The sequence below is a fragment of the Xenopus tropicalis genome, chromosome 4 (genome assembly GCF_000004195.4).
Source record: "Xenopus tropicalis strain Nigerian chromosome 4, UCB_Xtro_10.0, whole genome shotgun sequence".
Taxonomy (NCBI): domain Eukaryota; kingdom Metazoa; phylum Chordata; class Amphibia; order Anura; family Pipidae; genus Xenopus; species Xenopus tropicalis.
The window spans coordinates 105484305-105551399 of record NC_030680.2 but is presented as its reverse complement, the minus strand read 5'-3'; the positions used below and the strand labels follow the sequence as shown (position 1 = coordinate 105551399).

The 67095-nt window shown below is 38.8% G+C and overlaps 1 protein-coding gene across 3 annotated transcripts; it reads left to right on the top strand.

Moving 5' to 3' along the window:
- The first annotated feature begins 14206 nt into the window (after positions 1-14206).
- znf326 (zinc finger protein 326) lies at positions 14207-30347 on the top strand. 3 transcript variants are annotated; one of them, XM_012961048.2, is made up of 10 exons: positions 14207-14585; positions 16130-16217; positions 20223-20640; positions 21965-22160; positions 23687-23795; positions 25393-25540; positions 26578-26674; positions 27091-27221; positions 29018-29113; positions 29691-30347. In XM_012961048.2, exons 2-10 carry the CDS (start codon positions 16132-16134, stop codon positions 29883-29885), a joined length of 1476 nt encoding a protein of 491 aa, XP_012816502.1. In that variant the 5' UTR covers positions 14207-14585; positions 16130-16131; the 3' UTR covers positions 29886-30347.
- The last annotated feature ends 36748 nt before the right edge of the window (positions 30348-67095 follow it).

Sequence of the window (67095 nt, the reverse complement as noted above, 5' to 3'; positions counted from 1 at the left end):
AATATTGTTAAAAATCAACCAAAAGAAGTAAAAGTATGGGATGAAATGTTAATATTTTTGATGGACAATCCTAGCTAAACACCGATATAGTGTTAAAGATGTCCGTTTGTTGCCCTTTATACATTTCAGAGTTGGAGAAGAATCAGGGGATTGCTTTAATATGAGTCATAATACAGTCAATAAATGCATGAAACTGTGTATTGAGTGTTTCATCCAAAGTTGCAAAGATGCACAAAGACTATACATATAATACCATGCACTGATATAATCTCATATACATATTCTTACTGGATGGAAATTAACTCTAATAATAAAAAAGAGCCAAGATATAGTGATTCCTCCATCTAAAACAGATATTGACCTGTAAAGTTTTGATTGGCTGTGCTTATTGTAGTCTGCAAGGAAAGAACTCAAGGCATTTAATTCTTGTTTGGCAATAAGAAATCAGTGGATATTTCAGATCCCTAAAGTCATTTTAACAAAGATGTTATTTTTCTTTATTCGTAGACAAACTGCGCCTGTCTGGTATTTGGTTTAGTTTTGTTCTGCTATTGCAAAATATGCAAAAAACTTGGGAGAAATAAAACAACTCTGAGCAAATAACCCTGGAATTTACAGAGGGAGTGTATTAAGAAAACCATAGTTTGTTCCAGGTCTTGTAACCCAAAGCATTCAGTTAGCATTTACTGGCTTTTTCTACATAGAATAATAAAAGCAAACATCTAATTGGTTGCTATGAGTTACTGAATCTGGAACAAACTGTGTATGTTTTATTACATTTCACGTTTCCCTTAATAAAGGTTACAACTGTGCTGTTGGAACAAAATAAGGTAGTTATTTAGAAGTAAGGAAAAAACATTTATTTTGCTTTCTTGCCTGTTTAATGCCAGTTTATTCTATTAATTCTGTCACCACACCAAATATCAGACTGAAGCAATGTTTACTGCTCCTGTTTTATATACAAAAATCATGCTAAAATGAATGTACAATTTATCCACAGAATTCTTATGGCTTTTCTTTTTAATATGGTATAACTGACATTATATTCCAATGGTACAGTCCAATAGACTTATTTCGCCTGTACACGTGTCTAATGGTCATATGACATCTACGCTTACTTTATGGGAATGATACATATCTAGAGCATGATTACTAAAATATATATTGGTGTTTTAAAATATTTCTTGACTTTATTGCTGATAGAAATAAAGGTAAAAGGAAAGCAAGGTTAAGGCCATATAGGGCTGCAACCTGGCCAGTATTTCACCTGCCTTGTCGGTAAGATACCAGCCAGGGCCAGGCCAGCATGATAAATTTACCGGCAATGTTCTTGCCGGTAAATTTGTAATAACTAATCAATTAGCCCCAACCCTCCTCCGATCCACCCCTTTCTAGCTTTCATACTCACCAAATCCTCTTCAAATTCCATACTTGATGAAGTGACTTGGTTTCTTGACATAGTGACTACACCCCTGTGACTGCATAACCCCACTAAATTATATCACAGTTCGCCTCCATTTGTGCCTGTCCCCACATGGCTGGCAAGCCTATGGCCATATGTAGTGTTTTCTTATCAGATTAATAATCATGTGCTATGCTTGCTGGTGGTCTCACTGATCATAAATAAAAGTGAGCCACAACCATTCTACCACTACAGACTAATATGTGCATTAGCCTTACTGTAGTACAGCACTGATCTTTTAGCACAGAGTCCTAATGCCTACAGTAGGGATACTGAACAGTGTGATTTCAAATATGATTCATGTGCCTGAACTATAGTCTTATATATCTTTTTTTATGTTTTTTTTGTGATACACTAGGAAATAAAATGAATGCTGTCTTTAAAATAAATCTTTGGGAAATTCTGGAAATATATGGAAATCTGCACTGAGGTTTAATTTAAGAAATTCAGCAAATTAATGAAAATCTGCATTGTGATTTTTTTGCCTGTATTAAAAACTTTTTCTTTCTGTTTCTACCCAGAGATTTGGCAGGACGCAATCAGTCCTGAAAATATATAGTTCCTTACTGGGGATGAGAAAAGTAAGCAAGACTGAGTTTACATATAACATCACAAAAACTGGTACAATGATGGCAATTATGAAATTACACTTATGCCAAGAAATAAAAGCCAAACAAAATAATTCAGACTGAAAAAAGATGCAATGTCTGTATCTGTACAGTGAAGCAGAAGCAGTATATTTTAGTGTGCACTAAATCTGCAAAGACTTTATAGTTGTCTAATGTAATCGGTTTGTAAAGATTGCGAAATCAGTGTATCTGCTCTAATTGCTTTGTTCATGCCAGATGTTTTGCTATTAAAACAGAAATGCAGAGAAGCTCTCTAATTGTTTTTTCCCTTAGAAATACTGTTGCTCAACTTCAAAAATAGATCTGGATTTAAAGGGGAACATACATTGCTGTAAATGTACCCAGATTGTAGTAGATGATTAATAAATAATCACAAACAAGTTTTACTATTTAAACTTATAGTTTTGAGGCATAAATGGAATTAGCGTGCTTTATCAACCTAACTTATTTTGACTAATAAAAAACGGCTCATACATGCTGTTTGTCAGTAGTGCATTGGAAAATGCTGGCTCATGCTAAATCAGCCAATCAGAGCAGACAAGTCTGTCCTCGTGAGTGCTTTGTTTTGCTTTGGAAATAAAAGTTAGGTTAAGAAAGTTAACCACAAAGCTCCGAATTACTGGCAGGTAATCTCCCATGGACTAGAACAGATTACCATTTTTTCTGTAATAATAAAACGGTAACTTGTACTTGATCCCGACTAAGATATAATTAATCCTTACTGGAAGCAAAACAATCCTATTGGGTTTATTTACTGTTTAAATGATTTTGTAGCAGACTGAAGGTATGGAGATCCAAATTACAGAAAGACTCCTTATTCAGAATACCCCAGGTCTTGAGCATTCTGGATAACAGATTCCATGTATATATACAACTAAAAAAAATCAAAAAGAAAGTCTATATGTGAAAAAGATTTATAAAATATCCATTAAATCTAAACTGGTTTGGTCTTGCAATACAAAGCCTGGTCTTGATTTCAGCAGAATTTTATGGAAATACAGTACCTGTAAGCCGTCTTGGCTCATGCGGGTACAGTTGATATTAAATCCACTGATGCTGGGGACCTGGACTTTCCATAATTTGGATTCTCCATACATTAAAGGAGAACTACTCCCCCCCCGACACAAGCCCCCGTCCACTTCTCTCCCCGCAGAGTCTATTTCAGTGAACAGTGTCTCTGATAGTAAAACTGAGCTATACAAGCAGAACATCACATTAGAGCTAGCAGGCACCATCAACATTTTGCGACTTTTTCGTATTTTTTGCGATTTTTTTCGGCGCCTTTACGACTTTTCGGAAATTGTCGCGACTTTTTCGTTACCAATACGATTTTCGCGAAAAACGCGAGTTTTTCGTAGCCATTACGATTCGCTCATATCTTGTCGCGACTTTTTCGTATTGAGCGCTCGTAAGCGGCGGCCGAAACTTTCAGACTTAGCATGATTTTGGAAGCCTCCCATAGGACTCAATGGCACCCTGCAGCTCCAACCTGGCCCAAGAAAAGTCACCATACTGAAGCTTGAATGAATCCGAACGCTACGAAAAAATCGCAACATTTTGCGCAACTTTCGGAATGGCTACGAAAAAGGCGCGACTTTTCGTGCAAGTTTTAACGCTACGAAAAAATCGCGAGATTTTGCGCAACATTCGGAATGGCAACGAAAAAGTCGCGATAATTTTCCGCAAATTCGCCAAATACCGATCATTACGAAAAAAACGCAATCGGACGCATTCGGCCGGTTCGTGAGTAAGTAAATGGGCCCCTTAGTGTTCTTATTGGAACAGTTTTGGAACAGATACTCCGGTATTACCTTCAACTGTGCATGTGCCACCAAGCTCTGTGTCGCCAAACTGATCCGAATAGAACAAGAATATTTGGAAGACGGAGCCTGCTAGCCCCTCTGAATTATTCCCCTATAGATTTATAGACATTTAAGTGGGATAATCATAGGACATGTAATTAGCACCCCCAAAATGATACCAGAAGTAGAAAGGTGAGACTAAATAAATATATGCATTATATATATAAAAAAAAAAACCCCTGTTAAATAGAATGTGGAAAATGAAACATGCCGCAACATTTCGTTTTCTATGTAACTGCAATAAGGCTCGGATCCACAGCTACACCTGGTGGCCAAAATTGAGTATTATATTGTATATTATAGAAAAAAAACAGCTTCCAATATCAGGGTTTCTTTCTTTTTTATTTAACAAATAAAGTACTTTACAGAATAATGAAATGTAGATTGATCTTTTTTGATTATGGTTGTAGCAAATCTATATAGAGAAAACAGTTTATTGTAATATGTTTATTACATGTTTACAAATGTAACATATGTAAGATTAATTATTTTGATTTGGTTTTAGTGTTGGACTAAGGGCTGCAGGTGTAAATATTCAAAGGCTCCATACCCAAAACATTTGCTGGAATCTCAATAAACACACGTGTCTGAGAATGGCATCATGGTTGGATACAGTTAAACTGACCTTTTGGCATTGTGACATAAGCTCAGGTATATTTGTCCAAGAAATGTATCACCTGCTTAGGTTGATATACCTCAAAAAGCAGGGCTTATGGGTAGACAAAAGAACCACATGTCTAGGGTGAAACTGGGGGGGTACCTCTTCTGCCTACCTTCCCCTAGTTTTGGGCCATCTGTCCAGTATACTGAATCTCTCCAACACTGCTGCGCTGCTCTCATTGCAGGCTCATTTGGTTTGTGGTGAGCAGGTGGGGTGAGCTGAGGGGTCAAAGGCGGTGTACATTTGTACATTGGCAAATAATCATCATAAGTGTAATGTCCCAGCAGCTCCCTGGGGAAAGGGCATGTTTCGACAGTTGGATTAAGATCACCAACCTTAAGGTGCAAAATCTTTGGCCCTTTCTGTACCTGCCCTGTACGAGTGAGGGGAGAACAAGTTGGAGACTAGTGATAAAGTTGACAAGAGAGCAGACATTTTAGGCCTTGTTCATATAAACTGTTTTAGAGCTATTCTGTCCACTTTTAGAGCTCTTGTTCTTCTGTCCACCTTCTGTCACAATTCCTCTATCTTGGTTTCAGTGGGGCATACATACTGACACTGATGGTGATGTTGGATATGGACACAAGCAGACACTTAAACCTTTAATTACCAGCAGAATTTCACATTTAATTTGCACTAATTTGTTTTGAACATTTTGTGTTCTCTCACTTTAGGGGCATTTCCTGGGAGAAAACTTTAGTTTACCTAGGTAAACTAAAAAACATGTATAGTTATACATGTTTTTTTTCAGGAAAACGTGAGATAGTGAAATCTGCCTCAGTTTTTGTGTATTTCCACTTCTGGAACAAGATTTAGAACTCCCCAGAAAATTTGCTAATTTCCATGGTATGGGTAACCATGTCTTTCTACTACTAAGTACAGTTTCTATAAAAATGTATGAAAATTCTAAAATATTGCCTCAAATGTTCCACTTTCAAGCATCATATCTCCCACATAACATTATGTACCAAGAAAAAAACATCCTAAATTGATGTCCATTGTGCATAGAATCGCTCAAATATCTGGCATTTAGAGACCGCAAAATTAACTACTTCAGCTACTGAAAATTCAACACATTTACTGCATATTTGTGGGGTAAAAACAAAATGGGTACCCATATCTTTCTAATCCAAACAATGAAGTCGCATTGCTTTGCCAAAATTGGTGGTTTTGATGAAATACCTGAAAATCGCTTTATAGCTTCCACTTTCAAGCACCTTATCTCCCACATAGTTACATAGTTACATAGGGTTGAAAAAAGACCATTGTCCATCAAGTTCAACCCATCCGAGTAAACCCAGCACACAACCTATACTAACCAATCTATACACTCACATACATAAACTATATATATACAACCACTAATACTAACTGTAGATATTAGTATCACAATAGCCTTGGATATTCTGCTTGATCAAAAACTCATCCAGGCCCCTCTTAAAGGCATTAACAGAGTCTGCCATTACCACATCTCTAGGAAGGGCATTCCCCAACCTCACTGCCCTCACCGTGAAAAACCACCTACGCTGCTTCAAATGGAAGCTCTGTTCCTCTAATCTATAGGGGTGACCTCTGGTGCGCTGATTGTTTTTATGGGAAAAAAGAACATCCCCCAACTGCCTATAATCCCCTCTAATGTACTTGTACAGAGTAATCATGTCCCCTCGCAAGCGCCTCTTTTCCAGAGAAAACAACCCCAACCTCGACAGTCTAACCCCATAGCTTAAATCTTCCATCCCCTTTATCAGTTTAGTTGCACGTCTCTGCACTCTCTCCAGCTCATTAATATCCTTCTTAAGGACTGGAGCCCAAAACTGCACTGCAAAGAGGCAAAAATATGTTTTCATCCCTTGAGTCAATGCCCTTTTTTTATACAAGACAGCACTTTATTTGCTTTAGTAGCCACAGAATGACACTGCCTGGAATTAGACAACTTGTGATCTACAAAAACCCCTAGATCCTTCTCCATTAAGGAAACCCCCAACACACTACCATTCAGTAGATAGTTCGCATTTATATTATTTCTACCAAAGTGCATAACTTTGCACTTGTCAACATTGAACCTCATTTTCCAGTTTGCTGCCCAGTTTTCCAATTTTGTCAAATCGCTCTGCAAAGTGGCAGCATCCTGCATGGAACTTATAGTTTTGCACAATTTAGTGTCATCAGCAAAAATAGAAACATTACTCTCTATGCCCACCTCCATGTCATTAATAAACAAGTTAAAAAGCAAAGCACCAAGGACTGACCCCTGCGGTACTCCACTAACCACACTGGTCCAATTAGAAAATGTTCCATTTACCACCACTCTTTGTAATCTATCCTTCAGCCAGTTCTCTATCCAATTACAAATATTATGTTCTAGCCCAATATTCCTCAATTTGATCATTAACCTTCTGTGAGGTACTGTATCAAACGCTTTAGCAAAATCTAAGTAGATGACATCAACTGCCATTCCAGCATCAAGGTTCCTGCTCACCTCCTCATAAAAGGCAACTAAATTAGTCTGGCAAGATCTGTTACGCATAAAACCATGCTGGCACAAACTAATAGTATTGTGAACTGCAATGTATTCAAGTACCCTATCCCTTATTACCCCTTCCAGAAGCTTTCCTACTACTGATGTCAGACTAACAGGCCTATAGTTTTCAGGCTGAGAACGAGATCCCTTTTTAAATAACGGCACCACATTAGCAATTTGCCAGTCTCTCGGCACCATGCCAGACCTCAACGAATCCTGAAAAATTATGTGTAGAGGCTTGGCAATCACAGCGCTCAGCTCATTTAATACCCTGGGATGAATCCCATCCGGTCCTGGACCTTTGTTTACCTTTACATGTTCAAGTCTCTTTTGAATTTCCTCCTGAGTGACCCATGCGTCAGTAGCTAAATTACTAGAAGTGGGTATATTAAAAGTGAAGCCTTCATTAGGTGGCTCCTCAGATGTATAGACAGATGAAAAATAAGAGTTCAAAATTGCTGCTTTTTCCCCGTTCTCATCAACCAACTTACCCCCCGTGATAATAAAGTTCCCACCCCTTCTTGCTTCATTTTTTTACTATTCACATAATTAAAAAATAATTTTGGATTCTTTTTACTCCTAGCTGCAATATCCCTTTCCATCTCTATTTTAGATTGTCCGATAGCTTTTTTGCATGCTTTATTTGCTTCCTTGTACCTGATGAAAGTTTCCGCTGTCCCAGCTAACTTGAATGCTTTAAAAGCACGTTTTTTATTACCAACCTCGACCCTAACTCTTTTATTCAGCCATAAAGGTTTTGCTTTGCGATGCCTCTCCTTGCTTACAAGGGGAATATACTGTTGTGTATACCTGCAAAGCAATGTTTTAAAGATGTTCCATTTTCCTTCTGTGTCTAACCCCATGAAAAGCCTTTCCCAGTTGACACATTGCAGAGATGCCCTTATACTGGCAAAGTCTGCACGTCTAAAATTGAGCGTTTTAGTTACTCCCTTATAGAGCTGTCTCTGTAGCATTATCTCAAAGGAGACCATGTTGTGATCACTGTTCCCCAAATGCTCACCCACACAAATGTTAGAGATGAGTTCATTATTATTAGATATCACCAGGTCCAAAATAGAATCATTCCTAGTAGGTTCTTGAACCACCTGAAATAAAAAGTTGTCATTTAGCATGTTTACAAACCTACTAGCTTTTTCTGACTTAGCCACCCCATTACTCCAGTCAATGTCCGGATACTTAAAGTCCCCCATAATAACAACTTGACCCAATTTTGAAGCCTCCTCCATTTGCAAAAGTAGCTGGGACTCATCCCCCTCATCTATACGGGGTGGTTTATAGCATACACCAATGATCATTTTCTTTGTGACCTTCAGCCCTACTGAAATTTCTACCCAAAGAAATTCAACGTTTTCATTGGTAATGTCTTTATTACATGGCTTTAAATCTGACTTTACATAAAGACAAACCCCTCCACCCTTTTTAATCACTCTGTCCCTCCTAAAAAGCGTATACCCATTTAAATTCACAGCCCAGTCGCATTTTTCATCCCACCAGGTCTCAGTGATACCAATTAAATCATAATTTTCAATATATGCAATAGCCTGCAGCTCCCCTAATTTACCCGACAAGCTACGCGCATTAGCCAGCATGCAGCGGATGCTTACATTAGCTAAAGGACAGTTAGAGCTAAGGTGAAAATTAGTCTGTTTCCCTTGTAACAATGGAAGGTCCACATAGGATTAGATACTAAGAAGAAAACATCCTAAATATGAAAGCCAAAGGTCCACTAGACAGTTTGATGCATAGAATTACCAAAGTATCTGGCATTTAGAGACCCCAAAAGGAAGTTATACATGGAAGTGCAAACATGTTTCATGGTATATATTTCTACTACCAAAAATACACCGCCTAATTTGTGTGGTAAAAGTGACAATTATGCCAACCCCATAAAAATATTTTCAAAAAATACACATTTTGCCAAATCGAAAATGGGTAAATATTTATTTATTTGTATAGAAAAGCACCAACACCAAAGCTAAGCTAAATGTAGCAATTTTTATGCAATTTTTGAAAATTGTCTCAAAGCTTGCAATTTACCCATTATATGCCCCACATTTCATAACTTATCAACATAAAACATTCTAAATATGAACTTCAGGGGTCTACTGAACAGTTTGATGCCCACTATGCATAGATTTACCAAACTATGTAAAAGCTACCTATTTAATTAAGTTTGAGAAACATTGTATCTAAGTGCAGGTATCTTTTTTAGCATTCAGTGCAGGAGATTAAAGGGAAATGAGGGACTTTTCAGTAAGAATCCAGGACTGCGGGTTGAGCTGTTAAAAGAGGAACTGTCCCACGAAAATTGGGACAATTGGGAGCTACGCATATGCAAAAGGGCTCCAAATGCACCGGACACAGCGGCTTGCTTAAAACTCGATTTTTATTACTCCATTTAAAAACAATACGCCTGACATGTTTCGTGTAAATGTACACTTAATCATAGGGAGCTATGTGTCTCTGATAGTAAAGCTGACATATACAAGCAGAAAAACGCAGCAGAGCTAGTAGGCACCATCTCTTTGTATCAGTTCGGTGTATCAGCTGGTGGATCCAGCTTGCTGGATCCGTGTTGCCAAACTGATCCAAAGAGAACACAAAGATTCAGAAGATTGTGCCTGCTAGCTCAGTGTGCTGTTCTGCTTGTATATGTCAGCTTTACTATCAGAGACACTGTTCAGTGAAATAGACTCTGAGGGGAGGGATCTCATTATATGGCAGTGGATGGGGCTTTTGTCTGGGGGGTTAACTCTCCTTTAAATACAGTAGAACCCCTGTTTTACTTTTTTTGGTTGGACTGGAAGAATATGGTTTGAAACCCGGGTAATGCATTATGCATTATTTATTGGTGGGACCACAAAAAGAAAAGGTATAAAGTGCAGAAAAACCTAAAATCAGGTGATATGTTACATTACATTATTACATTACATTAACATTTATTTATAAAGCGCCAACATATTCCGCAGCGCTGTACAATAAGTGGGTTACATACATTGGGCATACAGAGTAACATATAAAGCAATCAATAACCGATACAAGAGGTGAAGAGGGCCCTGCCCAAAAGAGCTTACAATCTACAAGGAGAAAGGGTTGAGACACAAGGTGTGGGAATGGGCATGACCAGAGTTGTGAGAGGTGGGGCACAGGGTATTGCTAAACTAGATTAGGGTAAGCCTCTCTAAATAAATGTGTTTTTAGAGATTTCTTGAAGGCAGAGAGATTGGGAGAAAGTCTGACAGTTTGTGGGAGCGAATTCCAGAGAAGGGGGGCAGCCCTTGCAAAGTCTTGAATGCGAGCGTGTGAGGAGGGAATGAGAGAGGAGTTGAGGAGCAGGTCAGTAGAGGAGCGTAACAAGCGGGTTGGATGGTACCTATAGATGAGTTCAGAGATGTAGGGTGGGGCAGAGTTATGGACTGCTTTAAATGTGAGGGTCAATAGCTTGAATTTTATCCTGGATGGTAGGGGAAGCCAGTGCAGGGATAGGCAGAGCGGCATGGCAGAGGAGGAGCGGTTGGAGAGGTGTATGGGCCTGGCAGCAGTATTCATTATGGACTGGAGAGGGGACAGTCTTTGGAGGGGAAGGCCAATTAATAGGGAGTTACAGTAGTCCAGGCGAGATATTATAAGAGAGTGAATAAGAATTTTGGCAGCATCTTGGGTGATAAATGATCGGATTTTGGAGATATTTCTTAGGTGAAAGTGACATGATTTGATAAGTGATTGGATATGAGGGGTGAAGGACAGGGCAGAATCAAGGATAACCCCAAGGCTGGATGGGCGTTGGATGGGGGAAAGAGAACCAATTCAGTCTTAGAGAGGTTTAATTTCAGGTAACGTTGGGACATCCAAGTGGAGATAGCGGACAGGCAGGAAGAGACGCGAGTTAGAAGCTCTGGGTTGAGATCAGGAGAGGAAAGATAGATCTGAGTATCGTCAGCATAGAGGTGGTACTGAAAGCCAAAAGAACTGATTAGTTTGCCAAGTGAGGAGGTATAGAGAGAAAATAGTAAGGGGCCCAGGACAGAGCCTTGAGGAACACCGACAGAAAGAGGCAAGGGAGAAGATGATTCCCCATTGTAAGAGACACTGAAGGATCGATCTGAGAGATAAGATGAAAACCAGGATAAGGCAGTGTCACGAAGGCCAAGAGAGCGGAGAGTCTGGAGGAGAAGAGGGTGATCCACAGTGTCAAAAGCAGCAGAGAGATCGAGAAGTATTAGTAGCGAGTAGTGTTTTTTGGCTTTAGCCGAAAGGAGGTCATTTGTTAGTCGGGTTAGAGCAGTTTCGGTGGAATGTTGTTGTCTAAAACCAGTTTGTAGGGGATCCAGGAGGTTATTGTCAGAGAGGAATAGCGCCAGTCGGTTGTATACTAGGCACTCAAGCAGTTTGGAAATGAATGGGAGCAGAGAGATAGGTCGGAGGTTAGTAGGATTGGAAGGATCTAGGGAGGGTTTTTTCAGAATAGGGGTTACCAGTGCATGTTTCAGTTGGGAGGGAAAGATTCCAGTAGAGAGCGAGAGATTGAATAGATGAGTTAAGGCTTTGATAAGACAGGGGTTGGCATTGCATAGAAGTTTGGTAGGAATGGGATCAAGCGGGCAGGTAGTAAGGTGGGAGGAAGACAGCAGTTTTGAGACTTCCTCTTCAGTCACAGGGGAGAAGGAGCCAAGAAGAGACTGGGGAGCATGTAGGGAGGGAGGGGAATGGTTATTAAGGTTTGGCTGTATATTAAATTAAAATTCTGTCTATTTCTGAAAATAATCGTTACTATGCAGTATCTCGCTCCCAGCAATTTGTCTCTCTTAATGCTGGAATCACAGGGTGATGCTGTTCATGCAAATGGTACCGGACAGCCAAGGGATCCCAGTGACATGACAGAGGATGGTATTATGGCACTCAATGGATTAGATACCTGAGCTGGTGCACTTTTCAGACAAAAGGAGTGTTATTCCATGGTTCAAGGACATTGATTATATTCACAAGCAGTGTCTCTCAGATTACCCTTCCCTTCAATAACCACACTTCAATAACTGCACAGCTTTTCTCCAATCCATACTGTAGGTACCATACCAGATAAAAGCAAGTCTGAGTATAGAGGCCTGGCTAAAACTCCTCCTTTTTGTTCTTTTGTATATGGTTTGTTCACTCCCCTGAGCTGAGGGCCTGGAGCTGGAGCACCTGGGCCACCCCTTTACTTTGGTGCGTTTTCTACAGAGGTGAATGCATTAATGTCTATTGTATTTGTATAGTTAGTCTTAGCCTCTGGTGCAATGCCCTCCTCATTTTCTATCTTTTGTGTTTATATTCATTTAATGCTGCTTCTGACCCCACTGTCTTGTGGTTTTAAAATGCCTTCCTTTTCCCTATTAACTTCTTTACTACTGAATAAAGTCACACAGGGTAGTCCTTAACACTCCTACATTCACTTCTCAAGGGGATAAATTGAGAACAGTAATGATTTAATATAATTTTAAATGACAATTTCTGCTCTGTGTTTTTAGCAGAACGCCCCAATCTGTGCTCTAAAGCATTGCCCTTAAGGAACTTATAAATGCTTTTTTAAAAATTCAGAGTCTTTGTTGCCCCAGTGAATGTTTTCTATCTGCACCAAACAGTAAATGTGTTGACATTATGGATAAAAATGCTCCTTAACAACCCGTGACCTAAAATATTATATATTTATAAACTTGTTCCTATTAACTGTCCTGGCAGTACTATTGCTCCAGTCAATATCAGGGTAGTTAAACCCCCAATTAACATTACCTGCCCCAAACTAGCAGCCTTTACTATTTGCAACAGGAGATTACATACCTCCCAACTGTCCCGATTTTCGCAGGACAGTCCCACTTTTGACAGCTCAACCCGCAGTCCTGGATTCTTACTGAAAAGTTCCTCATTTCCCTTTGATCTCCTGCACTGAATCTAAAAAAAGATACAAATTTAATTAAAAGTAGCTTTTAGCAAAGAGCCCAGACAGTTAAACAAGCTTCAGCTGCACTTAGAATCATTGTTTCTCATTTTTAATTAAAAAGTAGCTTTTGGCATAGAGCCCAGAAATCTTAACCAGCATCACCTGCACTTAGAAACATTGTTTCTCACAGTAAATTAAATAAGTAGCTTTTGGCAGAGAGCCCAGAAAGGTAAAAATCCCCACCTGCACTGAGATACAATTGTAACTAATAAGTTAAACTGGTCTCTTGGGGGAACTGAGACTTGCAGCTTAAAGGGCAATTTCACCTTTTTCAGCAAAACTGTAATAACACATAAAACAAGACCCCAAAACCCCCAGAAATGTGTTCAAACTTTAAATAACCTGTCAAATTTAGTCAAATAGGAGTGTGTGGTTGCAAAATGGGCATGGTCAAAAAAATTCACTGCGCTGTGCGCAGCATTTATTTTTGTCCCTCTTTCCGTTTTCAAAATGTTGGGAGGTATGAGATTAGCCTCTTTCTCTAACTTACATTAGGGGGCTATGACATACCCCCCCTGGGTCTTCCCCAGCCCCTCCCAATAATATATCTACTTGTTCCACTCCATGCAGAACCCTAGCCCCACGCAAGCAACCTGATTAATTGGAAGTTAGAAAAATCCCACCTACAACACGGCCTCCTAATAGGCTTTTACATCTACCGCAGGCGCAGTGAGCTTTCTGTGACATCACACTCATTTTGAACATGTGCGATGACATCATATCAGCAATGCACTCTAGGATCCCCCAGAAGACAGTTTCCCAAGGTTAAAAGCTCTGCCCTATCCACCTTCCTAATGATTAAATCCACTATAACCTGCCTTTCCTTCCTCTCACTACTCCCCTGCCTGTATTAGAGGTGCTTCCCCCCAGGCTGAAGGGGGCATCAGCTCTAAACACAGGAGGAGTTCATTATGTATGTAGGTCATTATTATGCAAAAGCTTAATCCATGGACTGCTTAACTCTTTTCTTCTCATCCCACAATCCTAAGGAACCAGCCAGGAAGCTGCAAAATAAAAGCACTTCCTATTTCACATTCAGCCACATTTTGTAAAAAAACAGGCAGATTTATTTGAAAGCACAAGCGCTACTTAGTGAAGTAGACTTGAATGACACGCCTCTCAGTGACTGAGTTCTGGAACCCGGAAATAACGTGCCCATTCTATTTACTACGCAGCTGCAGGGCTGGAACCCGCCCACCGGCCCTGTACATTTCAAAAGCGAGGGGGTTAACCTACATAGCCCATCCCCTATGACGTGACGACACATTTCTTGCCAGCCAATGAAAGCGACCCTGTGATTGCTTTGACGTCACGTCCCGTGTCCTCCATTTCTTCATTGTTCCAGAACCCGGGCTTGTGTGAGTGTCGGTGTTAGTAGGGGTTCAGGGCAGCAAGAGGCCGAGCAGCGTTCTACCCTCTCAGCAACAAACGTGTTCCGTGTGCAGCGCGCTTAAGGTGAGGACATATTTCCTAGGTAAGGCCGCTGTAAGGAAGCAGAAGGCCGGTGCTCATTTCACGTAACATGGCGGCGGCTTCTTTGTTTGATTCGCGCCTTTGTGCAGTTTGTGCGCAGCTCTGCAAGCGCTTCTATACTCTCAGGTTTTTCTTCTGTGGGGAAAGGTGTGAGCGTAGCAGAACCTACCATACTACTAACGCCGGCCTTTGGCTACAGGCTGCGCACTTACCGCTCTGTGTGTGTATTGGGAATATTGGAAAGGCCCATCTCATTCGTTTGGCTTTGAAAGACTAAGACGTGTCCGTAAAGCATTTACTTCTGGTGGCAATGCCACCATTACTAGAAACAGCCGGGTCTTTGTGGCTAAACGCACACTGTGCGGGAGGCTAATGGCTGTGTAGCTCCATTAAACACAACAGGCAATGTTGGGCCTTGCTTAGAGACGTGAGAGATTGAAAAATAGCTTTTATATGTGTAGAATAGAGTTCAAAGTAATCCTTTCCATTGTCTTCTAAAAGTAATGTGATAGGACCATTTACACGGTATGTGGTTTTTTTTGGTACAATACACCTATAGGTTTGTGGCTTTCTCTGCTATGACTGGCCCACACTTTGCCTCCCTGACTGGAGCTGCTTGAACTCTTATTGGCTGAGATGTCTGCAGGTTTTTGTTGAGAATTGTTCTGTAGAAGGTGCCAGTCCCCCTGTTGGGAATTTAACGGCTTTTTGACGTGAGCTTAGTTGTTTGGGCCTATGTAAAGTTTGCAAGCACTATCTGAATTCTTTAAATAGATAAATAGATAATGCAATAAAATGGTGGCCATGTCTGAGCTCTCAGGGCCCATTTTCCTACCCCCTTCCCTTGGGCTCACACTTTCATTCAACCCCCCCCTCACCTTGTTCCATTGTGAAGGGATAGATTCTGCTACTTGAAGTCCCTTTGTTTTTTGAAAGAATCTGTGCGCCACACAATGCGGAGAAACTTCAAGTCCTAGATTAATCATCACTTCACAGTGGAACAAGGATTGAGCTGTAAACATACGTGCTCTCTCATGTTTGTTTTTGGCAGGGTAGAAAGTGTTCTCTTTTTTTTTAAATGTTAAAAAGGGGTATATTACATTACATTAACATTTATTTATAAAGCGCCAACATATTCCGCAGCGCTGTACAATAAGTGGGTTACATACATTAGACATACAGAGTAACATATAAAGCAATCAATAACCGATACAAGAGGTGAAGAGGGTATATTTTCCTTTTATAGTTTGCAGTCAGATTATAGAATTTCAATTTGAGGACCCCACTTGGGTTACACTTGCAAGCCTTGGCTATATAGGATAACAAAACATAAAATAAATACGGGGTGCTAATTTCTACGGCATCAAACTCCTATTGAATGTAATCCATTACCACCTACTCCAGTCCAGGTTTAAAAAAAAAAAAAAATCTCTGCAAAACGTAACATCATTTTTTTGTTGTATGTTACAATGGTTTTGGTTATGTTGCTCAGATATTTAATATTGGGGAACATTTTTGTTTTTCAGAAATGGATCGAGAATACGGCTCATATAACCAAAGAAGTATGGACTCGTATGGAAACCAGTCTTATTCAGTGGATGAAATGGGTGACAGGTAACCTGCTGTTTTAATTATAGTTCTTGTTTGTTTCTTTCCCAGCTAAAGGTGCTGCTACAGTATAGGCGCTTGTCTATGTAAACAAAGGAGTACTACTATGGGAAAAATGTTTTCAAAACACATCTGTTTCTCCAGAAAATCCTGCATTGAAATCTATTTTTTTTTTTTTAATAATTTGTTTTCAGATTTCTTATGGGAATAGCCATATTCTTTATTTCCAGGGTACCACAGCCATGTGACTTGTGCTCTGATAAACTTCAGTAACACTTTACTGCTGCGCTGCAAGTTGGAATAACATCACCCCCCTCCTTCCCCACCCCCCACAGCAGCAGAATAACGGGGAAGTAGAAAGATAGCAGCTACCTGACACCCATGCTGCTGTAAGTGGTTGATATCAGAATGGCACTCAATAGTAAAAAATCCAAGTCTGGCTTAGGACTTCAGTTACAAAGGAGTAGGAGAAACAATAGGTTACCTGAAAGCAGTTCTAATATGTAGCGATGGCTCCTTCTGAAAGCTCAGACTCAGGCACAATGCACTGATGGTGCCTACACACCAATATTACAACTAAAGAATAAATTTGTTGGTTCAAAATAAAATTTTAATGGTAGAGTGAATTATTTGATATGTAAACAGTGTAATTTAGAAATAAAACGTATACCATAAAAATCATGACAGTATCCCATTAAGTTCTTCAAGAGCATCTTCTGTCTGGGTGCTGGAAAAAAAAAAATTCTGACTTTATGAAGTGTAGCAGAAGCCAATCATAAAATCCCCAATCTAAGTAATTACTGCCATTTTAACACTTTATTTTTTTTTTTTTTTTTGGAGGGGGTGGTTGGGTTTTGAACCTTAACTATTTATTGAGGAAAGCATGATTTAATTTGGAGTGAACCTTGTAGTAGAACTGATTTCTTGTGGAATGCCTCACACCAGGGATTTTGCCATTTCACAGAATATGTGCAAATGCATTTGCAGACAGATGGCAATTCTAAATGTACAGGCAAGCTATGCACTCAGCCACTTTAAAAGACTGATGTGTATACACTTCACAGTGAATATATAATGGAAGCTTGCATGTTAAGGCTAACCTGTTATGCAGCATCTCCCCCAGGGATTCATTTGGAGTGCCCCTTTGTCTCAAGCAATGTTTGGGCTGCACAGTACAGGTCTGCTGAGTCACAGCTTCATGCTAACCACTATCACACTAAAGGAGTGTCGGTATCTCTATAAATTCCTGCAAAGGTAAATTGTTGAATAACGCTGCAAATCTATACTATCACCTGTTGTCAAAAGATAGCTGATGGGCTGGGATAGTGATAAACATCCCCAGTGGCCACTAGGTGCTGCTTCTGTGTGATGGTATCAAATGAAAATAGGCCATGACTTTGTTATTCTAGTCATAACAGCAGTTGAATCTTTTGATGTTTGTCCCAGTGTCATTTGGTATTTGTTGCTGCTGTATGGGATAGGTACCTGACTTGATTATCCATAAAAGCAATTTAGAGATTGTTAAAGTGGCTGCACTTTATCACAGCTTTGCAACCCAATGACTGAATTGATTAAAAAAGTGGCCCTAGTTTCTGGCAGTTGTGTTCTGTTTTACACATATATCTCCCCATGAACATCTGTGAGTATAATTATATCGTTTAAACACACACAGATGAGTTAAGCAGCTCAGATGGTGCTGCCAGGAAGCAAGTTAAGCATACTTTCAAGTGGGAAGTGTGGACCACAGCCCTGTTAATGCTATTCTAGATAAACACTTTGCAGGTTTTATGTAAAATTTTAGATATATATGAAGGTGCTCCAAAAAAGGATTTAAAGGAGGAGGAAAGGTAAAATCACTGGGTGGTACCAAAAATCTTAAGCCCCCCTGATGATTGTACTCGCTTACCTAATATTCCAGGTTGGTGCTCCTGTTAGAAAACCGCATCAGCCCGGGGTAGCTGCAAACAAGCAATCTTCTTCCTTCTCTCCTCTATCTTTGGAATCCCGGGGCCGGTGCATGCGCAGTATAGTGAAAGAGCCAGTTTGCGTTTTTTTTGTTTTAAGTCTGGCTTTTCAACCTACCACACATACACAAGTGGCAGGGAGATGGAAGGGGATCACTCACTTGCAGCTACCGCAGGTTGTTGCGGCTTTCTCCTAACAGAAGCACTAGCCTCAGGAATAATGTAAGTGATTACAGTCACTGGGGGCTGCCTAACATTTTGCCACCCCCAGTGATTGTGCCCTTCCTTCTCCTTTAATGTCTGTTTCATTTGTTCCCTCGCTTAAATTCCATTTTTTGTTAAAACTACTTTTTAACCACAGTACAGTGTTTTTAAAGTTTCCTGAGCCTTTGCCTAATGGCACATCATGTATTCTCTGCAGGTGTATCTCAGCCAGTGGGGAAGCTGCCACTGCTGCCTTTCATTCATTTGAATGGGAAGGGGCTTTTTAGCCTGAAAATGCTATCACCCATTACCCATTCAAGTTGTGGCAAACTTCATTAACATTTGACTTATTTGGGTTTCCTGTGCTTATATCTTTGGATATCTTCCTGATATTATTTAAATTGCCACTTTTATTTCAAGCATTTTGTCTGTCTTCCCCTATTGGTTTATGATGCTATTGGATTTTCTGGTGGGTTTGCGCGCCTTCTGCCTCAACACACAGGTTGCCAATGAGTTTTGTTAAAAAAGCAAATGGTTAATTACACCATGCCTCTCGTGTTTTGATATTTGGTAGTCTTAATGTATTTTTGTGTGTTTGTAATATGAGCTGGCATATAATGGCTTCCGTTTTAACATGATTTTTCCGTCCTTATGACCTCCTTGGGCCGTCTTAGTAGAGGAAATCTTATATGCCTCTACAAATAGCGTTGATGCCAAACAACCTTGGCTTATATTGCATGTTGAAGTTAATCCTAAAGCCCCATCCCCTGATAACTACACTTCCAAAAGAGAGAATCTAAGAATGTAAATGACACATGAACTAATCTGAACAATAGTAACATGTTTGCATACATAGGCTGACAAATTCCCACAACAGTTTCAGTGATTCCACTTAGAATTGTTAACAGCAGATTTTAAGATTTAAGTTATTTCTGGAAACTAGACATTTGCAAAATTTGCAAAATTTAGCAAAACGCTTTCATTTAATACACTTTATTTCATGAAAACGTTTGATAACAATACATTTTCCAATTTTTTTTTTTTAAATATTCAAATAAGGCTTCGTTATCTGTCTCTGCATGAGGGCTTTGTGTCGGCCTTGGTTTTTTAAGTCAGCTGTAATACATTGTTTAGGCAAGCGGAACAAGCATGTGCTTAACACAGAGAAACTGCAAGTAAGGCTGTGCTAGTACAGCTGTATATCTCTGCACAGCTCGAGAGGGGCTAGGCAGATGGCTCTGGTATTTATTGCCCTGTTGGAACCATCCAAAATTACCTATTACACACCATGATCGGTCCTGCCCTTCTCGTTTCTTGCATTACAACATAAAACTGAAAATTTTGCCTAATATATACATCAAATTCTGAACTTTCATTGCGGTTTGTCATTATGCATTCCTCACCTAATTTATATGTTGCATATATACACACCCACTAAGTGGCCCTATAAAAATGTTTGTTATTAAGAGGATCTGATCTACCTCTGTCACTTATTGATGTATAGTACGTTTTACCTCTCCCTCTTATTATTGCTAAAGAACATGCCTACAATAACATGCAAACATGCAGAGTATTATGTGCATTTACCTTTTTCTCTAGCAAGTGCAAGACTTTCATATTTCTGGACAGACGTTTGAACTCTGCTTTTGAATTGCAGAAATTTTTTAAATTGTCCGTATCGGATGGTACAGGTGTAGGCTGTGCATGAATTCCTGTATCTAAAATTAAATATGTAGTTGCCTTGCTTTATCACAATTTTCTCTTAAAGTTGATAAATGTCAACTGATGCTTTATGTTCTGCAATGTATTATTTGGTAAGCTTACTTTATTTTTCTCCTCACAGCAATTTTTCCAGGTTTGGACCTTATGAGTCTTATGACTCCAGGTCTTCTGTGGGTGGGCGAGATCTTTACAGATCTGGCTATGGTTATAATGACCACGAACAAGGCCACTTCGGAGATAGTTATGATGGTCGATATGAAAACCCCTACCGGAATAGCGTTGACTCTTTTGAAGGTAGAAGCCAGGGCGGGTCTAGCTGGGATCCATCTTTCACACGTTCAAAAGTGAGGACTGGGTTTATGGAGGACAGAGGAAGAGACAGTTACTCTTCCTACGGCAGTTTTTCTTCACCCTATATGAAGCCTGCAACAGTAGGCTCTCGGGGGAGAGGAATGCCTGCTTATCCCGAAAATGCGTTTGGCGGCAGAAGCAATGATGCTTTTGGAGGACCATCAAAAGGCAGAGGTCGTGGCAGAGGAGTAAGTACAGAATCTTTTCAGATTCTTTTTGATAGTCACTTTGAATTATTTCAAGACCAGAACTTTAAAATGGCACATGTCCATAATGCATTGGATATTATCATTTAGGAAAATGTAAAATCTTAAAGCTTTTAAAGCGGTTGTGCTTCAAAAGCTAAAATAGGATATTTTGGTAAGTCCTGTATAAAAAGGAAAAAGAAACCTCCATAAAAACAAGTGTGCAGCATCAAAGGTTATAAAAGGATCTGTAGTTTTCCTTGGCTACCTTAAAGCACACACATTGAATTACAAAAGGTTAGAAGAAGACCTTTTTGAAGTTCTGAGCAGGTTAAAGGTGCAATGTATTGTTTTAAGTATAATCTAAAGGTTTTTGCTATTTATGCCTAAAATCTTTTCATTTGCTTAGAGGAAAATTCCTATTACCCCTTTCATAAAGTGGCTCGGCTTTGCTTTGAGTTGAATGGGAAGGGTTACTATTATCTGTAATTACATTTCCCACATGGATAGTCTTAATCTCCTTAGAGCTCCTATTTAATGTCTGTTCTTGAAGGGGTTGATACTGGTGATGCTGTTGTGGTTTGTTCACCACCCTTAGTTAATCTAGATTTTGCAAATGCATTGCACCTTTAATGAACACTTTTAAATATTTGTAATGTATGAATATTTTTGTGCTTTGTTTTTGGGGCATGTTTTTTTTTTCTTTCTATTTTGAGCTTACATTTTGCTGCTTATTAGTGATATATGTCAGTTCTGAGTGCCTCTTCAAAGACAAACTAATACATGGTACACGTTTATGCCAGTGTCTGTATTAGAAATGGCACCAGTGTGTTTAAGCAATTTTTTTTTCTTGGCAGCATGTTAACTTTAGTATGGGCCTTTTCAACTCTGGTCTGACATTCATGCCAGATCCCTAAAAATGGCACATGCATCTGAAGGGGAAGAAGCATGAAGCCCTTGTAATCCACCAGATGAGCTATTGAGCACATCTAGATAAAGGATTGGGTAGTGTACATGCCAAGCACCAAAACGTGAAGTCCTTAATGATATGTTGTACCTTAAAACTTCAAGGCTTATCAGCTCAAGAATTTTCAGCATATTTGACTACATGCTATGTGACAAGGACCAGTTTATATGGAAATATGCAGATATGTACTGTTCTGTTCACCCACTTAAACCTAGCAGTATGCAAGGGAAAATGTAAGTCACACTGAAGCATGTGTATCTTTTCCTTAATGATAAAATCTCTGTATTCATAAATATTAAAGTTGACACTACATTGAAGAAAATCACGGCATCGGCTAACTTGAATTTACAATGGTTTCAGCAAATGCCAGAATATGGTGGAATACGGAGACCTGGGCTTGTCGGAGACTATAAACAGCTTGGAGGAGCTGCACGAGGAGTTGCAAGAGGTGTTAAAAGGAAGATGGCACCACCTTTTAAACCTGTGGGGGTGTTTGGCAAGAAACAGAAGTTGTCAAAACCTGGAGCAAATCAAAACAAAACTGTTCCACCACCAGGTATGGCTGTAACGTGGTTGCATTTTTTTTATTTTAGTAGAATTGATATACTGTAGTTATCATATGGGCACATAGTGCATTTTGAGTGCTGCTCTGCGGATAGAAGATATGGTGGCTGTCAAACAACACTTTGTATGTTGCGTCACATAGAGGATAGAAATTCGCTGCCTATGGCAGAAGTGGGTATCGTGGGTGGACCGCTTACTTAAGTTACCGTATATACTAGAGTATAAGCCGAGGTACCTAATTTTACCTAAGAAAACTGGAAAAACTTATTGACTCGAGTATAAGCCTCGAGTATACTGTTGGTGGAAGGGAATATACTTTATGACCCACTTTGAATGCCCTGGTGTAGTTGGCAACCTATGAGGCCATGGCACAGGTAAGCACTGTCAGATTAGGCAATGCAACCTCTTATTGTGCCCCCTCCCCCCCACACACTGCACCCTAACCAGCTACATAGTATTTATATAATGTGTTCTACCCAAGATGTACAAATAGAAAAGTACTTGCAGATAAGTGAGTCTCAGGAACAGCATAGGAAGAACCTCACAGAAGTCAAATTAATTTAATTGCAAATGGCCATCTCCAGTAGTCTAACCTGTAGTCTAATGTAGGTGATAGCTCATATAATTCTGTAAATAGGTCACATATAAATAGTTAAATGAATTCATGTGCTAATACAGAAGTCAAGTCATTGGTCATGACATTAAAAAAAAAAGAAGAAATCTAATGCAGAAAGGAGCTATTTTGTAGCACCATCTTGCAGATAATAGCTCATATTTACAGCTCCCACTCCTCCCTTGCACTCTCCTACCTTCCGCAGTATCATGTACCAAGGTCCTGCATGTTCCAAAGTATCTTTCTCTTCAGCCTACACTAACCTGTAGCCGAGACTAGCATTGATATTCGTCTAACACAGCGGAGGACGCGCGCAACCGAAACCCAAACCCCCCCCCGTGCACCGCGTCGGCACACACAGACGTCGCGTCTTGCGCATGCGCGCTGGGGCGGCGCACGGTTGTGGGGTGTTTTGGTTGCGCGCATCCTCCGCTGTGTTAAAGGAATATCCACGCTCGTCTCGGCTACAGGTTAGTGTAGACTGAAGAGAAAGAGAGATACTTTGGAACATGCAGGACCTTGGTACATGATACTGCGGAATGTGAAGAATGTCATGCTTTCATCTTTTAAAGGAACTTCCCGAACATATGTCCATGGGGGGGGTTTGCGAGTGCACGGCCGGGAGCGCAGAACGTAATTATATTATATACTCGAGTATAAGCCGAGGGTGCCTTTTTGAGCACATTATTGGTGCTGAAAAACTCTGCTTATACTTGAGTATATACGGAAGGTAACTTGGCCTAAGTTGCTCTATGATCGGCTTTACTTATGATCTTGATAGCTGTTACGAGTCTAAAATGTCCTTACTAATTAATTTATTGCAGTGGGGTTTAACATTAGTTTTTACTGCTTTTAATGTTTAATGTCCTATAGAAATATAACATGGCTTTTTATTTTGGAACTAGCTGAAAAATTAAGTGAGGAAGAAGAAGAGAAGCGTCGCACTGAAGCAAGAAGAGAAAAGCAAAGGCGCCGACGAGAGAAGAACAGTGAAAAATACGGAGATGGGTACAGGTCTGACTTTGTTTAGTAGATTAGTTGCAGAAGGTTGAAAATGCAGTTTATCTTAAAGGGGCAGTTACACCTGTGTAGACATTTGCTAAAACTGAGCACAATAAATATAGCTTGTTTTGATTGGCTTTTAAGTTAAAAAAAAAAAAAATTAAATTGTATTTTTGCTATTTTAAAGCACTAACTTTTTTTATTTCCTCAATCCCTAATAGACAGGGTAATTTGTTCAAAAGGAGTTAGTTTATATATTTTAGAATGTAAGCTCTTGCGAGTAGGGCCCTCCCTCTAGTGTCGCCGATCCTCATCCAATGCAACTGCAAATCATTTTTGTGAATTGTTAATATGTACATGTTAACTGTTCTCTTTTGTACCGCTCTATTCTGCAAAGCGCTGCGTAAACTGGTTGCGCTATATAAATACTACAACAAGCCCCTCCCTTCCTTAAGCTGCAGGCTTTTTTAGTAGCAGGGCTTATCTTTGGACTGCTAATTTGTTTTTTGATTCCTCTCCTGCTCAGCAGAGCCAGAAAATTTTCCTTGTTTACTGTAATGATTACAAAAATACATGTGTAATTTTTATAATATATTAAAGTAGACAAAGTCCTATTTGTTGTGCTCATGTTAACAAGTGTGTGTCTGTGCTGCTCCCTTTAAAACTTAACTGCATTAGAGTAGGCATTCAGGATCACTTTAAGGAGATCTATACCCCCTGTTTGACATGAGCTCATTCAGTTGGGGCTAACGTGCCAAAGGAATATAAACCGTATCTGAACTTCCAGATATAAATATATAAACTTTCACATAAGATACCTGATTGGAAAGAAACCATAAAGCCTCTGTGTTTGCCTCAAGAGTCTTGCTGTAACGTGACCCCATCCATATTTTATTCCATTGTGAAGTGGTTTATTCTGAGAGTTTAGTTCCTCTGCTCTCTAGAGAATTTGTGCACCACCCATTATTGAAAGTAGAGGGACTTTGTCACAAAATTAATCACTTCATAAAGGAACAAGGAAAGGTAGGGGGTTGCATTATACTATTAGTATAAGAGATCTTGGGTGGGGGGAAACTTGTTGGAGTTATGTCCTTCAGTCTGTGGAATCAGGTATGTTTGTGTAAACCACGTTGATATTTATATCTAAGTTTTGATAGTGTTTACGTATCTTTTCTACATAAGCTCAACTGAATGAGCTTCAAAAGGGGGTTGTATGTGTTCTCTTTGAAAGGTATCTGATTATTAGGGGGGAAAAGGTTAGCAGGCAATCCGTTGCCATATATTTGTTATTTATATAGTGCATGCTACTGTTAGCACTTGACAAGCTTTTTTTGGACTGTAGTGTTGGTAACAGTGTAGCCATATGTACAGTGCTAGCACTGTATGACCTGCTGTCTGGCATACTCTTAGCTTCCCAGGTGCTTCTTTCTGTTAGACTGCTCCTCATGGAACAGACTGAATCAGGGTGATTTTGACCTAAATGCTAGTGCCTGGTTAGTGTAGCAATATGCTGTGCTGTTTAAAAGTCAGTGTAAAAGTAGATTTGTTAGTTGAAGCCATACTTTTGTTTTAGTTTTGCCCGCATTTTACTTGACTTGTGCACTTTCAGGATGGCGTTCACATGCTCTTTCTGCAAGTTTCGATCCTTTGATGAAAAAGGTATTGAAGAACATTTGTCAAGTACAACACATCAAGAGATGTTGGATCACATTCAGAAGCAAACAAAGTTTGACAAACCTGTCATGGAGTTTTTGCATGTAGGTTAAACTAAAGACTATGCAAACAAATATGGATCTTGCTTAAATGGGAACTGACGCTGTTATTGACTTAACTTAACTAGTTGGTGTTTATTCAATTTCACTTTTTTTTTTTTTTGGGTGATAGGTGCCCTTTGAATGTATTTTGTCTATCCCTTCAGGGTTTGGCTAACAGAACTTACATTCCATAAATGGGATCAGTAGTTGGGTTAAAGGAACGGTAACACTAAAAAATGAAAGCTTTAAAGTAATAAAAATATAATGCACTGGTAAAACTGGTGTGTTTGCTACAGTAACACTACTATAATTTATATAATAAGCTGCTGTGTAGCCACGGGGGCAGCCATTCAAGCTGGAAAAAAGGAGAAAAGGCACAGGTTACATTGCAGATAACAGATAAAACACAATTGTATTCTACAGAACTTATCTGTTATCTGCTATGTGCCTGTGCCTTTTCTCCTTGGAATGGCAGCCTCCATGGCTACATAGCAGCTTATTTATATAAATATTAGACTTTCTGAAGTAAACACACAACTTTTACCAGTGCAGGGCAGCAGCACATTATATTTTAGTTACTTTTATACGCTTTCATTTTTTGGTGTTACTGTTCCTTTAAGGGCAATGTACTCTAATTCCTTGCTGTGTGTGCAAAAAAAAATTTGTGCGCATTTTTAAAATGCACAGGTCGGAATATATACAAAATTGCATTTTCACACAATTCTTTGCGCACATCACAATTTGTATGCGCTTGCCCTAAAAACTTGTGCTTAGAGGGAAATTTTCAACTTAGAGTTAATATTGGCTAAGGAATTATATACATATACCAGGTTTGTCTAAAGGGGGAGGGGGGCGGGAATTCATTTCTAAGTAGCTACGTGAATGTATAATTGTGACCAACTTTTTGCAGGTAATTTAATGTTTACACGATGCTTTTATTAAAGCTGCAAAGACACAAATGCTTTCATATTTTCTCAGGTATGCAAAGATACATTTAAAACTTGCAGCAATGGAAAATCTAACTTAATTTTCTCTTGCAGGAATGCATTGTTAATAAGTTTAAGAAAACTGCGGCACGTAGGGCCCAATCTTTAGCAAATGAGGCTGCAAAGGCTTTGGAGAAAGATGTAATGGAAGGTATGTGAATTATGGGTAAATATTGCTCTTTTCCTTGAGCCAGCAATTTGTGATTGTCAGTATGCTCTCAAATCACCTGACGGGAAATAATGCAGCTCTAACGGTAAAAACAAGAAAGTGTGGGAGTAAAAGGCAGAGCTCTGGCCATTCATTGGCTGATGTAACCAAGCATGTATGTTTTGTCCTTTTTTCTGTGTGTGCAGAGTGCCTCATATTAGCCAGTGGTAGCCCTTTTAGATTTCTATTTGATATTACCCAATGGCACGTACTACTAGATAAGTATTTTTATGAAAATTGTTTATTTAGAACAGCCAGTATTTTAATATATGCGCTGTTTTATGAGATACCTGTAATGTTCAGGGGTATCCTTGTGTTTAAGAAATCTTTATTTTACTTTTTTTTTTTCCTCCTTACAGGTGTTACTCCAGATGATCACATGATGAAAGTTGAAACTGTGCACTGTAGTGCCTGCAGTGTGTATGTCCCTGCATTGCACAGCTCTGTGCAGTTACATCTCAAATCTGCAGACCACTCAAAGAGCAAACTGGTATAACATTTATGGTCCTTGTTTGTATGTCACTCCTACAGTAATGCATGGTGGCTTAAAGAGATACTGACGCCTAAAATTTTTTTTTCTTATTAAGAATAAATTCTTTCCATGAGCTTTCCAATTTTTCCATGAAAGTATATCCTGATGCTTTTTCATTACCTGTCTGATCCTCCGATTCTCAGTGGGGCTGCCATTTTTATGCAGCAGTAGTCCATTTGCATTAGAAGCTATAACACAGGTTGAGAAGGGACAGTCAGATTTTGGAACTTGAAATAACAATTGCTTACGAGAGCAGGTGAAAAACAACATGACCTATAGGTAATTACTTATGTACATTAATATTTTGAAGTATTGCTTTCAAGTCAGTATCACTAAGTCATTCAGTGAAAAGTTTTGTGTAACATGTTACGTCCTAGAAAGTTTTTTGTCTCTGCTTATTTAAGAATCCTTATTTTAAGAACTTTTGAATCCTATACAAAGGAGTTACATAGCCTGGTTTGAATTTGCATTGATTGCGTTGCCCACCTTTTTATTTCAGCGTACCTACCTAAAAACAGTAGAATGTTAGTAAATCTTTTAGTCAATGACAGCTCCTGACATGGATGCGATACTGCAGGTTCCTGTCAGGTCTGCCAAGCTTAAAGGATAAGTAAGCCTTTTTAACTGTTAAATCCCTAAAGATTATAAACCGCACCCAAAATGACGTACCTTTTCTCCCAGCCCTGAATCTTCCAATATTCTTTTTAAGATAGAAGCGGAAATGGCTAACTGCTTCATTTATTGTAAAGCTCCACACCTTTTAGTGTACAGAGCCTTCCTTCTCCTTTGAATAGGATACCTGTCAGAGCTGTCTATTGTGTATTATTCTGCCTCCTGCCCCAATGTAAAGCAGTCGGGCATGTGTGGTAGGTGACCTTTTGACTGACTTTCTATTTAGAGGAAGGCTCCCTGTACTAAAGGGGCGGAGCTTTATTGTAGATAAGGAAGTTACTGATTTTTAGCTGACTGTTTTAGCTTCTATCTTTGAAAAGACATCAGACTCCTTACTGGGAGAGAGATGTCATTTTGGGGGCTGTTTGAGAGTCTTTGGGGATTTTCAAATAAAAGTTTTAGTTATTTTAACCCATTTTAAGCTCTTCTGGGCAGGGCCTGCTTTATCTCTTTCGGTTGTATATCTGTATTTAATCTGTATTCTCAATGTATAAATCCATTTACTGCACAGCACCTCGTAATATGTAACTTTACAAATACGCATAAATAATTAGTTTTGTAACTTAAGTCCCATGGGTTTTTCTGAAGAACCTGGGAAAGCAGCAGTGGATATACACTCACCTAAAGGATTATTAGGAACACCATACTAATACCCTTCTCTGACCTCTAGCATCAACAAGGCATTTTCGCCCACAGGACTGCCGCATACTGGATGTTTTTCCCTTTTCACACCATTCTTTGTAAACCCTAGAAATGGTTGTGCGTGAAAATCCCAGTAACTGAGCAGATTGTGAAATACTCAGACCGGCCCATCTGGCACCAACAATCATGCCACGCTCAAAATTGCTTAAATCACCTTTCTTTCCCATTCTGACATTCAGTTTGGAGTTCAGGAGATTGTCTTGACCAGGACCACACCCCTAAATGCATTGAAGCAACTGCCATGTGATTGGTTGATTAGATAATTGCATTAATGAGAAATTGAACAGGTGTTCCTAATAAACCTTTAGGTGAGTGTATAATTAGCTGGTGCAATAACACTTAGTGAAATTTTAATTAAAGGTCCTTCTCCTCTCATTTAGGCATATAAAGAACAAATAAAAAGGGAGAGTATTTTGACTGCTACAAGCATCTTGAATAACCCCCTGGTAAAAGCAAGATATGAGCTTTATTTAAAGGTAAGTATCGGGGTTTATATTGCAAGGCAAAATATGAGTATGTAAGGGTGGATTAATTTTTTGGAATGCTCCTAGCCTGAGCCCTGTCTCTTTGGGTCCCTGGGCTTTAGGCAACCACCTGGAATGCCTTTATGGTATTATGCCAGTGGTTTTTGTCAGCTTCAGCTTGCTGTGACTTTTTTTTTTACATAACTGAACTGGCACTGTTCAAACTTGTAAATTGTAGGACACTTTAATTTTACAAAATGGTCCGTTTTATTGGAACTTACTGACACTTATTTTATATTGAGTTCAAAGCTTCGGCTTTAATATTTAGACACTAACTGGGGCTGTCTTTAAGTTTCCAACATTGAGTTTCCCACAGATTTAAATGTAGCTATCCTTTAAAAGAAAAATAATTTTGGCAAGTCATAAAACCAGAAAGGTTGCTCTATTTACCCTGAACTCTGGAAAATGTCATATTTACCTTTTAAACATGCAGGCTCCACTTCAGTCACCACTTTGGCCTAATCTAGTCTTTGTCTTATGAAACATTGTGGGTGAATTCTGGTATTTAGTAACTGTATCTAACATTTAGGGTGAAAATCCATTTGAGACTCAGCCAGAGGAGCAGCAGCAGGAGCAGGAAGAGGAAGAGGAGGAGGAGGAGCAACAAGAGCAAGCAGCAGTACCAGAACAAGACTTATCAGAAGAACAACCAGCTGCCATTGCAGCAGAACCTGAAGGGGAGGATTTTACCTGTGATCCACTGACAACTACAGATGAAGTGTGATTTTGTGGCACCTGTCTTTCTGACAGTAAATCCTTGTAAATTTAATGTTGTGCCATTCTATTTTTAAACATGGTGTTGTGAGCATCTTTATTTGTCAGTTTTGTATTTGATATGAAATGCTTATAACGCTTATACTTTTGTGTTTATAAATTAACATAATACATAAGTTTGGTTTCTCATGCAATTTTAAGATGTTAATAAGTTTATTGGTCAGGTTTAATCTCTGATACAATGTCCGTTTTATTTTCATTTCTTTTTTTTTTTTTTCATGCAAGGTTCTAGTAATTTTAACTAAATGCTGTGAAGTCTTGGAATGTATTAATACAGTAAAACTGGCTTAATGTTGATCTTGGAGAATCTCTGTAATGTGGCAGTATACAAATTTTTTTTTTTTTTTACTTTTGCATCATTTTGCTACTTCAAAATGTCTCACAGTGCTAACAATTAAATGTCAAACTTTAATTCCTGTGTTCTGTTGTAGTTCATACTCTAGCCATTACATTGATGTTTGTTCTGCAGTCATAATCACAGTTGATAGATTTAAACAGAGTGCAGAACGCCGATCAAGTACTCTCTGAATATGGTACATAATCACACAAAGGCAGTGTGAATTAGTTTTTGTGCTGCTGTCCTGGTTGCACTACGTCATACGATATATGACCGACTGTTAGCTTTGTTAATGGATTGCATAATTTCTACAAAGCAATAGTATTAGATATTTGACTTCGCATACTTATTCCCCCTTTCACTGATCTATTTTTTTTTTTTTTGTTTCTTGATCTTGCATTTTTGGTCTGTTTTCCAGTTCAGCTTTAGACTTTCAGCTTTAGCTTTCAGACTGGCCACACCACTAACACCAGAAAATTTGTATTACCACTGGAGTAGCACAGGGGGCACAATGCAGGGAAGGATATGGAGAAAACAATTAAGGAGATGAGCATACTAAGGGGGCAGATTTATCAAAACACAAGTTCGAGTCCCGAATGGAAAAAAATTCGGATTAGAAACGAAAATTTCTGAAGATCGCAAATATCACGAAAATGCTTATGAAAAAATCGTATTAGTCATGATAATATCGTATTGGCGATCTGAAAGTCACAAAATTTTCGTACCAAACAATTGTAAACAGCGGCAAAACTGATCCGTTTTTTTTTCCGCGTTAAAAATACAAAAAAGTCGTGCAAGGTACGAAAAAGTTGCAGAAAATACGATTGGAACGAATGCTCGGAGCGTTTGTGGATAAGTAAATGTGCCCCTAAGTGTGTTGGATCTGTTTCAAAACAATATAAAACTTTTTTTAGGTATTTGAGGCATATCCGATTAGAGAATCTTAGATTTTCATGAAAGATCTTATTTGTGGTTTAAAATTGTTGTAAAAGTGCTTTGTGCAATTAAAGGTGGTTTAGGTCCATTTATACTTGATTAATGTCTCAAAATGAAAGCAGAGTACAGAATTACTGATTCAGATACATTGAGGGGTTTTGTGAGATGTTGTCCTTTTTGTTCAAAACAGAGTAGTGCCTGTTTGCAGAAATAATGTGTTGTATTTTTGTATGACACCAGTAGAAGTTCAGTATGCCTGATCACTTTCTACACTGTTCCAGTTTGAGGAATTGGTTGAAATAGTTCAAATGCTGCAAAAAAGTAGCAAAGAAGGAAAGGCTAATAAAGCGTTAATCTCAAGCTGCAGGCATACCTTCAGTTGTCTCAATAGTGCCCTTAAGTCTCCCCATATTTCACCTGTTCAGATGATCGGAAGCCAAACAGGAAGAAAAATCGCTGAGCTGTGTAAAGAAAGTTCCCATAATGCCTTACTCCTGCACAGACACCCAGACCAAGTGAACATGCTCAGTTAGACTATAGGGCTAACTAAGACACGAACACTCGGAGCGTTCATTCGAATGCTCAGCGTATTTTCACCGGATTTTTCGCGTCTTACACAATTTTTTTGACGCCCGTGCAAAAATTGAAAAGGTTTTCCTGCTGTTTACAATCGTTCGGTACGAAAATTTCATAACTTTCGGATCGGCAATACTGTATATTATCGTGACTAATACGATTTTTTCGTAAGCATTTTCGTGATATTTGCCTTCAGAAATTTTCGTATCCAATCTGAATTTATCCCATTCAGGATTCGAACTCACGTTTTCATGAATGTGCCCCTATAAGTTAGCTTCCTGCTGATTGGCTCAGATCCACATTCCTAAGGGGGGGGGAGTGAGTTCTTAGCATTCTTGAGGGAGGGGGGAGGAGGAGAGAGGAGAAAGCTGCGTGTCTGTGGCACATGAAAGAGAAATCTTTTGACAGAGTAGTCAGTGCGGTGTTTCTGTGAGTGCTTATGGCTGTATTTACATAGACCTTTCTGATTAGCTTGCTTAGTTGTTACCTTTCCTTCTCCTTTAAGGAGAAGTGTAAAGTAATACAAACTGAAAGTTGTATGTGAAATTTGTAGAATAGATAAAAGTTGTTACATTCCTTATTTTCCTAAGACATCAATTACCTTATGAGCTATGTGAGAGGGACAAAATATACATTGCATTACAGACTAACTGCATTGTAAATGTATTTTGTTTCTGTATCATTCTCCCTTCCTAAGGTAGGCTAGAAGAATCTATTCACAGTGCAGGGATTGTCCAAGCCTAGGGGTTAATTAATTCCATCGCTGGGGATTGAGACTCCTTTTCAGTATTAGGGTGACTGCCACTGTTAAGTGACAGATGTCTTCCTGGAAATCCCTTTTATGTTTCCTTGCGATGTGAAGTTCAATGCTTACTACAACAGGATACTTTTCTTTAATAACTGTTAGATTTATCCTACAGAGATTTCTCCAAGATGTCCTATTGCTTTTGCAGCATTCCCTTGACACTTCCCTCTGCATTTTCTGTCTGCATTACAGGAGCAGATTTAGAGGCAACTTAGTCCCAGTTGCACATATACTGGCTGTGTACTCTGGTGTTTTTGCAAATGTCGTAAATTTCTCTTTTCTTTTCTACTTTCATGGAACATCTGGGATATGACAATGAGGTCCCTGATCTACAATACTAAACATCCCTTAGCATTGAACATATGGTCCAGTCAGAGGCCTGGAAGCTATATAAAAAACTGCAGAAGCAGGAAATGATTTTTTTGTATTTTTTGTTGCTGCTCTTTCAGTACCTGCTTTAAAAAGAGAAAGTTTGATGTGAATAAAATGGATTCAAGTCTGCTGTATCTAGAACTCCACATAGACTTTAGAGCTTGTGTATATTAGAAATAGTAACCACCTCTCTGACTGCAAGGGCTGATGGGTATTGCAATTGCTGTGTATTTAATCAACATTTCTAATCTCAACTCTGTTGACTGAACATAAAGTGATAGGAACGTAATATTTTATGTGTTAATGTGTTCCACTTACTCTAAAGCATGTACCTGAGAGGGAGTGGTACAGAGGGCAGAATATCTCCTTGTTAGAAGTCACATAGAATAGTATGGCCATGTTCATTTTTTGCATGAACAGGTATGGGCTTACTTAATGTTGAAATGATTTTTTAGCAGACTTTAAGTATGGTGATCCAAATTGCAGAAAACCCCAGGTTCCGAGCATGGAAATAAAACTAAAGAGCATCACATGGAAGATCGAGAAACAGCACAATTGTGAATTCAAAATTGGGAAAAGAAATCATAAACAGAAAATGTTGCCTCATTCAGTTGTCCAGAGCTTTAGTCACATGACAATTAATGGTTTAGATTTGGTTCCACTAAACACTTAAGATTCTGAGCCTATGATTACATCTGTTGTAGATGAAACACCTCCCTAGCAAACATGAATATGTAGGCTCCTGCGTGTGGGGCATCCTTCTTTGCCAATATATATTCCTGCAGCTGAAATGTCAGCACTAAACCTGCTGGCCACCAGTTCTTTTAGGGTCACTGTGGGCTAAAAGTCTGCAATTTCTTTATTCAACTGCATGCGGGCATGGCTGATCAATAAACACTGGGCACGTTTGTACCTGGGCAGTAATCCATGGCAATCAATCAAATGTTAGCTTTCACTGATAAACCTGCAGCTGGCTGGCTGGTGCTATGGGTTACTGCCCATGTGCAAATGTGCCCAGTATTTGTAAATTAATCCCTTAAAACATGGCAACAAGGCATACAGTACATGCTTGTTGCTGATATGACAACAGTCAAAATGATGCACCCTAGTAGTCTTAAATCACATGCATGTTTTGTAACACTATAAACTGCACTATATGCAGGAGGCAGCAAGAATGATCTCTTGCTAGTGCCATTCTATCAGCCAAAATGTAATGCTTCCTTGGGATGATGCAAACAAATCTCTGGAAGTGCTGTAGGACATAATAGGGCCGATTCACTAAAGTGCGATAAAACGTGCGCTATTTATAGCGTGCGTTAAAAATTTTATTGCGTCTTAATTTTCGCGACTTTCGCACAATTCACTATAAGCATACTTGCGCTATTTTACGCGCGATATTGCATGCATTATTTAACTCGCAAAGACTATTTTCAAGTGGTATTTGCCGGTACATGCGCTAAATAACGCACGCGTATAGTCGCCGGATATAAATAGTAGCTTATAAATAGTGTATATAAATATTAGCCACATATAAATGGTAGCATATAATTAGTAGATGCTTATAAATAGTAGCCACTAGTGATGAGCAAATGTTTTCTTGTTATCTTTGGTGAAAAATTCGCAAATCTTTCGAAAGATCCACAAAACGGCAAAAATGTTGTGCGGGCAAAAAAATTGTTGCCCGCGACTTATTTTTTGACGCCTGTGTCAATTTTTGGATGTGCGGTGAATTTTTGCGTGGCGAATTTTTTCATGCATTTTGCCATTGGCAGATTGTTTTGCGAAACGCATGAAAAAATTTGCCGCGGAAAAATTCGCCGCACGTCCAAAAATTTGCTGCGAATCCATGCCTGGCGAAACATTTCATCATTTGTAGCCGCATATAAATAGTCATGCGAATGAACGCACACCATGTTAGCCATACACGCCAATACTTGCGGAAAATTACTGTATTAAAAATGACCATTTCCCTGCAAACTGGAGGCTGCGTCACTCTAGGGCCAACACATACTTGAATAAACACTGCAAAGTCCATATTTTATTGCCAAAAGTTCATTAACTGTACTTTTCTATAATTATCGCCTGCCTGAAGTAGGTGTTAATTTTCGCATAGCCTAATGCGATATTTAGTGCGCCTAAGTGATTGTTAATCATGCGTTAGTATTCTTTTCTGTGCGCTAAATAATGCATGCGTTAAAACTACCGCATGTGGTCGCGCGAAAAATAACGCATGCCATATGGCGACTTAACGCACGCAATAATATTATGGTGAATCACACGCTAATTATCACGTCTAATTTAACGCAAAAAAGCGTGCAATAAAATTTATCGCACTTTAGTGAATCAGCCCTAATATGTTTCAGCAAGGCAAAGCTATTGACTCCATCTGTGTTTAAGCTGGATAACACTTTGGGGTCACATTATGAAATGCACCAGTGGCACCAATGGTTCAGCTTAAACTGAGCTAAAAGAGTTCCCCTATAAACCCCACTTTATTTTACCAATAGCCAGACAGCCCCTGTTTTGGCTTTTCAACTGCATACGCAGTGAGAGCCTTATAGGGATTATCTACTCTCCATTCATTACACGCTACTCACAAAAGAAATGGTGTGCAGGCACAAAGCACAAGGAGAACCCTGGATTTAACACCTGGTGCCCAGTGATAATCTAGCTAGGGGTCTTTTCTGGAAAAATATACCAGCTTCCCTACATTTTTTATCTTTTCCCACCACTGTGGAAATGTGTTGGTGCAATATACACTAAATACAAGGAAATAAATAAGAACCTTAAATCCTGCAACATGCTACATGCAGTTATCAAAAACTGCCACCAGAGGGCAGCAGTAGTTCATGATTTCCTATTCATGTCAGAGTATTAATCTTTTCCCTGCTCCAAAAGAAAGATTTATACATTGTAAATATTTGTTGCCCCTTCCTACTACTAAAGGCACCTTATGTGCTACTATGCCAGCCATATGCATTCTCTCTTTGCAGTTCTGTTTTATATGTTTGAGTTGCAGTGTCAACCTGTGTATACATGACACCATAGCATTATTTGCCTGTCTGACTGAATTTTCATCCAGAGCAATAACTGCCCTCTTTCTAAATATTGTTCCTGTCTTAACACTAGGAACTGATGCGGCACACTGCCAAACCAGCACAGAGGGCCAGGCATGTGTTATTTCTTGTAAATGCATTTAATATTTGCATTTTTATCAAGAATATCCTGTGGGTTGTGTATTCAATTATATTTTTTAGAACAACCCTGAGATCACCTCAAGTGCGACTGTCCAAAGGTTTCACAGGAAACTATTCCCCCGAACATTGTAGGTCTCTATAAAAATATATTGCATGAAACAGCTCATGTAAAACCATGATTCATCTAAATTAACTATTTTCATAAAAATATGGGCCAAAATGGCGACTTAAGGGAAGAGATGTACAAAGGCAGTATTTACTGATATAAATATATATTCCAGTTTAGCAAGATCCTTTTGTAGGCCACTTAAACTGACATCTGTTCGTTAAGTATTCATTCTGGGGGTATAGTTTTCTTTCAAGCTCCAGTATGCTAAAACTCATCCCGTTACTAGATAGATAGATAGATCAATAGATAGAGATAGATATACACACACAGGTGAGGTGAGGCACAGGGCACGAAGGAAAATCCTGCAGAGAAGCTGAGAATCAATGTCATTTTGCCTTGCTACATAGTTATACAGTGAAAGCGAGTGGATGCACCCACTAGGAGATACAAGGGCTTTTAGACTAGATTTGTGAGATTTAAACTGGAACAAAATGAAAGGAATGTTATTCTATCTTTTTATTATATTATTTTTGCTCAGTAGTGTATTTAATTGTGCAGCTCCATATGTTGGGAAAAGCAGTGCTTGCACGTGGGACATTTATGGATGTTGGTCCCCCTGCAAATTATTTCAACATTATGAATGAAAAAGGCCAAAAAATAACCCACCCAAATATTTCAGCTTCAGTTCATTTGTACCTTCAGTGTTAGTAGCAGTTGTAGGACAATCCAAAATGCTGGCACAGATTGTGTGTTTTTTGTCTAAACTTTTGCAGAAGATGCAGATATTCATGGAGGGCAACCCCAAGAACACCACAACATAAAGTGATTTTTTCCCCTTAGTGTTAGTAAATCTATCCAATTGTTAGAGTTGACTACAAGTGGCCATACATGGATTGGTAGGGCAGTTTTGTCTGAACATTGTGCCAAACCACTTGGGCCTGTGTGCCACTATGTCTGACTTGGCATAGCAGTCCTTCTGCCCCAATGAAACATTCCTGCTTGCTCTGTGCATGGTTGAGGAACTGTCAGATCCAGCAACGAGAGAAGTCACAGCCCCATCTCACTTCTTCTCAGATTCACTTGTCTTTGTCATCAGCCAAGCAAACAAATATGTTTTTGTGTTTTGTCTATCCACATGGATGGCTATATCAAACAGTATTCTAACTGTTCAAGGCAATAATCATTCAGATAGTTCAAGTCAACCTAAGTATGGTTTGATTAAGATCCCCCCAGTTGGAAAAGCAAAGCCAACCCATGGCACTCTAGTTATTGCCAAACTACAACACTCAGCATTCTCATCCAGAGCTGTGGTACATTATATGTCCCTGACAGAAAAAGAGCAGGTTAAAATATAAATGCTGGAATTAATCATTCATTTGTGTATCAATATTGACAGCTTGAATGCCTAGCAGCCTAGTGATATTTCTGATACATTAGATATAAGAGCTGCGCATAGGGAGAAGGCATGGAATCACACCCTCCCGAAAAGGACGGACTAGTGATCAAATGTAAGTAAATGTGTTGCTCAGATGGAAAACAACACCCTTTTTGCAATATACAGAGCTGCATTCACTGTGCTCTCTGCCTGATTTGAGGGCACTTTAGGTCTAGTTTTTATATACGGTGAGCATGTGTGGTGGGAGACTTGTTTGTGGGGGTGGGGAACATCATAAAAGATACATAAGCAAACAAGTTTAAAAGCCATTTAATAAAATATATGTGTAGTCTGGGAGTCGGTTATTGTAGATCATCATGAGTGCTTTAAAGGGCAGTAGAACTCATTTTCATATTCAGTAATAGTGTTCCATCTGCCTCTCACACCATTTAACAGCGTACCTGGTATTTTACCCATCATGCTCATGGGTGAGTGCATTAGTGTGGCACCTTTCACCCTTTCGCATCCCTGCTACCAAAGCTCCCTTTAAGCAATGCACTGTTACATGCCCATACAAATTTGGATGCCACTCAGTTTAGTACTTATTTTAAATCACCCATCTCTTTGTGTATAAAAAGTGTTAGAAGAGTACACAAATGATTATTTTTGCACCTATGTTTTGCTAGAACCTCAGACATGCCTAAAGGATGGGGTAAGCATTATTCTGTCATGAATATTGTTAGAAACAAAGCAGCTAGTGATGAGCTCTAATTTTAGTGTTTTTCCCAGCCTGATGTAGGAAATCCATTGTGCTACCTATTTACATTGTGTTACATCTGGGAACACCACAAACAGCCGGCCCTTATGGGATGTCTAGGTGACAGATTTTGAGAAGCGCTGGGGAATCCCTGGTTTAACACCGGTGTAATACTGAAAATGAATACTTACCAGCTGAAAATGGAACCTTAGTGACTGACATGTGCGCCCTTAGAAAATAGCCTGTTTGCAGCTGTAATAGGAAGAATACTGTACATCCCTGATGTGGATAAAAGACTCTAGCACCAAAGTAGATTTGCTACTGAATCTACAGGGGGATCAAACCGAAATAGGTGTCTCTTAACTTTTGGTCTGCCCTTCTCTACCTAGATGTATGTAACTCATGACGTCTCAGAATTTCTTACAGAGTAATACAAAGGAATCATTTTTTAATTAGAAGATGTATTATACACATAAACAACCAAAACAAAGGTAGGGATGTAAAATAGTTAAGGTCCCCTACAGTCCAGAAAATCCCCTAAAGGGTTAACCCTAGCTTATGTCTAAAGTTGTTTGCAGTTGGAAGGAGGGGACTGTTTCCTTTTCCAGGTGAAAGTGTTACCTGTTTCCTTTATTGACCTAAGGGGATGTCAGGATTTCCTGGTCCGTGTAAGGCAAAGGCACTATGTGTTGTCTCTTTGGATCCCATTTGTGGAGTAGGTGGATGGTACTCAGAGCCTGAGGTGGAGGTAGGCCTCAGTAGGAGTAGCTGGGGTGAGGACAGACCTTGTTATAATTTGCTCTAGGAGGATTAGGATCATGGCAGCTAGTGAGAAGCTTGATGCTCCAATGAGTAAATTAGACGGATTTGTTTGTCCTGGGTATATCACCTGAGTAAGGATTCAAGTGTACAGACTTGGGGACCTCTCTACAAAAATATATTGCAGAAAATAGCCCATAAGTTAAACATTGCTTCATCTAAATAAACCATTTCAATAAATATATACTTTTCTATCAGTATGTATGTATCATTGGATAATCCTAAATTGAAAGCTAATTAATGCACAGATCTCTGTCTTTTACTCCCACACTGGAAAACAGAGAGAATATTGCATGCCCAAGTGTCAGGATACAAACTGGGTGTAAATGTATCTCTGGGATGGAATACTACTATTAGTTAAGACATAAAAGTATGTTTGGATCCACAGGAGACCAAAACAAAAATGGATTATTAGAGAGCATGGAAGGCACTCATCATTCCTATATAATGCCCTGCCAGTGAAAAGCACTGGTGGCAGACCAGTTTCTTACAGATCAGACCAGCATGGCTATTGTAGGATTTCATGGTGGTCTACCATAAATTCCTTCCTTTGGGACCCACCATGGACTGCTAATTGGCAAGTGAAAGACAACTTAGCCCTATTTATCACAAGCTTTACAGCAGTATATTGACAGATTGTGTACCTTAAATGGGTCATTTAATCTGCAAAAGCAGTGTGCAAAATGCAATGCAAAAAAGCATCTGCCATATTTTTGCACAATGCACTCTGCTGTCACAGAATTCTGCAGCCCTCTGTGCTCTATTTGGGAGCCTACATTAGGCAGCGCTCTATCCAAGATGGACTGATGGGGTGTCCCACCTCCCATCTCCTAACTCATGCACCATTCAGTCCGGCACAAGGAGCATAATGCAGCATTTCCTGGGGTGAAAGTGCTTGTTAGATGAGTTCTAAGGGACATGCTCTTACACCCCTTAGCGCTCTAGCACTGAGGATCTATAAAATAACCCTTTGGTGTAAATGTTATACAAGGGCCAGAATAACAAATTTACAATGTACTTGCCTTTAAATTTGTATTAACGTAAAACCTTTCCCTTCCCTGACCCTCTATGCTGTATGAATACACGTTATAAGGACAGGCCCATCTCTACACCGCTCATTTCCCTGCCCCGACCCCCAACCTACCCATCTCCCTGCCCCTCCCAAAGTGACATCACTGCCCGCTTCTCCCTTCCCGCAGCTAGGAGCCCTAAGCCTTTAGTCTTTCTAGTAATGAACATGTCTGTCAACAGAAGCAGTGCAATAGGTAAGGGCGCCTTTCTGGGTTTTGCTTTTCCTGAGCAGCCTTCAACAATCAACTCATCCTGTGTGTTTTTGTTTTAAAATGCAGAATGAGAGACAGGGTAAGAATAAGCATTAACCTTGTTCATAAGCCAGAATATGTAAAAGAAGGAAATGTACCATATGGGATGACTACATGTTTTTAACATTTGCTTGGCATCTTGTCTTGTTTTCATTTCGCAACACTTTTCTAACCCGCTCTGACGAGAGTTGTAGATTTCAGAAACAAAAGGCAGAATAATCTATGGCAGAATTTACAGAATGATTCCATATGTCTCTCAACCGCAATGAGCAAGTGCTCCCATTTTACACTATTACAGAAATTTAAGCAAGCAGCTATTTCTCCTCAAATTTCAGCTTGCTGGTTGAAGAGTCAATTTAATGACATATTAGCACTTGAAGGCAAATTTTGCTCATGGTTTGGAAAATATGTCGAAGTTAGGCAAACTGGTACAATTTGTCTCCATAAGAAACTCTATTACAAAAATAACAACATATCAGAAATAATTACAATAAAGAAATATTTTGCAGCACGCGCCAGAACAGTTCTATTGATTTTCCTGTTTTTATTTCATTTTCCAGCATTCTTGTATTGTTAACAAATATTGCACGTTTTGATTTGCAGCCCCCTGTCTAGAATGCCAGTGGTGATAAACAGATTGACATTTGGTCATTATTTCTTATAAAGTGCGTTTTAGTTCTAATACTATCTGACAGCTATATTCTAAATCTGACAGCAACGAAACTGCCTAATTCCCAGTGAACTTCTCTAAATACGTGGTATTGCAATCAGTTTAACAACCCCTGGAGGCGGAAAAATCTCTTCTTTGAACAAACACTCGGGGGGGAAGAAATCTAAGATTTATAAAGGCCAGAAAGTATTCAAGAAAGGGGCAAAGTTTATAAGTGAGCTGATAATTGATGTTTCTCTTTGTTGGAAAAGAAGGCTAGAAGATGCTTTAAGAATTAATCTTTAACATTTTCTAATCTCTTCTAACAAGTACTATTCGAGATGCACAAAAGGGACACACTGCTGAGAGTACTGGTAGTAGCATTATAAACACACTAAAAACTCCAAAAGGAAAAAAACAAACAATTTATGGCTGTTCTTATTGCTGCTGCCAAGAGATTGTACAGCTTTTCACATTTGTGCTGTATATTCTACTTGAGTGTACATAAACGCTGACTCAATTGTAAACACATGTTGGCCAGATCAGATTTAGTAGGTATGGATTCATGTATAGCAGAATCTATTTCTGCACAATAATACAATGGTATGGCCACATTGGTTGGATCTGGTTGGTTGACCTCTAGGCTAAATGCTTAGATCTCATGGCAAGTGGGAGCAACATGCAACCCACAGTTACATCTTATATAATCACACAAGGCTGTTATGAGGATATTGACATCAGCATTTTTAAGTAGTCCAACTGGGCACCACCAATTTTCCCCAAACACTTGAATTCAAATTGCACTTTTCAAGAAACAAGTCAGTATGCTTCTTTACAGTAACTATCACCTGACACCTATGCAAAACTATGGGGGACTGTATTGGCCACATTTTTGGACTGCTTAAAAACATGGCACTCAGAGTGTCCAAAAAAAAACACCCTGTGTGCCAATCCCCATTAAGACTTTTGCATAATGCCTGATATAACAAGCAATGTTTGCCTAGTTTGATCTAAATTTAAATAAATCTAAATTTTTTTTTGAAGTGATGTAAACTGCCTTGTCTTTGATTACAGGTGGACCAAGTGGGCCCTTCTGGCCCAGACACGATCCCTGGTGGAGCTCCCAAGGCTGCAGATCTCCCTCCCCCAATGCGCTGAAAGTAAGTTTAATTTACATTTGGGGGCCACGACAGCCGCGGTGGGTCCTATGCTCCCCAGTCTGAACCGTGGTGATGGCACCAATCTAAAGGCCAGTTATACCTCTGACACACAAGCATTTTGACTCCACAAGCTTTCCTTCAGAGAACAGCGACAGCCAAAGTGCCACGGTTTGCCTGTCACTGCTGCTATCACTGAATGAAAGGTGTGTAACAATGTGCCACGAAAATCTTTTGTAGTGTAGTCACGGGACAAATTAGCTCTTTAGGGTTGCACCACCATCACATAAGGGGACTTATACTGTAGGTCCTCATGGTCACACAGGAACAACTTTAATCACAGTCACCAGTGTAGCTTCTCCAGTATTAGTTAACGTACAAGTCCTACAGTTATCACCATTAAAACAGAACCAGGGTCTCCAGTCTACTGGGCACTCCCGTTGCCTACCTTCCTGCCCCTCCCTTGAAGCCAGGGACTCTGTTCTGTGCAGACTCTGGGCACAGGGGTCAGCCTCGAGGTACCAGACCCTACTGAACCTAAGTTTCTCTTGGTCCCTGTCTGATGGGATATTGCTGGAGAACTGGCTCCTTCCTTACTCCTCAATGGAGCCTCAATTGCTCGACTAACTGACCTGCCACTATCTCTTACCACTTACAGGGAGCTCACAAATCTAACCTCTCACTATCTACCCTAACTATTGACTTCCAGTGGTACATCACAGCCGTGGCACACCTCAGGCTCCCTGGCATTATTCATTCTTCTGACATCAGCCAAAGAGAAAGTGGCACATTGTTCTCTCCCTTTTATAGTCTTTTTTTAGGAACATCCCCTCCAAATGCCACTGAGAGGAACCGGCTATAGAACCTCCTCAGGGAATCCCTACCTAACTGCTCCATCTAGTTACAAGCCAGAGCAGTGACAAGCCTTCATCAAAAGGCTCAAACAAATGTTTTAGTTCTGAGGTCTGTCTCTATAGCTTCATATGTGAACTTATAAATGTGTATTTACTACTTCTGTTCTTCACCAGTGGTCAAGAAATCCATGTGCCATACGCCTAAGAGTGAGGTTATGGAGTAATGTCTATTTACTCTCTGAGATACTCCTGAAAGCCTAGCTTGAAGGACAAACAGAGTGAGATTTTGGGGGATAAACACTTATTTGATAATCTAAATTTTTGGTAACCATTTCTCTGCCAAGAAATTTGACTAAAATGGAGAACTGGGCAGCAAAAGAAGTGCAATATTGATAATTGCAAAGTGTATACACTTGGACAAAAATCGCATTAATGATTAAGATGGATCTGGGGTTACTGTGGATAACAGATTTTGATAACTCTAGAAAGTGCCAGTCAGTGGCTGCAACAAGTACATGTATGTAAAAAGGTCATTGGCTTAAGGGATACAAACATTACCTTGCCACTGTAGATCCCTGGAAAGGCCTTACCTTGAGTATGCAGGGCAGTTCTGGGTACCAGTCCTTATGAAGTATGTTAATGAGCCGGAATGAAAGCATGAAGCTTAACTGGTAAAAGGAACACTACAAGGAAACTCTATCAAAGCCTCAGTGCAACAGTGATGTAGGGTTGCCCACAGCACTCCTTACGCCACTCCAGCTCACGCAGTCAGATGTGCACATCCTTTTGTTTTGACTCAAACTTGATGCTGCGCAATGATGTCATCACGTTTTTGTACAAGATGTAAATATTTAAAGGACCTTTTGTGCTATTTTCACTGCCCAATGGAAATTCTATATTGTATAGCTCCTGAGTGTGTTTCCTGTCCAATTCCTGTCCAACTGACCCTTTTGCCTACTCTTTAACCTTTTGGATCCTAATTTGGTACTTTGCTGCTTCTCTGGGTGTGACCTTTGCCTGCACTCTGCTCCAACTTCCCTTAATGCCACATTACTGGCACATTCAAGAAGTACTAAGTAGACTACAGCATAATCAATTATATGCTAGTTAGAGAAATGTATCTTTGAGCTTTCATCTATTCATATCTTGGGGTACATTATTTCTCAACAAGATAGCGATGGATCCAGTCAAGGTGGAGGCAATTCTAAACTGGGCACAATCCCTTTCTTTACATGATATGCAAAGATTTTTATAGCTTGCTAACTTTTATAGACAATTTATCAAAGGTTTTTCTACCCTGGTGGCTTCAATCACTGCCCTTACCTAGAAAGGGGCAGATCCAAGTATGTGCCCTGATTTAGCTGTAAGGGCCTTTAAACTTCTTAAAGAAGCATTTACTTCCAGTACTTCACCTGGATTTTGCTCTTCTTTTTCTTGTTGAGGTAGATGCTTCTGAAATTGACGAAACCGTTACTGGTAAAATTCACCCTTTTCTTGAAATTTTTTTTGGTATTGGAGAGAGAGTTGCTGGCAATTAAATGGCCTTTTGAGGAATGGAGACATCTTCTAGAGGGCGCTAAGCATGTGGTTACAGTATATACTGGTTACAAGAACTTGATATATATTGAATCTGCTAAATGATTAAATCCTACACAAGCTAGGTGGGCATTATTTTTCAACTTTATTCTAACTTACAGGCCAGGGTCTAAAAACATGAAGGCAGTCGCCCTCTCAAGAGGTTTTGTCTCCAGTCCCCTAAATTTCCTCAAACTTGATGCTATGGTTTCTAAGGAAATGGACCTTTTTGCCTCTCTTTTAGAGGCTTAAACTAATTTCCTTGCAAGCATACATCCTGGCAAGCTTTTTGTTCCAAGAAATCTACGTGAAGCTGTCTTGTCTGAGACTCACGATTGCAAGGTAGTTGTAGGTAGTTGTGCATCCTGGTCAAAATATAACTTGCTTCTCTTTTGCCTCCCAACATTGGTGGCCCATGTTGAGACAGGATGTTGCTAATTATATCAACTCTTTTGCAGTTTGTCAAAGTTCAAGCCATCTAGGTGCATAGGGTTTGCTACAATTGTATCCTATTTCCGAAAGAGCATGGACTCATATCTCCATGGATTTTATTGTTCAAATAGAAATACTGTTATCTGGGCGGTGGAGGAACGGTTTAGTAAAATGTGTCACTTTGCTCCCCTTCCCACTCTCCCTTCTGCTTTTTTTTAATGAAATTTGGAAGGTTTAAAATGCTCTGTCCTCTGCTGTGCTTGCCCAAAAGAGAAATTCTGACAGACATTGAAAAAAGTTATCTGTATATCAGGTCGGCAATAGAGTCTGGTTGTCTTCTAAGAACATTCCTTGAAAAGGTTCTGTCTGATAAGTTAGGACCCAAATTTATTGGTCCTTTTTCTGTTTCTGAAATCATTAATCCTACTACTATTTGGCTTGAACTTCTTCCTGAGCTTAAAATTTTGAATGCTTTTATGTTTCTTTGTTGCAGCCTGCCAGAACAGTTTGTTAGCATTCTCCATAGGGCTCTGGCACACTGGGAGATTAGTCGCCCGCGACTAATCTCCCTGTTCATGGGTGACTAATCTCCCTGAAATGCCATCCCACCAGGGAAAATGTCAATCGCCGGTGGGATGGCATATGTGGCGGTGCGATTTCAGTGAAATCGCGGAAGTTGCCTTGAGAGGTTGCTGCGTATCCCATCCCACCTGCGATTTACATTTTTGCCGGTGGGATGGCATTTTGGGAGATTAGTTGCCCGCGAACAGGGAGTTTTGTCGTGGGCAACTAATCTCCCCGTGTGCCAGAGCTCTTATGGTTGATGGTCAGTCTGAATATGTGGTACAGAGATTAATTGGTTCTTACTTTTTTAAAGGTAAACTGCCATATCCTGTACACTGGAAAGGTTATGGTCGTGAGGAGAGATCTTGGGTTTTGCCTCAGACAATTGGGCTGACTGTCTAAAAGGAACAGTAACACAAAAAAATGAAAGCATTTTTAAGTAATTAAAATATAATGTACTGTTACCCTGCTCTGGTAAAACTGGTGGGTTTGCTACAGATTCACTACTATAGTTTATATAAATAAGCTGCTGTGTAACCATGGGGGCAGCCATTCAAGCTGGAAAAAAGTAGAAAAGGCACAGGTTACCTCAGAGTTCCTTGTGCGTATGTATATATATATAAACACACACACACACACATATAATTGCTAAGTGTGCAGCCCATTGGGATATGTCTTACCAACTTTCAGTTTCAGTATTCTGCTAGACTATTTAAGCTTCACCCAATGATCATGATTCTGCTATCTGTATGTAATTTCCCCTCATTACTATAATCACTTAAAATGTTTGGCTTCTTAAGCACATCCCCCCACTTGTTACAGAATTCTGCTGTAATTACTTATGCCAGAGGTACATTTCTTCAATAGCTTCTCATCCACAAAATGCATTTTCTAATAGACCTGTTACTGACTTTGCTGTAGCAGATCTCTATAAATTAACAATCTCATGCAAATTAGGTAAAGGGGAACCAATATAAATTGGGTTAATTACTATAGCTCAAGTTTAGCTCAACAGCTCTTAATTTTAACTTTCAAAGGCTACACAAACCAATTTTGTGCTCTTAGAATATAATGAGCAGTCTTTATTCTGTAATCAGTTCACCCGGTATCTACAGTCGCTGTCTAATATAACATGCCTTTGAAGTCTGGAAAGATCTAACATAATTGAAGAAATGTCGAACTGCTTGACTTGATGAAGTAAAAAAAAAAAAAGGAAAGAAAAGAATTAAACATTAATAAGACGTGTGCATCTCAATTAAGCCAATTAAAATTATCACAGACTGCACTGCAGATAGCAATAGGTAGCTTGAACACTTGAATACATTATTAACCTCAACCTGCCTTCTGTGAATAATAAAATATACTTAATGATGAATTGAAGCTGAGAAAATCAAAGACAAAAGAGGCCAATCCACCTGGTCATTTTCTTTTGCCGATTCTTACGTGCAGTGTATGTTGCAAATACTACAATATATAAGAATGCAACCTGCTGACTCAATATCTATAGGGTAATGTTTGCAAACATTACAGATACAAGTATAGGATCTGTTATCCGGAAATCCATTATCCAGAAAGCTTAGAATTTTAGAAGGGCCATCTCCCATAGACTCAATTTAAATCAAATAGTTCAAATGATTCCTTTTATTTTGTAATAATAAAACTGTACCTTGTACTTGATCCCAACTGAGATATCATTAGTCCTTATTGGAGGCAAAAGAATCCCATTGGGTTTAATTAATACAAGTATGGGATCTATTATCCAGAATGCTCGGGACCTGGGGTTTTCCTGATAAGGGATCTTTCCGTAAGTTGGATCTTCATAACTTAAGTCTACTAAAAATCATCTAAATATTGAAGGAACCCAATAGCCTTGGTTTGCCTCCAATAAGGATTAATTATATCTTAGTTGGGATCAAGTTCAAGGTACTGTTTAGGCAGGTTATATATAGGCATTATGGTTGAACTTGATGGACGTATGTCTTTTTTCAACCCAACTTACTATGTTACTATGTTACTATGTTACTGTTTTATTATTACAGAGAAAAGGGAAATTATTTTTGAAAATTAGAATTATTTGCTTATAGTGGAGTCTGTGGGAGATTGCTTTTCTATAATTCAGAACTTTCTGGATAACAGGTTTTCAGATAAGGGATCCTATACCTGTACAGGTATGGGACCTGTTATCCAGAATACTTGGGACCTGGGGTTTTCCGGATAAGGGATCTTTCCGTAATTTGGATCTCCATCACTTAAGTCTGCTAGAAATCAGTTAAATATTGAATAAACCCAATAGGCTTGTTTTTCCTCCAATAAGGATTAATTATATCTTAGTTGGGATCAAGTACAAGGTACTGTTTTATTATTACAGGGAAAAAGGAAATCATTTTTAACAATTAGAATTATTTGCTTATAATGGAGTCTATGGGAGATGGCCTTTCCGTAATTCGGAACTTTGTAGATAATAATATATGCTCACCAATCTAACTAAAAAAATTACATTTATTTTACTATATCTGAAAATAATGTATATTTATTTGTGGACAAATACACAAATATAGGAGCAGCTGTACACCAATGAACTCGCCAAAGCAACCAATGAAAAAATTTCAGTTATTATAATACCTCCTCTATAACAATCAGGGCTATTTTTCGATTGGCTGCTATGTGTGACTGCACTGCTATTTCTGAATTAGCCTATTAGAAACAAGTAGTACAATATTATATATTATTTCAGCAATACCCTCAGGGTGAAACCTTGCTCCACGTTATCGACATCCCTTATCATTTCAATGTAGTGTACAAAATGCAAACTTTATTTTTCTGACTGACAAAAACTACAAGTTTATATAATTACTAATAATTTGTAACAAGTGTTAATTGATAAACAGCTCCCCATGGTAGCTTAATTAAAGCTGTAAAATTGCTGGGCGATTTACAGCTGGGATTGATCTCAATTAGTCAACAAAACCTGTGTAGTCTGTTCAAAGAAGAATAAGGAAATTTAGTTGAGTGAGGCTTTGGGGATTTTGTCTTGCAGCCTACGCAGCTCAGTTTTGAAACAAGAGAAATAAAATACAAGTATAGCTGTTTGTTTGCAGCGATTATTCAACTCCGGCTTTTACTGAGCTTAAAATGTATCCTTTTATTTGCAGTGTTTGTTAATGTCAGGTTACCAAACAATAGTCTTGCATTTTTTATTTACCGCGCACAGTGTGAGAGAATGCAAATGATACTTCATGCATCAATGTACATTTTAGAAGAACGTTCGGAAAAGCCCTTAAAGCAGAAAAATGCAAAACAGTCGTTAAATGACACTTTTGATCTTCGAATGATCTGCTTAAAATCTGCCAGAATGCCTCCCTAATTATAAAACAACACACGAGAGCTGCGCTTAGAAACTCGGAGGCTCACTGATCATATATAAGTCAGCTTTGCTAAAGAACAATTCACTACTCTTTTATCAATTAGACTGATGGCACGAATAGAAGGGTAGGATTCCCCAAATTGCCTCTGAGAAAAAGAAAGTGTCATCTGTGTTAAAATGAGATCACAGACTGGCTACAAACAGCTGCCAAAGCAGTCATTAAGTTGTTTGCAAATAAATAATGGATTTGTTGGAGCTGAAAATGTTGATATAAACAAGCAAGGAGGCCATTTTCTCTGTAAGTATGAATTTGAGGTATTCACAAAATGTGTAAGTTGTCATCACAAGTGGAGTTGCTGTAAAAAAAGGAGACCCCCCCCCCCCCACAGGAATAAAAAAGATACCTGCTTTGAAACTGTAAGATTCATGTATACACTATATTTATTTCTTATGGTACCACTGGTATATGAAGCTCTTCAGAACAATAACAAGTGTCCTTGTCCTGTTGGTTTCACAGTGTGAAGGTGACAATGGGTGATTTTGAAAGACAACTGAAGTTGGATATCTCTATTTGGTAAAAGTACTTTGGTACACTTGTGTACACACTACAATTGTATATAATGGTGTCATGGTATGCAGTTAATGCAAAAAACAGGATTCATAGCTGGGCAGATAAAGGTATACTCCCTTTTGCAGTACCAAGTGGACATGGAGAGTTATATGGAGTTCTGGGGTAAAGGCACAACAGTTGATATACAGGACAGAAGAGTTAGTAACATGGGTAGTTTATCCAGGTACAGTAACCAATTAACTGCATCTCTTCAGCCTTCTGTTGTCTGATATAGACTAGCTGTCTGATTCTTTATTCACCAGTAGTAGATGATGCCCACAGACACCAGGGAATCCACTGAGATTAGAAGAAAGGAGGTTCCATCTTAAAATAAGAAAGAGTTTTAGAGATTACAGTGAAGGCTGTCAAGTGTTGGAATGCTGTCCCTAGTGTGGTTGTACTGGCAAATATATTGCATGGCTTCAAAAAAGCATTGGATGCCTTTATAGCAAAAGAGAAAATGCAGGGTTACTAAAATGAACTCTTAGTACAAAGTTGATCCAGGCAACTTTACCATCTTGAAGTAAAGAATGTTTCCACCCCCCCAAAGGAAAATTGGGGGTGACTTCAGATTTTTTTTTCTGGATCTCCTAGCAGGTAGGTAGGTTTCATTTTGGCAATAAGGTTAAACTTCATGTACATGTGTCCTTTTTCAACCTAAATTACTATGTTGTCATAATACCACAATCAGAAATTGTATACAGGAATTATTCCATAAGGTGAATGGAGAAGGCAGTGCTAAGTCTACCAATAACTGCTGGCTGTTTGCAACTCTCTCATTGGGTGGAATTTAACAGAAAGGGGCAGTTTGAATAACTGAAAGGGACACACTTTATGGGGCATTTACTAAAACACGTTTTTTTCGGTTTGGGTTTTTAAAAAAAAACAAAGTCACAACAATTCTGAATGCTAAAATACTCCAGCTAAAACCTGTCGAGATCATGTAGTCAATGGCAGACGTCCCTTTTACAATTGGAAGATCTTTCGTTGCTTTGTGGTTTTAGAGGTTTTTGACGCTGGCTTTTGTGCAACTGTGGTTATTGTGTCAAGTTTTTTGTGACTTTTCCTTGACTTTTTTCGTTTATGCTTTTTCAGTTTGGATCTTTTGATAAATGACTGCCATTTGTAGAAATACATTTTTTCATAGTTTCAAACAAATATAAAATATAGATATTTAGTAAATCCCCCTTTATGTTCTAATTCAAGCAGAATGGCTATTATTTTCTATCATTAATATCCTTTATTTAATAACATAAACATATGGACAAGGTACAGAGAAAATGCTTTATCTGTTAACATCAGTGCTTGTCTCTGGGGAGCCCTCATTTTAACGCACAGACACAAAAATATAAACACACTCAGAGAGCCATTTTCCCTTCACATACACACAGAGGAAGAGCAAAATAATATAGGCTTTGCGAATGTGGAAACTGTTTAGCAACCATTTCTGACAGTGTAAGAAAATTTACGAATGTTATTGTTTGCGACAGGGCGCAAGTGTATGTAATAAAACTGCTTTATGAAAAAGTTACTTTGCTCCAAAAATTTACCCCACCTTCAAGCTTGCCTTAAAAAGTCTGCAATGCGCAATAAAAATTGGCAGTGTAATAACAGTCTAATGAACAGTATTACATTGTGACATGTGAATTTTTATTCTTTTTTTTTCCTGTTTACAACTTTTATTACATTCCCCCATTTGCAGTTTGTTTGAAACTCTCTTATATGAAAACAATATTACCAGGCCTTCAAACAATGAATGTGGACGTTTCTGAATAACGGGTTTCAGGATAACCAGTCAGATACCTTTACATGCTGTTGGTTTTAACTTATATTAAGGGTGATAATGTTCCTCATAGAAGCAATACAAATGGGGCAGATGAGCCTTTGCATGGTATTATAGAGAGGATCAAACCAGCCTTTCTCTCAATTGCACAATATATCACTGTCTTAGCCCCTGTTAAATACTAGTTCTATTTCACAGGGCACAACTAGGGAACATCACACACAGCCTTCTAGGATTGGAACTTAGAAAACAACCTTTTCAGCTATATTTGGATTGTACGTCTCTTGCAACCTTACAGATGAGAATGTAAGTAACAGCTGTACAAGTCCATATTTACTAACATTTGAGAAATAAAAGATGGACAGTTGTACCAATCATTCAAGCATCATGCTAACCAACTATATAACCCATCAGTTCTAAAGAAGAAAAGTAATATTCTATGGGGGGTGGTTGGCAATTTATTAAGCACCCCCAGAGATTTAAATGGTAAAATTAAAAAAAAGGAACACATTGCCCATTGTCATATGTCACTTTTCCCAGATGTCCGTTTTCAGAAAAGTTTAGGATGCACATACAGAAATCCAATGTCTTTTCAAGCTTTTTTTGCAAGTCTCTCTTCTCTTGGGACTTGCTCTTACCTATGGGCTAAATGCCTGGTAAGAGGGGCATAGCATACATCTACATAGCACTTTAACCTTCCTTGCTTCTGTTCCCTAACCAGTTTTGTGGTTACTTCTGTTCTAAGCAGTAGCAATATTTCTTATCACTTACTAATTGTTTACAACTGATCTTACCAATTACAATAGGTATAGTAGTGTACTCAGTGTATTATACTTTTCATTTGTCTATAGTTAAAATTTAATATACATGTTTTGAGGATGCAAGAGTATTTCACCATGCGAATACCAGTGAATCTATGCATAACAAATTGGTTTTACCAGCCCCGTATATTGAGTCCCATAGGGCTATATGAATATGACAATGCAGAAGATCTCAGTAATTTTACCTACCCTCACATCCCTCCAAAAATCTTTGCTGAAAAAATAAATAAACATTAAGTAGAGAAAATATGCCACAACCCTTGTTGTGGCATATATTTTCTCTACTTAATGTTTATTTATTTTTTCAGCAAAGATTTTTGGAGGGATGCGAGGGTAGGTAAAAGTACTGAGGGAAAATGGCATATCCCTATAATATTTGTCAATCTCCGTTTTAATTTTTTGGCACATTCATGGGAATCATATCCCATTCAGTGGGTGAATAAAAATGTTTTTGTATATTTTAAAACTGTCTGGGTTACTTTACATCTATCTGAAGCCATTCTGTGTTGGCATACTTTGCAATACAAATATGGTGGCATATGTTTTGATACAAGCACAGGCTTATGTCTTTTCTTTGTTTCCAGTTTATGACAGATGATACATCCTCTTGTGTTAAATGCAGCTGGTATTGTTGACACCTCTTCTGTTCTGGTAGAGGAGAGGCATATGTTTGTCAATGTACGTATACAAACACTAATGAGATGTACACCACACTGTCATCACAAAACAAAAACATTTCTTACATGGTAAATGTGTTTGGAGATAAAGTAGTTCGGAACTTGACATGCATCCAGCAAGAAAGATGTTGGTTATATTTCCAGGATAGTTCAAGATTAAGAAAAAAAAATAATAATTGGGTCGAGTTAAACTGTGATATTTTTTCCATTCGTTCTCCTACTGAATAGCGTAAAGATGAGATAGTGTCATTATTCTTCATAAATCAACAGAGACAATAGGCATGATAGAAAAGCAATTGTAATAACAGAAAAATCTCTAATAGATGGTGAAAGTGTATTAAACAAACCTTATTGTCAATGATGATTTACTAACCATTAGCATTACAGCCAGACAAGAACGGATGCATGACCTCCAAGGGCAGTAAACTGCTGTTGATTTATGTCTCGGAGATCTGCAAACTGGGATAACCATTTATGAAAATAATAGAGAAATGTGCAACTTCTCAAGGCAGGAGTAACTATAAAAAAATCCACAATACTGGAGATAATTATGATTTTCAACATATTTTTTAATAAAAGCAAACAGTAGTAGTTTACAAAACAGACAACATTTCTTTAGGCATATTTGAGCAAGATGTGACTATATATTACTGACACTAATGTACACGTTATTAAAACATGTAATACATGGACAACAGTTCATTTATATTCACCTTTTTGGAAGGAACTAGAAAATACCTAAGGCATTAGGATTGTATTACAATACCAACCAATAATATTTTTGACTGATAGCTCACGTACGTCACCATATTGCATTGATCAAACCATTTCAAAAGATTTGTTTGCTACATGAAACTGTGGATACTGGACACTTCAGGGTCAAACAAAGACTCAAAAACTCTTAATTTGAAATAGTCAGTGGAACTTAAAATCTGGAAGCTTCGAAGACTTAAGGTGGCCATATACGTAAAAATCTGGTTGCCTGGCGATGTCACCAATCGAGCGGATCTTCTCCCGATATCCCCACCTACGGGTGGGCGATATTGGGCAATTGTAAGCTAATTCAATAGTTTGGCCAAACGATCCCAATCGAAGCGGTCCCGATCCGACTAAATCTTTTAACCTGCCCAATTTCAGGCCAGATATCAGTCAGCATGCCCATCGTTCCTGCCCCTTCATGGCCCCATAATCTGCCGAATCGGTCTAAGGGTCCAATATCGGCAGCTACAAATGGCCCATGTATGGGCACCTTAAGGAGCCGCAAGGCAAAAATTTAAATAATTAAAAAAATACAAAAACAAAAAAAGTCAATGTCTAGATTATATTAAAATTAAATCATAAAAATGTAGGAAACTAGTGCAGGAGCAAGTGATGCCTCATCCTCAGTGCCACAAACATGCAAGAATACACCGATTTAAACAAATTAATTATCCCACTACTCCACCAGCTGCCAATTGGGAGGTAGGGGTTAACAGGTTCATTTCTATAAAGGACTAACACCACAGTCATTAGAATGAACTTTTACCAGACACAAAAAAACCCAGGAAGTGGAGAGAAGATGGGAAACTGGTATCTTCTCTGCTTTTAGAGGTCACTAGGGAACATCAAGTTGTTTTCTACACGACCCACCAATCACAGACCCAATCATGACCCACCAATCCTTGTATCCCCGCTTTGTTCTTTTATGTGTGTATTGAGAGATGTGCGAGTGACTAAATTACTCTTCAGATTGACAGGTTTACTCAAAATTATAAGACTGTATGACTCACCTTGGTACTTTTTGAACTCTACTTCCCGACTGCATTTTCCTGACTAGAAATTTTGAGACTGTTGAAAGATTTATTTTTTGGGGCTGATAAAACACACAGCAATTTTTTTTAGTTCATAATACATATCCTATACATATCGATTGCAGCAAATGTACAAGTTTGTAACTGTATGATCCAGTCCTTGGCAAAATGTATGTGGTTTTTCAATTTAAGATTTACATATAAACAATAACCCTAAAGGTGGCCATCGGACCATCAGTCGCACGAAAGATCGTACAATCGGCCACTAACCATTCAGGGCTGAAACGGCAGATAAGGAGGTAGAAACAATAGGATTTCTACCTCCTTCTGCCGATTCAGCCTTGAAGGCAGATTTTGATCAGACGCCTTCTATGGCGCCCGATCAAAATCTTTTGACCTGGCCGATCAGCGAGTCGACCAATATCAGCAGCATCCTGCGATATCGGTCGACTCGCCGACTTGCCATACATGCACCGAATATCATACGAAACGGGGTTTTGTATGATATTATTGGTGCTTGTATAGCCAGCTTAAGTATCCTTTAAATCAGTGCTGTCCAACTGGCGGCCCACCTGTCTGGCTGCTTTGATGGCTTACTCTTTTGTAAGCATTAAATGGTATCAGTACTGAGATTAACTGCCCCCCTGCATAGTTCTCACCTCAGATTCAGGCTGTAATCCCTCTGTATTGTTTAAACATGTAATCCCTTGTGTTGTTCACACCTTTTAATCTATGCATTGTTCACCCCCTGCAGTGTTCACACCTCAGGCTCAGGCTGTAATCACCCCCATTGTTCCCCTGTTCACACCTCAGGAGCAGTAGAAACCCACAAATAATCCCTGCACACTACAAAAAGAACATATACTGAGGTGGTACTGCAATTCAAAAGTTTTTTAATATATAGTTATTGTGCAGACTGTAGGAGCCGTGCCAGCATTGTGTCACTGTAGGCTGCCTGTGTGTGCCATACACACAGGCAGCATAGGGCAAGCAGAGTATGGCACACACAGGCAGAGTAGGGCAGGCAGAGTATGGCACACACAGGCCAAGTTTGGCACAAACCAGCCAAGAATGGCACACACAGTGAAAGTATGGCACACGCAGGCAGGGTAGGGAAGGCAGAGTATGGCACACACAGGCAGGGTAGGGAAGGCAGAGTATGGCACACACAGGCAGGGTAGGGAAGGCAGAGTATGGCACACACAGGCAGGGTAGGGAAGGCAGAGTATGGCACACACAGGCAGGGTAGGGAAGGCAGAGTATGGCACACACAGGCAGGGTAGGGAAGGCAGAGTATGGCACACACAGGCAGGGTAGGGAAGGCAGAGTATGGCACACACAGGCAGGGTAGGGCAGGCAGAGTATGGCACACACAGGCCAAGTATGGCACAAACCAGCCAAGAATGGCACACACAGTGAAAGTATGGCACGCAGGCAGGGTAGGGCAGGCAGAGTATGGCACACACAGGCAGGGTAGGGAAGGCAGAGTATGGCACACACAAAGGAAAGGTAGGGCAGGCAGAGTATGGCACACAGGCAGGGTAAGGCAGGCAGAGTATGGCAGGTTTTTGCTGTACTACAACCATTAATATGGGTATGGTCATGTGATAACATGGGTGTGGTTTCAAGTGGGTGCGGTTTCAAAAAGGGGAGTGGTCAAAACTGGCTTCCATTATCGGCCCTCCACCACGTAGGTCGGAAAAATTCCGGCCCTCGGTACAACAGAAGTTGGACAGCACTGCTTTAAATGATATCCTTATAACAGGTGCTTAGTGATGTCATCAGCTATAATTGATGCTTAGTGATATTTCTGTCACATGACTCGCTGACTCACTGAAATTGTGTATTAAAATAAATATTGTACCTCCTAAATATGAAGATATTAGATATCACCTCAGAGTTCCATGACGTGTATAAAAGCAACAGTTTTTGGCCTTGTGCCTTTATATAGTCATGGAACTCATGGGTGAACTATAATATCCTTATATTTTACTTACATTATTAACTCTATAAACTTAGTTATTATCTTTCATTGAGAGATTAATCCTTAATGTAAAACCATTTTCTTAATTATAATGGAGATTAGAGTTTCTAATTTTAATGACAGTCTGTATCACCTAACATAAATGAAGTGGTGTCTCTTGCGAGACCACCTCTGTTCCTAGCAAACTTTCCACACATAAAAACTTTGGACACTAATCCGTAAAATCAGATAAGTACAATAAATAAAAAAAGCAAAGAAGAAAATTCATTGAATTCTGAATACAATAATGTTATTAAATCTCACGGTGGGTATATTTAACTTTCAGGTCATAGAATAATATGGGAACAAGATACACTATTATAGTCTGAATTTATTTTTATCCTTTAGGAAAATTGCTTCTGTACAATGAATTACTTAAGAACTCCATGAATGCATTGATTTATTTAAAATTTCTACTAAACAAATCCTTTCCGGCAAATCGTATTTGTTCAACACACAATGATTATTAAATAAATTGACATTTAAACCCATTACAGCCTAAACCCATCTTTTACTGAGTTATTCAAAGCATTAAGTTAACATTTACCAGAGCATTTATTCTCACATCATAGGGAGCTCAAGACTAAATCCTTTATTTTAAATTCAGATCTTGTTGGGTCAGCCCTCACAACAGCATTTTTATTTTTTCTAACTTCTCCAACAAAAGGTGTGTCGCTATCTAGAAATTATTACTAACTTAACAACATATCTTCAGCTAGTTTTTGACTTTGACATGTTGGTTCTCTGATCTTTTATTAAAAGATAGTGGCCCTGCCCTGAAGGTCAGATACATAGAGAGCCCTGTGTGTGTATTAAACAGACTACACTGTAGTCCCCTTTCCAGGAAGATCATGTGAAGCAAAGCCCAAAGGATACATTCATTACCTTTGTTGTTTTTCTGTTTCTATCTATCTATCTATCTATCTATCTATCTTTCTATCTTTTCTTATATGTGCAATATGTACCATATTAACAATCCTCCTTGGCAACATCATAACAAAATTGTACTTATCTAAAACATTATAAAGAAGAATATATTTATAACTGATGTTTGCTGTGACCATTGCAGGCTACACATTATTATTATTATTATTAACATTTATTTATAAAGCGCCAATAAGGAAAAAGAAGTGAAACATTTTTGATTATTATTATTATAGTATAATCTTTGCAAAGGGCTGTGGAATATGTTGGTGTAGTATAAAGTACAGAATAATAATAATGATCATGTTAGTAGTTTGTACCAAATTATTTAGAATATCACAGTTTTTACCAAGGTTTATAAAGTAGCAGATTTGTATTATTATTATTATTATTATTACTGTTGTTGTTATTATTAATTAGAAATCCAATAATATTCTTTCATGTAAGATTTGTCTTTATTGCAACCACTTTATTACCCCAACTTCCCCAAAAAATGCTTTGGTTTACTTTTGTCTATGGATTTGTAGTTGTAAAGGCATGCTGCTAATGTTGAAGGCAGATTGCATTGTGTTTTGTACTTTGCACCATACAAGCTAACAAAGGAACACTTGCAGCAAGTTGCAGAGCACTTTGCACTACTTTAGGAGCAGGCCTCCCTCCATGTCTTTCATGCCCAAATTGAGGGGTTGGTCCCCTTAGGGTTTGGGTATAAGCCTTAAGGTGAACTAGGGTAAAATTCAATGACTACCAACTAAAAATTGTATTGATTACTGAATCCATAAAGAGATATAATTACTTTTGCACTCATTTTAGATATTTGCTTTTTCAGAAATAAATTATATTGACAGTACTTCTGAAATAAGGGGTTAGATTTGGCAAGCTGAAGGACATTAAAACCATAATATATAGAGGCATTATATTCTTGGGGCTCATTTGCAAATATGGTTCAGTCATAATTCATACAGACAGCTACAAGTCCTCCTCTGATGAAGCACCCAATGGTTCAAAACGCGTAAGGAGGATGTAGTATGGGTACCATAAAGCACTGGGAATAGTATGATTTGCTTTTTTGATTTTTGTTAACAATTTGAGTCAATAAATGGTTGTTTGTTTCACTGTTAAATTTGTTGAATATTTATATTTATATTCAGGACCAATCAGTGAGATATAACTAGTTGATTTGTTGTGCAGACAGCAACAAGCTCTCTGCACTGACCCATTATCGCAAAGCAAAACCTTTATGGCTGAATAAAAGTGTTAGTGTCGAGGTTGGTAAGAAAAAACGTGCTTTTAAAGCATTCAAGTTAGCTGGGACAGCAGAAACTTTCATCAGGTACAAGGAAGCAAATAAAGCATGCAAAAAAGCTATCAGGCAAGCTAAAAAGAAGTATTGCAGCTAGGAGTAAAAGGAATCCAAAATGATTTTTTAATTATGTGAATAGTAAAAAAATTAAGCAAGAAGGGGTGGGAACTTTATTATCACGGGGGGGGGGGGGGGGTAAGTTGGTTGATGAGAATGGGGAAAAAGCAGAAATTTTGAACTCTTATTTTTCATCTGTCTATACATCTGAGGAGCCAGATAATGAAGGCTTCCCTTTTAATATGCCCAGTTCTAGTAATTTAGCTACTGACGCATGGGTCACTCAGGAGGAAATTCAAAAGAGACTTGAACATGTAAAGGTAAACAAAGGTCCAGGACCGGATGGGATTCATCCCAGGGTATTAAATGAGCTGAGCGCTGTGATTGCCAAACCTCTTCACTTAATTTTTCAGGATTCATTGAGGTCTGGCATGGTGCCGAGAGACTGGCGGATTGCTAATGTGGTGCTGTTATTTAAAAAGGGATCTCGTTCTCAGCCTGAAAACTATAGGCCTGTTAGTCTAACATCGGTAGTAGGAAAACTTTTGGAAGGGGTAATAAGGGATAGGGTACTTGAATATATTGCAGTTCACAATACTATTAGTTTGTGCCAGCATGATTTTATGCGTAACAGATCTTGTCAGACTAATTTAGTCGCCTTTTATGAGGAGGTGAGTAGGAACCTCGATGCTGGAATGGCAGTTGATGTCATCTACTTGGACTTTGCTAAAGCGTTTGACAAAGTACCTCACAGAAGGTTAATAATCAAATTAAGGAATATTGGCCTAGAACATAATATTTGTAATTGGATAGAGAACTGGCTGAAGGATAGATTACAAAGAGTGGTGGTAAATTGAACATTTTCTAATTGGACCAGTGTGGTTAGTGGAGTACCGCAGGGGTCAGTCCTTGGTCCTTTGCTTTTTAACTTGTTTATTAATGACCTGGAGGAGGGCATAGAGAGTACTGTTTCTATTTTTGCTGATGACACTAAATTGTGCAAAACTATAAGTTCCATGCAGGATGCTGCCGCTTTGCAGAGCGATTTGACAAAATTGGGAAACTGGGCAGCAAACTGGAAAATGAGGTTCAATGTTGATAAGTGCAAAGTTATGCACTTTGGTAGAAATAATATAAACGCCACCTATCTACTGAATGGTAGTGTGTTGGGGGTATCCTTAATGGAGAAGGATCTAGGGGTTTGTGTAGATCACAAGTTGTCTAATGCCAGGCAGTGTCATTCTGTGGCTACTAAAGCAAATAAAGTGCTGTCTTGTATAAAAAAGGGCATTGACTCAAGGGATGAGAACATAATTTTGCCCCTTTATAGGTCCCTGGTAAGGCCTCACCTTGAGTATGCAGTGCAGTTTTGGGCTCCAGTCCTTAAGAAGGATATTAATGAGCTGGAGAGAGTGCAGAGACGTGCAACTAAACTGGTTAAGGGGATGGAAGATTTAAACTATGAGGTGAGACTGTCAAGGTTGGGGTTGTTTTCTCTGGAAAAGAGGCGCTTGCGAGGGGACATGATTACTCTGTACAAGTACATTAGAGGGGATTATAGGCAGATGGGGGATGTTCTTTTTTCCCATAAAAACAATCAACGCACCAGAGGTCACCCCTTTAGATTAGAGGAACGGAGCTTCCATTTGAAGCAGCGTAGGTGGTTTTTCACGGTGAGGGCAGTGAGGTTGGGGAATGCCCTTCCTAGAGATGTGGTAATGGCAGATTCTGTTAATGCCTTTAAGAGGGGCCTGGATGAGTTCTTGAACAATCAGAATATCCAAGGCTATTGTGATACTAATATCTACAGTTAGTACTAGTGGTTGTATTTATAGTTTATGTATGTGAGTGTATAGATTGGTAGGTGTGGGTTGTGTGTGCTGGGTTTACTTGGATGGGTTGAACTTGATGGACAATGGTCTTTTTTCAACCCTATGTAACTATGTAACTATGTTTGTAGAACATTACCAAGAAATGTCCTCCCCCTTTAAGCAAAACAAAGTGTTTGTCCATATAGGCAATATACTTTAAGATGGCTAACTTTGTCAAAGTCAGTCTGCCCAGTCCTACACTCACTTTCATTCTACTGTTTAATTTTACATTTAACAAAGGGGCTGAGTTTTACCTGCAACTTGCTTGCTTTCAAGGTTAAAACCCCCAAATGGTATCCTTTTTATTGACTCTACTGGGATCACCTGACTGTAGCTGGGAAGGGTGGGGCTACAACATGGAGCTGGCCACTGCTCCTGTATAAATTATAGCAAACAAGGGTAAGTTGTCCTCACCACAACATTTTTAACCATTAGACAGGGGTGCACAATTTGTGGTCACAGCCTCATGGTTTTAGTGGTGAGCAATTTCTCATTGTTTGCTTAAGTCATAATTCACCCATAATTCTGTTTTATGCTTCTGTACAGGGTATTTCCTTCCTGTACATCCCACCCATTACTACTCTAAAACACAATAAGGGACAGGACCTGTCCATATGGAGTCCAGTCTAACAAGGATTTTGACTGCTGCAAATATCCATTAGTATAAGGGTGCTTTTCTTAATAGAAATGTGATTGTAATAATACATGACTGGGGTCACAAGATGGATGCTCTTTAGACATTGCTGGAATTTGTCTTTGGTGGCTCTCTTGATGGCCTCCATATTGCTACGATACATTAGATCTCTAGGGCCTGCACATGTTGCAATACCTGCTCATTTTTTATTGTGTTGCACCTGGTTAGTATATGTCCGTTGCACTTAAGGGAATATTAAAAGTTTGGAAGATATATGTCTATAAATTCAGACCTTCCCATGAGAAGTCAGAAACACATCAATGCCACTAAAAATAGAAAACCCATAGGAAACGTTGTTTTTAGCTGCACATATCTACACATCTGCACATATCTACCTCCATGTTTTTTTTATAATAGTGTATAAAGAATGTGAAGAAGTGGAAGGATACAAAATGTCAGTTTAGAAAAAGTGTTTCTAATGAAATGACAGGAGCATTTATTTTATTAATGATACACTGAAAATGGGACACAAAACTGGAAGCTCTATGGAATGCTGTTTATGTGGACCTCAATGTCTGGAGATTTGCTAGTGTGACTAATTTGTGTAGTAGCACAGGCAGAACCCCCTCCTGTGTTTCACACAGTCTATGTTTGTATGGGAGCTAACAATAATGCTTTTAATGCCAATGCAGATGCACAATGACAAATTTCAGATTGTAAATACATTTTTTTGATTATTCCCAAGAATTTGACTAAAAATAAGCCATAGGCTGAGTTTAAACGAAATGTCGTATAATATCAACTTTGACTCTGTGGTATAAACCATTCCCATGCTGGATATTTAATGAAGCAGTATTGTTAAATGCTTTTCTGAATTTCCAAGTATCCTACTGCCCCCTGTACTAGTTCTGCCTCACAGCAAGACCTGTCCTCCTCTTCACCCTGGCTTTCATCTGCTTCCCTTAAAGTCTACACTAAAACTAAGATTTTTTTTCACCTGTCCCTCTCTTACTGTGACTGAAATATGTTTGCCTTCTGGTGAAGCCCTTTCCCCTTCCCCTGCACCCAAGATCCATGTTCATTGCACTTCAAACAGCCGTTCCATACCCTGATGGTTTAAATCTTTAAACAGAGAATAACAGCCTAAGTACATCCAGCGAGATCCCTCACATCCTATACTCTTGTCACTGTATGTTCATGGAACAATTACCAGGAGAGGAGTGCTGCAGAGTGAATCAAGTAGTGTGTGTTGTCTCTCTGGACTTCATGCTGGTGCTCTGATCAGAACTCCAGCAAAATTCTGTTTGAAATGAGAATAGACTAATTTTCATCAGAGTCTTCTCACAGCTCTCCCATGTGGTTGAGTATGCCAAGGGTCATCATTAAAAAGCTGCCTTCAAAAGAGCCCGTCTCTTTTTATCACAAAGCTCTCTATTGTTGTTAACGTTTAAGAAGAAAAAGAATGATGTGCACTTAATTGTTGAGAATTTTGTAGGGGGAAAAAAGAAATACAAACAAATCTATAAAAGCTAAAAGAGAAATCTGTGTTTGGCTCAAATAATCTGAAGAATGCTGTGATCAAGTGCTGCCCCTGTAATTTGCACAGGCTGTCAATGGAAAAATGACATTTGATCAGGAATAAAAAGAATCGTTCTCAGAGATTAAGTGGTTTATGAATCATCACAATCCACCGGTCACTTTTTGCTTTTCTGTGGGTTGATATGTACTTTCTAATTATTATAAACAATTTCAGTTAAGATTCTACTGGAATTTATACATCAGAAATAGATTTTATCTAACATACCATGTTATAAAGGAGTTATGCCGACATTTGTAAGATTAAAATTTTGTATTGTTGCCTTTTATTGTTACTTTCTCCCCTAGTAACTCATCCAATTTCTCCGGTCACCCCTAGGGGCCCATTTATCAATATACAATTGTGTCCGAATACTAAAAATTTGTATTTTTTCTAAACTTTAGAACTGCGCGTATTTTCTGTGATTTTTTCATTAATTTGCACAACTATTTTATTCTTTGCGACAATTTGTGGGACAAAATCGTATTTGTCGCAACGAGTACGAAAGTTTCGGAATTCATTCAAGCTTCGGTATCGTGACTTCGGTATTCGTGCCAAGTTGGAGCTGCAGAGTGCCATTGAGCCCTATGGGAGACTTTCCTTGGGCCAGGTTGGAGCTGCAGAGTGCCATTGAGCCCTATGGGAGACTTTCCTTGGGCCGGGTTGGAGCTGCAGAGTGCCATTGAGCCCTATGGGAGACTTTCCTTGGACCAAGTTGGAGCTGCAGAGTGCCATTGAGTCCTATGGGAGGTTTCCAAAATCATGCACTGAAAGCCAGAAAGGTTTTCGTACCGTTTACGACCGTTCTGATATGAACATTTTGGAAATTTTGGATCGTACCACAATATTTTCGTACAAGCAAAATGCGACGTTTTGCAAAATTAACGCACATCAGAAATTTTCGTATTTAATGCAAATTGTTGCAAATCAAACTCATAATTCGCACTGAATCGCACTGAATCGGCCCCTTTGTGTATTATGAAATAGTAAATATATAAGAAAATATTGCAATTAAGAAACTGAATAAAAGGTTGTAAAAGGCACATCATAAAAAAGCAGGCTTATTAAAAGCAAATTATTTTATTTATTCTGCTTGCATAGGTTATCTGAGTTTTCGAAATGGATAAAATTAACAAATATCTGTGAATGGAAGAACAGAAAAATATTAGAATAAGAAGCATTAGAGCACCTACATTATATGCAAAGCTACTGAAATCTCAGTTTTTTCACAGTCTTTTGAGTTAGCCAACACAAACCTACACAAGTACATAAATCATCATAACTACACCATTTTGGATACCACTATACCACCATTACGCATGCCCAGAAAATACCTCTCAGTATTACTACCATTTGTTTACATTTCTGTTCACATCATCTGTAGCACAAATCATTTTTACTGGTGGGTAGTGCTCCCAGGCATTGTACCAACTGCTCAGCATTCTGGGAAACATTTTGACATTTGACAACAGAAACATATGCCCTAGGGCTTTTTCAAACTGTCAGCAAAACCTAAAATTTCAAAAACTATGGGCTCTTTGCTAAGCATAATATTGAGAGCCAAAATTCAGTACAGCAGCCCAAAGGATACTCATTTAAAAAGGACCAGGGGATGATTTTCTGGGGTTATCACAGGATAGGTAGGATGTTCAAAAGTGACAAGATTTCAAACAAATGCAACAGCATAGACTTTTTTTAGGAGCAGAGGTTCAGGTACCTAAAATCCATAGTTTGGGGTGATCACGGGAAGAGTGGTATGCCAAGCACACCCAGAGTATAAAATTAAAGACAAGCCTTTTATCTTCATCATATTTCCTTGCTTTCAGGTGAATTATATCTCATGGTTAGCTGTTAATACCACTATAGGCATACTCTGTATTATAAATGGAATTATACTAGAAGACTTCTGGACAAAATTATAAATCTGGAACTGCTATGCAATAAAACTTGGGTCCACATTTTGCCAGACTGGTACAAATACCAGCTTGCCCAACCAAATATGCAGTGGGAATTATTCTGTAAAAATAGCATGGAAGGCAGCAGTTTATGGTTACCCCAAGTGTGACATATTTTTCTTTCAAGAAAAAATGTAGTTAAACACACTCAGCAGGAGTAAAAGGAGCAGTTAGCACAAGGATCCCCTTAACAATTTGTTACAATCTTTTCATATTTGGTTGCTCCATTAGCAGCTTGACTTTGCCATTGAGATTATTAGATTGACATTGCCCCTGGTCATAACCCCTGTGGTCATATGACACAAAAAGACTTGTTGTGTAGAGGCAAATAAAATGTTTTTGCTTGTCTTTTTATGGCTGTTATTGAACAGTGATGGTCTCCCATAGATATTAACTTAGTTAAATTTCTTATGCCTCAGGCAGCATAATAATACAGAACCACTATCTTTGTAATTCCCAGGCATGGTGCTGATATGTATATCTCAGTCTCTCTGGCTTGCCTCAAGTTGTTAGAAATGTACTTTATGCAAGGAAGTAAGAGATGACCCTGCTCTGAGCTAGCAGATCAGAAAACAGTTAAAAGCATCTGACTTCATTTACATTTATGCAGTTTCCCCTTTCTGGTTTTAAACAGAATCCTATTAATTTTTCTAAATTTCAAATATACCACTTTTAAAGTAGCATTCTAGCCCAGTTTGTTAGCAAACAGACTAACAACTAAGCACTAATGCATTAATTGCATGTTATATCTAAACTTCTAAACAGCTTATTCACATGCCACTTTGCTTTTTACCCATAATCCCATTTGGACTTTTTTCTGTTCAAAACCCCCATTTTAGAACCTCCCATTGCATACAGTCATTCAGCCATGTTTCTAAGATGATCTAGATCTAGTGCTGTGGCCAGATCATATTAAAATGGGGTTGCTATACACAAAAGTATATGGATTCCTTGAGCAGACTGGGAGCCATAAAAATCCCCCTCTGGACTGTGTGCATTTAGTTGGACAGCCCTGATCTAGATTACCCAGATCACCCCATATCTCAACTTATTTGATGTTCAGACTGGGCTTCTAGGAGATTCAAAGAGACCAAGTAGATGTTCTTTACAAATGTCACCCAAGCAGGCCTTCATGCTGGGTAACTCCTCATCACGTCTTTTGGCCCATCCAAAGAGGCAGCCGAACAGATTGGGGTCCACTTCAATAAATTCTTAAAGCTGAATTTCCCTGTACCTCTGTATGTTTTGGTTTGGTTATCACTGATCTGTTTGTCTGACTAAGGGCCAATAAATCAATAAAATCTACTTCCACTTGTCCACCCTCCATGTAGCTGAATGACCTATGTAGTCTTGGACTAGTCTTCTGAAAATACAAAATACAATAAATCCCTTAAGATAAAGCTGAATGAACATTCAATTTATATATTTCTAGGCACCAAAAACATAAACATAACATAAAGAAAAAATCATAAATATGATCTTTTTAATAACTGTAATATGTTTGCAATTTAAATATCATATCTTAGGATCATTTCATTAGATCACCGTATGACAATATAAAAGTTATCTTTTTCTATATTCGCTACAGGTACAATATCTCCTCTTCCATACCTCCAACATTTTTAAAGACCAGAACTAACGAAAGCTGAACAAATGAGAAGGTGGGGTGGTAGAAAGGAAACCCTTGAGTTTGACCGATTAAAGAAAGTAAATGTTTTGTAAAATATAACTGTTTTGGCATAGTTCCACCACTAATCAATTACAGAGGCTTCTGTTTCAAATGCTTTTCATTAGTTTCTTTTTAAGAGCCAATAAAATGAAACCTGAAGTTAGCATTGACCCTAAAGATACAAACACAGATAAAAATCCTAAAGTTAAACAAAGTAGATTTTGGAAGATAATCTGACACACGTGCATCATCCTTCCACAGATTTTA

Bases quoted from the DNA above. Each gene is read 5' to 3' on its own strand.
- znf326 (XM_012961048.2), top strand. From the start codon at position 16,132: ATGGATCGAGAATACGGCTCATATAACCAAAGAAGTATGGACTCGTAT. The intron at 16,218-20,222 runs GTAACCTGCTGT...TTCTCCTCACAG, and splicing joins GTGGATGAAATGGGTGACAG to CAATTTTTCCAGGTTTGGAC. The intron at 22,161-23,686 runs GTATGGCTGTAA...TTTTGGAACTAG, and splicing joins CAAAACTGTTCCACCACCAG to CTGAAAAATTAAGTGAGGAA.